The 68540-nt window shown below is 57.4% G+C and overlaps 1 protein-coding gene and 3 pseudogenes across 2 annotated transcripts; all 4 read right to left on the bottom strand.

Moving 5' to 3' along the window:
• Window positions 1–8956: 8956 nt before the first annotated feature.
• On the bottom strand, window positions 8957–23226 carry LOC143384181 (leukocyte immunoglobulin-like receptor subfamily B member 5; annotated as a pseudogene).
• LOC143384184 (leukocyte immunoglobulin-like receptor subfamily A member 4) lies at window positions 23050–26422 on the bottom strand (annotated as a pseudogene). The gene is made up of 8 exons (XR_013154570.1): window positions 26344–26422; window positions 26154–26189; window positions 25532–25828; window positions 24968–25267; window positions 24620–24670; window positions 24303–24353; window positions 23516–23587; window positions 23050–23403 (listed from the first exon to the last, which is right to left on the bottom strand). The product of XR_013154570.1 is annotated as a leukocyte immunoglobulin-like receptor subfamily A member 4 (transcript).
• A 5156-nt stretch (window positions 26423–31578) lies between these two features.
• LOC143638194 (leukocyte immunoglobulin-like receptor subfamily B member 3) lies at window positions 31579–35981 on the bottom strand. Its single transcript, XM_077105881.1, has 9 exons — window positions 35869–35981; window positions 35430–35732; window positions 34982–35278; window positions 34413–34715; window positions 34065–34115; window positions 33749–33799; window positions 33068–33175; window positions 32855–32901; window positions 31579–31725 (listed from the first exon to the last, which is right to left on the bottom strand). The coding sequence occupies exons 1-9, from the start codon at window positions 35960–35962 to the stop codon at window positions 31579–31581; spliced, it is 1401 nt and encodes a 466-aa protein (XP_076961996.1). The 5' UTR covers window positions 35963–35981.
• Window positions 35982–46155: 10174 nt separating this feature from the next.
• Window positions 46156–67188, bottom strand: LOC143384183 (leukocyte immunoglobulin-like receptor subfamily A member 6; annotated as a pseudogene).
• Window positions 67189–68540: the final 1352 nt, after the last annotated feature.

Raw genomic sequence — 68540 nt, 5'->3', positions numbered from 1 at the left:
TCTATTTTTTTTTTTTTTTTAATTTGGGACTTGTCTCTTTTTCTTTTGTTTAGTGTTAACTAAGGTCTCATCAATTCTGTCTATGTTTGGGAACAAGTGACTCTTCAATTTATGGATCTTTTGTATCATTATTATTATTTTTTGGTACCAGGAATTAAACCCAGGAATGTTGTATGGATGTTCTTATGTGATTCTAAAATTTTTAAAAATTTTCCCCTTTTTCTTCTATCATCCATTCATTGTTCAAAGGTGTATTCTTCAATCTCCATGTTTATATGATTTCTGAAGGTGTTTGGAAAGGTTGATTTTTTAAAATGTACTTTTTGCTTGTTGATGGACCTTTATTTTATTTATTTGTATGTGGTTCTGAGAATCGAACCCAGTGTCTCACACATGCTAGGCAAGCGCTCTACCGCTGAGCCACCACCCCAGCGCCCCCACCAGGTTGATTTTTAAAAAATGTTTATTTTTTAGGTGTAGATGGACACAATGCCTTTATTTATTTATTTATTTTAGTTTTTATTTTTAACAAAATCTCTTTATTTTATTATTATGTGGTGTTGAGGATCTAACCCAGCGCCCCGTGCATGCCAGGTGAGCGGGCTACTGCTTGAGCCACATCCCCAGCCCCAGTGCCTTTATTTTTATGTGGTGCTCAGGATGGAACCTGGGTCCCGCCCATGCGAGGGGAATGCTCTACCGCTGAGCCACAATCCCAGCCCTGTAAAAGGTTGATTTTTTAAAATTTTTTCTTTAGCTTTATTGAGGTACAATTGAAGTACAATAAAATGTGCACATTTTAAGTATGCAATTTGATCAGTTCTGACCTGCATGTAAGTAATAGTCAATATACAAAGCATTTCCTTACTTTTTTAGTGTTTGAAATCTCGTAGACTATGTCTCCTGCATGATTTATTATATTAGAACTCAATCACCTTGAGATATATAGAACCCCACCCCGACGTCACCTGTTTCAAAATTAAGTTGTGCACTTTAAATATCTCTGAAGTGAGGGAAGAAAGCCCAAGAGAAGTAAATAAAAGGTGCCTTTTCATCCCAGAGATCCTGATATTTTAACTAAGCTTAAAATATAGTTGGGTCTTGTTTTTGAATCCATTCTTCCAGTCTAAGTCATTTAATGGGAAAGTTGAGACCACTTACATTCAATGTGACTGTAGAGATATGTTATTAATTCCCACCATTTTGACTTATCTTTAATGTCTAAGTAGGTCTTGTTTCTCATTTGCTTAGTTACTCTTCAGATGAGGTTTACCTGTTTGTGAGCTCTGAGGTTTTTTAATGTGGTTTTTAAATTTCTTTTGAGTTAAATATTTTTACAAGTATTTTCTATAGTGCCATTTTAGAAGTCATGGATTCTTTTAGTTTCACTTCTCTTGGGAGGCTTCATTTCTTATTTGATTCTGAAGGATAACGTTTCTGGATAGAGCAATAGTTGTTGGCCGTTGTTTTCTTTCAGGGTTTGGGACACGTGATTCAAAGTCCTCCTGGATTTTTAGGATTTGTGCTAAGAGATTGGAAGTAATTCTGACAGGGTTGCCTCTAAATGTAAACTGACATTTTTACTTTTGAAACTTTTAAAATAGTATTTGTTTCCTTATGTTAGGCATTTAAATCACAATATGTCATGGAGAGGTTCTTTTTTTAAAAAGTCTTGGCTATTTGGTGTTCTGAGTGCCTGGTGACTCTGGATGCTCATTTCATTCTTCATGGATCCTACTCAGAGAAAAAATAACAAAATCATTCAAACCCTAAGAATGAATGTCTCCATGTGTCCCCTGTATCTACATCTTCTAAACCAGGAGAAGGCACCCAGACTGTACATATTTGCCCCAACCTACCTGTTTTCTGGTGCTGGGGATAGAATCCAGAGCCTTGTGAATGGAGGCTGGCCCTGGGCCGCAGAGCTGCCTGCTCAGCCTGTTGCTCCATCCATTCTAAGGGCACCTTCCTGTGCTCATGGCCACCGTCAGCACCTGGTTGCTGTTGTAGGTATCCCCATATCAGCCTTCCCCAGTGCATCCCAGGGTCATGTTCTTACTTCCCTGTGGACCTCACGGGTGGCTGGGAGTCCTCCCCATGACGTGAGTGAGGGGATGCTCCATGTCGATGGAGCAGATGTTGGAGTCCTTGCCCAGGGCAGCTGTGGGCCCCACCCACCCACACTCAGCTCAGGCTCCAGCCTCAGGGAGCAGGATTTGCTGCTGTCTCCTGCTGGAGTGTGTTCCAGGGAAGGAAGTGGCCTCCAGGTGACTTGATGGTCTCACAGATGGCATTGCATCCAGACCTCTCTGAATTTGACACGTTAGATGCTCATTCACTGCAAGTCCAAAATAATCTAGGGACTTGGGTCCCTGCAATATTCCACCCTTGCCCCAGGGCCACTCCCTTTGTGGTCCACCCTGTATGCTCCAGGGCCACTGCACACAGCTGGGTGAACGCTGCTGGTTGGTCCCGTAGCCCAACTGGTCTGGTAGCCCTGCTTGGACTCTGCTCAGCTGGTGGTCACTGCTCAGGGATGGCCATGTTGGGCAGCAGGAGTCTGCCTCGCCCTCATTGGCCTCAGTCCTGGGCAGGACCCAGTGCCTGGCTGGAGGGTGGGACTCATGTTGTGTGCCTCCCCCCTTGGCAGCCACACTTCCTTCCTGTGCTTGGTTGGTGTGGCCAACTTCCTGTTCCTTCTCCAGAGAACGCAGTCTTGACTGGAAACAGGGGGATGTTGGGGGTGCACTGGACAGGAGCCGTGCACCCACCTTTAAGTCCTGAGTAAAGAGGAACTGAAATGGTATTGCACCCATCGCAGTGCAATAGGACTCTACCTCTGCTCCCATAAGAAAGGTGCAGCTCTGCGGTGGGCGTCACCTGATAGGGGTGAATCACACCCACCTATTTGGTAACCCTACCCTTTTCCCTTTTTTGGATAGAATGTTCCGTGGATTGGCTCCCCAGTAGTAAAACCTGGGTTCGAGGTGTGCCCTCTCCTTGTGGGAGCTGTGGCTGAGGAGCCGTCACTGAACCCAAAGAAAAATGTATGTTCTGTGTCTGTGTCTTTATGTAGTCAGCCCAGATTCAGGAGGAGTGACCCTGATTGATTTAGTCACATGTCCCTTCAGTAGGACCCTGGGCTAACTGGGACCTGTTTCCTGCACCCCCTGGGGCAGAGTGGCCTTGTCATCTACCCTCTTCCAGCCACTGGGCTCCTCACCTGGACCTGCAGGAGTCAGTGACCCCCCCAGGGGATTCCGACTCTCCCCAGGAAGGATGTGGCCAGAACAGACCCCAGGCTGACACAGCAGCACCATCAGGTGAGCCTCACCTGTGGGCTCTCTCCCCTCCCACCTTAGTGTGGAGACCCACAGAGGCTCCTGGACAGGGGCCTGGGCCTGGATGCCCGCTGCCTGGGTCTGAGGCCCCAGGGCTCCTGTCCCCTGAGCTGTGTGCCAACCTTGACCTCAAGGCACCATCCCAGAGCCAGCTGGCCTGTCCCAAGCGTGTGTGGCAGAGGCTCATCCTGCGGTGTTGGTCCAGGTACATCCACAGGGGGACCACGGGGTCCCTGAGGCCCAGGTTCCTGTGGGTCTCCTGCAAGTGGTGACGATGGACGGTTGAGAGCAGATGGCGTCCTCTTGTTTAGGTAAAGGGGGAGATGAGGTCTGTCCTTTTGGACACACCTGGAACCCGGGGAAGGCCTCCTGGAGGGGAGCTGGGAAGAGCTGCCTCAGAGCAAGAGCAGGCCCAGGGGACCTGGGGCTCCATGGAGCAAGGACGCTGTCCCTCTCCCCCAGGTCCCTCAGGCCTGTGCAGTGTCAAAGTCCAGGTGGACGGTGGCAGGTGGCCTCGACCCACACAAGAGCAACCAGATGTCGCCCCAAAGATGGTCGTGAGTGACATCTACCTGTGGACGGCGATTTTCCCCTGGGTGTTGACCTGTCCAGTTCCTTATCTTAAACTATATCAGAACTGTGGGGGCGGTCACTGGGCCTGCTGGAGTCGGCAGCAGTGTTCCCGCCCACCCTGCCCACGACCACATGGACCCTGGTTCCATGACTGTGCAGTCTGTAGGGACGGCCATCGCCCTGCGTTCTAGGGACACCCAGTCTTCCTGTGACCCATGTGCTGGTCTCTCTGAGGGTCTGTGGCCTCTCCTGGAGGACCCCACGCAGCAGAGAAGGAGCAGGTGCTCACCCTGCCCAGGACCGCAGCGGGCTGTCACACAGGGTCACCCAGGGGCCAGCCTGGCGGGTGTGTGAGGCACTCAGTGGCACAGCAGGGTTCCAGCATGGAGGTGACAACAGGACCAGTGCTGTCCCTGCTGATGGTGCTGGGGATGCTTTAGTCCAGTGCCCATCTGTGGTGTCGAGTGCACAGGTAGTGGGTGGAGTCATGTAGGGTGGCCTGTCCCCATGGCTGCAGTGACATGGGGGGTCCGTGCTGCACCTCCACAGCTGGCTTTCTTGGTCTGGATCTCAGGACAGGATCCTGTCAACCTGGGGAGACAGTGAGCTCACAGTGACCATGAGCAGGACGCCACCTGGTCACGTCTGCTCTCTGCTCTAGTGGCAGCCACAGAGGGTCCAGGGCCTGTGACTGGGGTGGAGCCCCTCACTTCATGGGCCACACGCTGCTCTAAAGGCCACCCTTAGTGTGCCTCTGACTTCAGGGCGGGACGATGTGACTGTACAGAGGACACAGAGGGGACACACCATGGGGCAAAGGGAGTCCAGGGACATTTGAGGATCCTACAGTGCCGGCTGGACAGAGCAGGAGGGGGTTCTGTCCCACTGCCCAGCAGGGCAGCCGGAGCCGACAACAATGTCCCCAGACTCAGCACAGGGGGCAGATCACGAGGGTGTACAGAGCAGGGGAGGGTCTGCCCCAGGTGACCCCACACCTGATTCATCACTCTCAGGGTGAGCGAGCCTGGGCCCTCCCAGTGTCCCCCAGAGAGCTGGACCCATCGTGTGTCGGTTACAAAATGCCAAAGAGCCCTGTGTCACCCTGTGGCGGAGGGGCCTGAGGAGCAGGCAGGCTGCATCTCCAGCACTGAACCTGGGAGGGAGCAGCCAGGAGGGGCAGGTCCGGCTGCCCCTGATTTCCACCCAGTGACAGTGGCCGTCCTCTGCCTCTACAGGTGAGTGAACACCAGCACACAGGCCAGAGCCTCCTGCGTGTCTGCAGCCAGCCAGGGTGTGGGGACCTGGTGCAGCCCAGGAGCAGCTCCCAGAGGGGACGTGGAACACGGCCCCTGCTCCTCCCAATGACCTGCGTCCTGTGTGTCTCTTCCTGCCTCGTGGACAGCTGCCCTCCTGGACAAGGGTTCAGGACCTGCATGAGAGGCGTGAAGCCCTTCTCCTGGGGCAAGTGGCTGTGATTCATGCTACACTGCTCCACCCTGTCCATGGGACCCTGTGCTGCTCCTGGACATCTCCTGCAGGGTAGGGTCCCCTGGGTGTCCAGCAGCACCTGCATGTAAGGTCCTGGCTGAGGTCCCAGCTGAGGTCCAGGCTGAGGTCCTTCTGTCCTCTCCCTGCTGCAACATGTCAGGTGGGTCCTGGCTGCTGCCTGGCCCTGGGCGCCCTGAGCCACTGGAAGGGCTGCTGCTCCGTGTTCCCTGCGTGTTGTGGTGCCCTTGGCCCCTGTTGTAAGGGACCTGCAGTCACTGGGCTTTGAAGGGCCAATTTTGTACATTTAGGTTGTTTAGTATTTCCCCAAATTATCATTTTTCAGTATGATTATAATCGCCTTCTGTCTGCCTTTCTCAACTCCTTTGCTCTGGTTTTGAAATGCTACCTGGACTCACTGGTTTTTTTCTGGTCCTCCTTTTTTCCGGTGATCGGGTGGGTGTCAATTGTGCAGAGGGACAAGTTAGGTTGTGGCACGCCAGGACATGCATATGACAGCACAGATGGGTCTCACTCACCAGGACCTCCCCCTCCACTCCTTCCCCATCTATGTCATCCACCGCAGTGGCTGCCTTAATCTCTTCCCCCCACCACGCACGCGTGCGTATGGCATGCACATGTGTGTGTGTGTGTGTGTGTGTGTGTGTGTGAACTTGCCATGTTCCTGCCTCAGCTTCCCGAACCTCTGGGGTTACCAACATGCACACCTCCCTTAGTCTTTTCCTTTATTGTGTTTGTTTACTTTTATGTGGTGCTGAGGATGGAACCCAGGGCTTGCACGTGATAGGCCAGCGCTCCACCGCTGAGCCACAGCCCAGTCCTCCCTTATTCTTTTTGACATTTTTTTCCTTGTTTATTTTCCCCTTTTCTCTCTACCTTTCTAACTTGAATGAGAACATGCACTTGTTTTTCTGAGTCTGTCTTTTGTCACTTAACGCGATGCTCTTCCCTCCATCTCCTTTCCTGCAAATGGCATGATTTCCTCTTTATTTATGGTGAGCACACTCCACCCTGGACATACACCACTTTATTTTCATTCATCTGTTGAGACACCCAGGGTTGCTCCATACCTTTGCTCTTGTGCAAAGTGCTTGCTCACAGGTGTGCTCGTGGCCATGTGCCTGCTGACCTTGGAGGTCTGAGAGGTGCTGCAGGGTGGGGCAGCGGGAGGGTGAGGAGTTCCACACTGAGTCCCCGCGGGTGAGCGCACTTACACTCTCAGGGACAGAGCGGAGAACCCAGGCACTGTCCTGTTTTGATACTTCATTGAAGCTTCCTTTGATCAAAGTCACTTCATCTCTGTGCGTCATCAGCTGGATGCACTTTCCCATCACACATTTGCTCACTTGCCTTGTGACTCCTCCCCTTGCCTGTTGCTGACTAGGAGAATAAAATGGCCAAACGTGGCACGTGGTTGGGGACCAGTTACTGTGACTGGGAATCAGGTGACGTCCAGTAGGTCTGAGATGCTCCTGGCCACGCATGTCAGGCCCCAGGCTGGCCGTGACTCCTAGCTGCATGTCCATGGGCTGTCTTTAAAAGACACAGATGAGCAGAGTGGATCAAAACACAGAGTCCGACTGTATGCCGAGACTCGTCTCATGGGTGAGGACAGTCACAGGACGAAGGAAATAGGAAGGAAAACTCTCCACACAAATGAAGACTGAAAACAACAGGAGTAGCTTCTTCTCAGACCAGGAGCAGGTGTGCCGGGCAGCTAAGAGAAGGGGACCTGTTGTCCACCACGGTCCTGAACAAAACAGTACAGATCAACCTAAGGAGTGAGCCCACACCTCCTACGTCTTCACCCACTGTTAGCTCTCATGACACCGCCTTGTCCCCTTCAGACGTGGTTTTGATGGAACACCATTAACCAGTTGGCACAGCAGACAGTGCCATGGAGATGGAGTGACCTCCAGTTCAGTGGGAGGCTCGGCGTGGTGGACCATTGTTGAGGACCTTGTGCTTCTGTCAAAGCAGACTTCTGAGCACCGTGTGCTGGGTTCTGTGTGAGGCAGTCCACATGGTCTGTCAGTGTCCTGGTTTCTTGAATCTATGCAAGTCCCCGAACCTGACCAACCACTGTGTCTATAGTGGACATCTGCGCCCAGGTCTACTCCAGATTCTGATGTGGGTTTCCTGCTCTCCCTGGGACAAGACATTTTTTTTAAGAGCAGGAAACCCTTGCCTCTACCATAGCTCAGAACTGTTTCCCCCAGTGCCCCCGACACCCAAAGCAGAGATAATACATCCCTCTGTGAATGCCACCCATGACGGTCTCTGTCACTCAGTGGTGACACTGGGCTCCATCAGTGCATGACCTCAGCTTCCCAAGGCTCCCTCCTCTGGGCTGGGCTCTGGAGGCTCAATGTCTTCAGGAGGGACTTTCCACCCTGTCCTCGGTTGCCTCCCCTCCAGGGCACAGCAGGGACAGGAGGTTGGTGAATTTGGGGCCAAGTTGTGGGCCAGGATGCAGGAGCTGAGCAAAGCTGCAAAGTGAGCAGGATGTGGTCACAGGACCTTCACACCCTGCAGGGTTGCTGCCTTCTCCCCACAGCAAGGTGACCAGCTCCTCACCCCAGCAAGGGGCCGGGGGTGGGCAGCTGTCAGGTGAGACCTGGGTGCAGCACAGGCCCCTCCAAGGCCCCGCTCGGCCCCTCAGAGCCCCTGGGTGGACACTGCAAGCCCCCTGTGGCCATGAGCACCCCCACACACATTCATCACATCTCCCCACCTTTCCTGGGTCTATGCAACTGTCCTGGGCACAGTCCCAGGCACATGAACATGGAGTCAGTACTCACACAGGATCGTGTAGAAGTAACGTGAATCCTCCACTCCTTACTTGTGTGCTCTGCATCAACAATTCCCATTTAGTAGAGGCTGGATGACCTGGGCCTGCCCCACATCCACCGTGTCCATCACGTTCCCTGTGCACCTGGAGCCAGCCCCTGGTGCTCCTGGGTTTAGCTCTGGTCACTGTCCTTCTTGACCTTAGTGGGCTTCAGTCCTTTAATCTCTTCCCCGACCTGGGGCTGACCTCAGCCCTGCACAAGGACTTGGGTATGCGAGTGCTCTACCTGAGCCACATCCCAGCCCTGGTGACGTTTCTCTAAGGTTCCCAGGGTGGCCTCAAACCTGGGATCCTCCTGCCTCAGCCTCTGCGTCACTGGGATTAGACGGGTGTACCACCAGGCTTGAGTCAGTTGTTTAATATCTTCAAAATTCACTACTTTCTGTTAATTCCATCTGTCCTTAAACTTGCATAAAATGATTGAAACATATTATTTTCAATGATGATATTGCTGAGATTTTGATGCTGATTTTCTGTCTTCTTATGACATCTATTAGTTATTTGAAGACTTACATGATATTGGTGTTCAGCATGACACAGTCATGCAGGCATGGGAGATGATTTGCTCCAATTCAGGCCATACCAGGCTGGCCGTGACTCCTAGCTCAGTGTCTGTGCACTGTCTAGTGCCTGCTGGGGTCCCCGAGTCCCGGTCTTGCAGTGTGGGATCTAGTGGTGTCCTGGGCTAGTGGATGGCCAGGGTGGCGTAGACACTGGGCTCAGCTGGACGCTCCAGTCCCTGGGAGGAAGGAGGAGTGGCTGTGTCCTGTTTGAGTTTGAGGTCCTTCAGCTGGGCATAGGTCACATCCTGGGGAGGTTCAGATGCAGCCACCTGGAGTGAGGACAGAGTGGTGACAGGTGAGGCTGGTGCCTGGGGAGCCTGGGGCCTGGAGGGGACAAGACCCACCTGGCATTCCTGTAGGCTGTCCTCTCCCTTTGATGTGTCTTTCATGACCAGGAGTGGCCCTGACTCAGGGGATAAAGTGGACAGTCCTCCATGCTCTACTCTCGAGTGTGACACCTCAGCATAAGTGACTGCCCAGGGGTCTTCATCTGCAGGGCTCTGTGGAGGGGACAGAGGCAGGCAGCTCCTGGGTCCACTGTGGCTGTGCCCCTCACCTCCCACAGGGAGCTGGAGGGACCTGCAGCCAGCAGTCAGCTCTCCATGCCCAGCAGAACTTCCAGGGGCTTCTCAGGCCCTGCCAGAGCAGAGGCACCTGCAGGACGGAGCCCTGCCCACCTCTGTCCTGCCACCTGTCACACCTGCTCCTCATGCATCACCTGTAGCCTCCTGGACTCGTGCTGCTGGACAGGTCAGCCTGTGCCCACTGGCCTCCCACTGCTGCTCCTTGGCAGGACCCTCTTCCTGAGATGCTCTCAGGCCTGTCCCTGTGGTGAGGACGCTGTCCAGGGTCCTCCCCAGGGAACCCTCCTTGACTGTCCAGTTAACCCTCCTGCTCCTGCCCATGGCCCCCGCCCACCTGGCTCTGTCCTGGGTTCACAGCCGTCGCCCTGCCTGGTCTCCCCACTGCTGTCTGCCTCTGCCCCGTCTGTCTGTCCTGGGGCTGTCCTGTGTCTGAGCACCAGACTGTGTTTGCTGCTGCTGCCCCAAGCCCCCAGTAGAGCCTTGCCAACAGCAAACCCCCAGGAGTCGGCCATCTGTGTGGCTGGGAGGGGGCCAGTGCAGGGCAAGGCTGTGGCCAGGTCCACCTCCTACTCAGGAGCAGGTGCAGCGAGCTCAGCAGGGGGAGGAGGCAGAGGAGAGAGGCCAGCGCCCAGGCCTCAGGGCAGGAGGCCAACCAGAGCCCATCAGCACAATCAGCTGGGAGGAGAGAAGAGGGCAGCGGGCAGAGAGAGGAGGGCGGAGGAGAGGACGGGTCACCTGCAGGCCTTGGGTGGCCTCTGGGGAGGTGACAGCAGTGCTGAGCCCTGTGTGACGAGAAGAAGGCAGACCTGTGAGGCCCACAGGGGCTCTTGCTGGGTCTCCTGGGTGGTCCTGCTGGTCAGGTGACAACCAGGGCTTCCCATCCTGTGTGCCCTGAGCACAACTGGCTAATTCCCCTGGGACACCACCACGTCTCCCCCTCCCCACTCACCTGCCTTCCTGCATTGTCCCCGACACTGGTGTCCCTGGAGGAGGAAGATGAGCAGCAGGAGGAGGGGAACCGAGACCCCCACCAGAATCTTCAGACTCCTTCCCAGTCCTGGGCACGGGTGTGGACGAGGAGCCACGCTGCTTACCTGAGCACCTACTCTGTGCCAGCCCTGCTGGTCCTTCCACCTGTCACCTCCAGCCCTGTCACTCAGGCATCATGGCACGGCCACCCACCCCCCAGGCCAGATGGGGAAACTGAGGCTCAGAGAGGTTCCCCTGCCCAGTCCCCCAGCAGGAAGCAGCAGAGCGGGGCCTGAACTGGGGGAGTCTGACTCCCAGTCTCCTTCTCTCCACCAGAGCTCAGCCCTGAGCTGGAGGGAAAGAGCCTGACACCCCATGGCCCTGAGCCCTCCCCTGCTCAGTGTCACTGTCACTGCACACAGGGGACAGGGCCCTGCAGATTCAGGTCCTGGAGGCTTCCCTGGGGGCCACTCTCCCAGCAGGGCACAGCCAAGGTCAGCCTGAGAGGCACTTGAAGGTCAGGGCCAGGCCTCTCCTCTGCCCTGGGAGAAACTGAGGCCCAGAGGGGAGGGGCTGGTCCCCGTCAGCATCTCCAGAGGGGGCTGCTCCCCCTCAGCTCAGCCCTGCCCTGGACCCACCTCCCACCAGAGCCCCTCACTCACCACTCTGGGGTCCTGGGTCCGTGGGGGAGAGGGGCTGGTCCTCAGGGCCTCCTGGGGTGGGTGGGAGGTGAGGGCTGGGCTGCCTGCCCCCCACTTCAGCTGGCTGCTCCTCCCCAGGCTGGGCCCAGAGTCACCTCTGCCTGGACTTCACCCTCATGCCTCCCAGCACTGAGCCCCAGGGCCTGAGATCCCTGACCACTCTCTGCAGTGCCCTGGACACAGCTTAGCTGAGTTTGTAACTGGACTTTGTAGCTCAGAGTGACTGTTGGTTGCCCAAGATGCAGGACACTGTCTGCACAGAGGCCCCTGAGACTCACCAGCTGTAGAACTGGGTCCTGAGGGTGGTGGGCTGGGTCCCCCAGAGGGTCCTGGGAATGAGGAGAACAGGAGGGTGAGGGGTGCAGGCTGCCCCTGGGGACTGTCTCTGCCCATTCTCCTACCTGCCTGACCTCCCCAGGACCCTCCTGTGCCCACCTGCACCTTCCTGATTCCAGTGGTGGGTGGGTGTACAGGCTGGAGGACCCCGTTGGCCCCTCCTCTCTGAGGGATGAATCCCGCTGACCGACCCTCCCTAGGACCCCTCCCTCCCATCCCACCCGGAGCTGTCCTGGGCAGGGCCCTGATGACCCTTGGAGCTCACAGAGGATGGGGTCAGGGTCACTCACCTGAGACCACCAGGTCCAGGGGGGCACTGGGCCGTGACAGCAGGTAGGGGGAGGAGCTGTGAGAGCCATAGCACCTGTAGGTCCCCCCGAGGGCTGAGGTCACAGCTCTCATGGAGAACTCTGCCTGGTACCATGGGGCTCGGTACTCTGCTCTCAGACGCAGGGGGGGATCAGCTGCCCCCTCCTTGCACAGGAGGAAAGTGTCCATCTTGATACGTGACTGACACAGCAGGGTCATGTTCTCCCCTGAGGACACTGTGGGACCAGGCTGCACTGAGAGGGAGGGTGTGACAGGGAGCTGTCCTAGAGAGAGGAAGGAGGGTGAGGGTGGCCCCAGCCTGTTCTGAGCTGAGACCTCCCCAGGGCCTCTCTCTGAGGACCCTGTGCTCTCTGTCTGTCTCCTTGTCTCTGATTCTTCCTGTCCCTGTGTCCCCTGTCTCTGTCCTCTCTGCCCCTCTCTGGGTCTCATTGTGCTCGTCACCTGTGACCAGGATGTTAAGGGGGTCACTAGGGGCTGGCCCCTCAGACAAGAGGTTGTGTCCACCAGAGCATCTACACCAAGCTCCTGGGAGCTGCTCACAGGGCCCAGCAGGAAGTCGGCCTGAGAGAGCCCAGCCTGGGGCTGCTGTCCATGGCACTGGGGGAGGTCCTTGCCCCCTCCTTGGACAGAGTGAATATGTGATAGCTGATGTCAGAGAGACACTGAGGGCCAGGTTCTATCCAGGGGCTTGGTCCTGGCCTGTCCCTACCCCAGGTCCCACTGCCCTACCTTGTCACCACCCTCAGCCCAGGCTGCTCTCTTCTCTCCCGAGACCCCAGGGGCTGAGCCTGGGCAGGACGTGGGAGGCTAGCAGGGCACTCACCTGAAGACCCCCGGGGGCTCTGTTGCAGACTCAGCCCTGGAAGAGAGGTCCCCGTGAGGAGCTGGCGTCTCAGTGTTGGGAGGATTATTGTTCCTTGTGGTCACAGCAGCCATTTGGTGCCATATGAGACCAAGACCTGAGAGATCCCTGTGAACAGGCACCTGGGACCCTCCCCACCCAGCCTGTGTCCCTCCCTCCACCAACACTGACCGAGGCACAGGAGGACAGGCAGGGTGGACCTCATGCCGCCTGCTCTGAAGACTCCAGCGTCCAGAGAGGAGAGTGCAGGCCCTGCAGGTCAGACAGCACGGAAGTGGTGAGCAGGGGCTGCTGCTGCCCCCGTTCCCCAGAGCTATGCACCCACCAGATGGGGACGGCCCCTCCCTGACCTGTCTCTGGTTTTTCCAGGGCAGGGCTCAGGGGGATTCCGCCCTTGGAGACATCTCAGGCGGAGCTGAGGTCCCCCTGACCCTGAGGCCCTTCCATACCCACCTGAATGCTGCCCAGCGAGGCCAGGTCCCAGGTCACACTTGAGTCGGCCACCCCTGTGTGAGGGAGCCGTGTGCTTCCCCAGGGAACGTGGGCTGAGACACGTGGGCATGGGAGGACACAGCGTGGGGGACGTCGCTGGGGCAGGTAGCTGCAGAGGGTGGCCAGGGGAGGATCCAGGAGGGCCTCTGCTCCTCACCACCTTCCAGAAGATTACATCATCTTGCCATGGAGGTGGACACTGTCACCCCCTGGAGTCCCCTGCAGGAGACTTAGGTCATGGGCAAGGAGACGGTGTCTGGCCCAGCACCATGACCAGGATGGCCAGTCTCCCTGCCTTGCTGGACAGGCTGCAGCCACAGGAGGCTTCAGAGCCTTCTCCTGGCCTCAGGGGGCCAAGGAGCTGAATTACCTCCAAGTAGTGAGTCCTCCCTAATTTTAGTCCACGTGGCCAACGTGTTCACAGGGAGCCCTGTGGGAGGGCGCGGATGTGGAATACTGAAGACCAGGAACTGGGGCACTCCTGTAACCCCAGCAGCTCGGAGGCTGAGGCAGGAGGACGACACGTTCAAAGCCAGCCTCCAGCAACTCAGCAAGGCCCTGAGCTAGCTAGTGATTCCTTGTCTCTAGGTAAGACACAAAGGAGGGCTGTGCGTGCTCAGTGTTCAACCACCCCTGGGTGCAATGCCTGGTACCAAACAAGAAGAGGAAAGTTTACTGAAGAATTTGAAGATTGTCTGAGTTTACGCCTCAGACTTCCAGAGACCTCAGTAGGTTTAGAGAGAGCCGCAGGATAATGAGGAGCAGGCCAGATGGGTGGTGCCCAGGGGAACACGCCCCGCCCTGTCTGCACCTCTCATGGAGGCTGGAGTAGCTGGCTCTCTGCTAAGGGACCCTGGACGTGTATTTTCAGTCCTGGGCACTGAACCCAGGGTCTCTTTACCCTGGAGTTACATCGCAGGCTGCTTATTTTCAATTTGGAGACAGGTCTTGCTACAGTGCCAGGCTGGCTTGAACTTGTGGTCCTCCTGCCTCAGCCTCCTAGTCTCTGGGACAAGGCACCTGCTGGGACCCCCAGGCTTCAAGGTCGTCCTATAAGTATTCACTCTGCTGTTGTCTCCTCAGAGGCCCCCGATGGTTCTAGGAGGAGACAGAGAATCCCGGAATCCTCCCAGGGCTGGATCCAGGTCCTTCTTGGGCAGCTCTGTGTGGTCACAGTGGGGGCAGCTGCAGGACTAGGGTGGCAGCTGAGGTGGGGGCCAAGCTGCAGGTCTCACCTCCTGTCCATCATGGGGTCCTCCCTGGGCTCTGGGTCTTAGAGCAGATCTGTGGGGTGCAAAATGCAGAGAGGCCTTGGTGAGTTCTCCTGGTCCTCCCATCAAGAGCAGAATAAGGCAGGGTATTGGTGAGGTCACTCAGCCCTCTCCCCATTAGATCCAGCAACTACCCCACCAACGCCAGGCCACCTCCACCTCCCCAGGGTCCCCTCTAATGCCCCATCCTACCACATCACCTCTCGGCCATCTCCTGAAGGTCAGCAGCCCTGGGCCTGAGGAGCAGGGAGGTGGGCAGCCAGTTAAGGAATGGGCAGGGGTCCTGGTGTCCACCATGGTCCTCAACCCCCACAGGTCAGCCTGGGGAAGTGGACCTCACCTCTGCACCATTCACCCCATTAGCTCTATGACCCCGTCCTGGCCCCTTTGGACCTGGGTTTGATGGGACACCAGTGACAGCACAGAGGACAGTGCCAGGGAGACCAGCTACCCCATGTCCACTGAGGGAGACAGCTTGGTGGCCATCCTGGAGGACCTGGTGCGTCTGTCATCAGCACACCCCTGAGCACCTGTGCTGGTGGCTGTGTGAGGGGACCACAGTGGCCTGCAGCGTGTGCTGGCTCCTGAGTCCCCAGCCCTCAACCCCCCAGCCACTCTCTCTATTCCAAGAGGCACCCCCAGCTCCAGGAGCAGTGGGCACATCTGTGCAATCAGGGAGCCAGGAAGGGACGTGGACGTCTAGCCCAGGTCCATCCCACACTCCAAGTGCTCTTTGTTGCTGCCCTGGGAAGAGGCGGAGATTCTGGCCAGAGCAGGAAGGTCGTCCATCTCCTGTGGCTGAGCAGTTCCCTGGGAAAGCACTTGTGTTGGCCAAACCACAACCTGGGCCTCCCTAGATCATGTGGCCCAGATGGAATCCTTGTGGGACAGCCACACAGAGATGAACCATCCCCATGTGGACTCCCCCTGCAGGGCTCTACCTGTCCCTAGTGTTGGCCGTGGCAGGTCACCCTGAGCTCCTCAGTGCATGACCTCAGCTTCCCAGGGCTCCCTCCTCCAGCCTGGGCTCTGGAGGACCAATGTCTTCAGGAAGGACTTTCCACCATGTCCTCGGCTGCCTCCCCTCCAGGGCACAGCAGGCACAGGAGGTTGGTGAATTGGGGCCACATTGGGGCCAGGATGCAGGAGCTGAGCAAAGGTACAAAGTGAGCAGGATGTGGTCACAGGACCTTCACACCCTGCAGGGTTGCTCCCTTCTCCCCACAGCAAGGTGACCAGCTCCTCACCCCAGCAATGGGCTGGGGCTGGGCAGCTGTCAGGTGAGACCTGGGTGCAACACAGGCCTCTCCAAGTCCTCACTCACCCTCCTGCTGACCGGCCACTGTGTGCACACTGCACGCTTAATGTGGCCCATACATCCCTGGAGACGTTTTAGAATATCTCACTGCCTTTCTTGGGGTGTGAAATCCAGTGGATTCCGTGCCTCAGTCACCTTGGTGGTCTGTGTCCCATATTGATCAGGAGTAAGTCACTCGTGTGCTCCGTGCTCCTACTTGTGTCTTGTCCATCAGGAATTCTAGGTCGGTAGAGGTCTTGCTCTTGGCCTGCCTTTCAGGTCTCTGTGTCCTAGGTGGTCACTGTCACTTGTCCTTTGCCTTCTCCACCATCTGTGAGCTCGCCCCTGAGCCTCTCTGATGTCAACTCTGGTGACTGTGGCTTCCTGACCTTTATGAGCTTCCATTTCTCTGAAAACTTTTTGTTTGCTTTAATTTATTTGAGGTTTGAGGAAGGAACCCAGGCCCTGGGTGTGCTCTGCAGGCTCTCCCATGAGCTACGTCCACCGTCCTATTTACTTTTAGGTTGAGTCACAAGTTTTCCTCTGTTCCCAGGGCTGGCCTTCAACTTGGTGGGACTGAGACAGCTGCTCAGCATGTTGGATTCCTGGTGTTCACCCCCAGCCCTGAAAACAGTCCAAGCCTTAACTATCAAGTGGAATCATCAGCGTCTGCGCGTGTGGTCACCACGGTGTGCACAGACCTTAGAAGTCCTGCGTCCTGCAGAACCACTGGTGTGGGTCTCCCAGGTCCCCAGCCCCCAGGACAGCAGTGCACACAGCTGGGTCGTGTACTTGAAATCTGCAGCGGGTAGATCTTCAGTGTTCTCACCACAGGAGAAGAAAAGTGGAGGTAGCAGCTCGGGTATTTCAGTCACCTTCTCGCTGCTGTGACTTCAGGCCTGACCAGCCCAATTGTGGAGGAGGGAAAGTGCATTCGAGAGCCCCTAGTTACAGAGGGGACACCTCTGTCCCTTCCTCTGGGGTCCAGGTGAGCAGGAATCCTGACTGGGGGTGGGGAGGAGGAGAGCCGCTCACAGCACAGTGACCAGGAGCAGAGGTCCACTCTAGATACACACCTGTGCCCCACAGCCACACCCCAGGTCTGACCTCCTCCAGCCACACCCTCCGACTTCAGCTTCCCACCAGGGACTAACCCACTGACCAGGCTATGGCTGTAGCCCAGTCATTTCTCCACAGACCTTCTCGCGTGGTCTCCCACATGAGCTTCTGAGGTCACCACCTCTGACCATAACATCTGGGGCAGCTGGGTGTGTTCATGGGCTCAATGTGGTGTTCATGTCACAATGTAGAAATATCCCAAATGACAAATTGTACCCCCCAAACACAATGGATTTTTATTCGTCATTAACATGTCAATAAATCCCCAGGAGTCTTCACCATGACCTTGGTTTCTCCCAGAGTGGACAGGCCTCAGTGTGGGTTGCTCTTTCACTTTCTCCATGGACGGTTACTTTAAGGAGGGCTGGGAAGGGGCAGTGGGGAGGCCTGGACCCCACCCAGCACCAGGAGAGAAGCCTGAGCCAGGTCAGGCGTCTCTGGGGGTTTGAGAGAAGCTGCGTGAGGTCTCACACCGTGGCCATTGCTCACCCCCTTTCTCGTCCTGGGCTGAGATCAGCATCATCCCCTGGAGGGGCAGAGGTAGGACGGGGCAGCTGCTGGGTCTGGCAAGGCCTCCTGTCTCCTGTCGAGGTTTCCTGGTCCCCAGTGATGGCCCCTGTCCCCCTTCCTCCTCTCGGCCGTGTGCTGTGGGAGGACCTGGCAGGTGGTGGGCAGAGCCTTCAGCTGTCCACACTGGGGAGAGGACTCAGAAGGAAACGGTGCCCAGACCCTTTCTCCCTCCTGGGTCCTAAATCACCTCTGGACCAGACGTGACCTTACTGTGGACTGTCCTGGTCTGTGGACTTGTGTCCTTGTCTGTGGACTTGTGTCCTTGAGGATGAAGTGCTAACTCTGTTTTCTAACCTTCTGTTCCACGTTCATTGCTTATACACAAATAGTTCCTTGCTTATCCTCCAAAGTACATGTATGAAGACACGAATTGGTGTCAACATACTGTATACAGAACCAGAGATACGAAAAATTGTGCTGTTCACATGTGATCAGATTGTAATGCATTCCACTGTCATTTATTATTTTTGAAAATTCAATTTTAAAAAATAAATAAATAAAAGAAAGTAATGACAATGACCCCTTCACAGCCGTCGTCCTGAAGAGAAGCGTTCACAGCCCTTCACCTTAGAAAGGAGGCAATGTGGAAAATGGCATTTTCATCTTTGGTACAACATAGAGAGAAGATGTGTCTCCTTCCTTGGGAGGAGATCCTGGGCCACCGTCAGGCAGCCAGCAGGGCACTGGGTGGACAGGAGGCTGGAGTGGGCCTGGGACCATCACAGAGGCTGAGGGCCAGGTGGGGGCTGCAGGGAGAAGGTCCCAGCAGGAGCCCAGGCCCTGTGGGCAGAGCTGTGTGCTGCAGGGGACCAGCCTGGGTCAGAGGTTTCCCTGAGAATCCCAATGAGGAGAACAGGATTCTCAAGGTGGGGTCCTCCTCAGGTGTGAGGCCCTCTCTGTCCTGCACCATCTCTGAGCAGCACTGCACAGGGGGCTCCTGTGGAGTCCCAGCCGACCTCACCCAGGACGTGGCTGCAGCTGGCTGTCCCCTTCCTCAGGGCGTCTCACCTCCTGTGCTCAGACTCTCCAAGGTCCTGCTCATGTGGGCAGCAGGGCCACCCCTTCCTGAGTTTCCACCTTGGCAGCTGATGGGGGCACCAGGACCCACCAGCCACGCCCACCTGGATGAGGTCACATGGGGGCCAACAGAGTGTCCCCGGGGGATGGACTGTCATACTGGCCCTTTAAGTCCAGGCTGGGTGTTGTTCCTCCTGCACCTGAGACGGAATTTCCCAGTGGCTCATCACTGGGGCCCTGGCTGGAGGTGATGGCACCAAATCAGTCGTGACTAAGGACAAGGAGGGCAGAGGAAGGAGCAGCTGGGGTGGTGGGGACGCCCTCTGGCCTGCTGCGTGGGGGAGCTCTCCACCTTCTCAGGAAGGCACTGTGTGCGCCCTGGCTGACCTCAAGCCACGGAGGCCGAGCTCTCCTTGGTCCCTGGTCACAGTTCCTCAGTCATCCAGCTCACCACAGTGTTGGGCAGCTCATGGCCTTGGTCACCCACATTAGAGTAACAAAAAAGAATCCCAAATACAAACCACTGACCCATCAGAAGGCCTCCGAAGCACAGGAACCAACTAACTTCAAAATCAGAATGAGACAGGAAATAATAAGGTCTGAACAAAAAAATGGTAAGATAGAGACTTAAACAAACTCACAGTATCTATGAAACAAAGGGTCAACCTTCATAAAGATAAACGAGATTGACCAACCCTTTGCCAGACTGACCAAAATAACCAGAGGGCAAACCCAAAGGTGGACGAGGACACATCAGCACCAACACAGCTGAAATCCACAGGATCATTCAGGATTATTTTGAAAACTTATATTCTAATAAACTGGAGGAGATAGAACATACAGACATATTCCTAGACACATTGAACCTACCATATAGGAACCGAAGGCTATAGAAAACTTAAAAAGGCAGTATCACGTAAAGGAGTAACAAAAAACCTTCCCAGAAGGAAAAACCCAGGACCAGATGGATTCTCCGCTCCCAGACCTTTAAAGGAAAACCAATGCAAAGTTCCTCCAATTGTTCTGTAAAATAGAGAAGGGGGCAGCGCTACCAAACATACTCTATGACGCCAATATTACCCGGATCACAAAACCAGATAAAGACACATAAAGAATATAAAACTGTAGACCAATTTTCATGATGAACATAGATACAAAAATTTGTAATAAAGTAATAACAAACCATATTCAAAACCCCTTATAAAGACTGCATACGACAATCAAGTTAGACTCAACCCAGGATGCAAGCTTGGTTCAATACCCACCAATCAATCAACATAGTTCATCACATAAATAAAACCAAAGACAAAAATCACATGATCATCTCAATAGATGCAGAAAACCCTGGGGACAGAATCCAGCACCCATTCATTGGCTCAGTGGTTTAATGATGGCTAGCATGTGTAGGCCCCAGGTTGAATCTCCAGCACTGCAAAAAACAACCAACCAACCAAAACCAAACAAAACTCTGATGAAACTAGGGACAGAAGGAACTCACCTTAGCATCATGAAATCCCTATGTGAGAAATCCAGAGCCCACATCATACTGAGCATTGCCTCCAGAATCAGAAACATGACAAGGATCTCCGTTCTCACCACTCCTATCCAGGATTGTTCTTGAGAGTGTAGCCAGAGCAATCAGGCAAGAAAAGAAAATTCTAGGGATACAAATAGGACAAGAATAAGTTTAAACATCTTTGAAGGCTGATGCTTAAAGGAACCAAAAACTTTACCAGAAACTTCTAGATCTGGTAAACATAATGTGATAAAGAATTTGCCAGCTTCTCTTCCAATAAGGACTTAATAACAAGAATATATAAAGAACTAAAAAACATAACACCTAAAAAACTAACAACCTACTCAATAAATGGCCAAATGACCTAAAGAGGCACTTCTCAAGACAAGAAATGTGAGTGGCCAACAATCATAGGAAAAAAGGTTGAACAACTCTAACAATCAGGGAGATACAAACCAAAATCACACTGATCCCATCTCACACTAGTTAGAATGGCAATCATCAAGAATACAACCAGAGATATGGAAAATTGTGCTGTGTATCTGTAATAAGAACTGTAATACATTCCGCTGTTACATCTGGGTGTATATAGATATGAAGAATAGAAATAGCAACGAATACAGGCCTGACTGTGGGGAGAAAGGACGCATACCACCTGTTGGTGTCTGCAAAGTAGCACAATCACTTTGGAAAGCCGTATGGAGATTCCCCAAAAGACAAGGAATAGAACCACAATATGACCCAGTGACCCCACTTCTTGGTATTTACGCAGAAGAACTAAATTCACGTACTATCGTGATAGAGCCACATCAGTGCTTATGGCAGCACAATTCATAGTAGCCAAATCATGGAACCAGCCCAGGTGCCTGTCAACACATAAATGAATAAAGAAAAGCTGGTTCATACACACAGTGGAGTTCTCCTCAGCCAAGAGAAGAATGAAATGATGGCATTTACTGCAAAAGCTAAGTAGAAAAAAGAAATGAAAACAGGACCACAAAAGTACAAGGGAGATCAATGGAGCAGAGGAGGGTCCCGAGGAGCAGGAAGGAGGGAGGGCAACAGGGAGGACCTGGGGAAGGAGGTGGACCACATTACACTCTGTGCCGACATGAGCCGACCTCCATGAAGTCAAATTTACATGTAATGTCAACGCACTAACTAAAAAGAAATCAGTAGAAAGAAGGGAACCAGGAGAGTAACGTGGTCCTCATTCTCTGGGCAGCAGAGAGTCTCTTGGAAGGGGACCTGGGCGGTCTGGCAGCCACCCCAGAGCAGGAAGAAGGCCAACCTGACCCTGGGGAGCTGGTGGCCTGGGAAGCAGGGAGGCTGAGTGCCCAGGCTCCACCAGGCCCTGCTGGCCCAGCTCTGGGGGAATGGGGCGCTCTTCTCACTGGGCTTCTCTTCCAGGGCTCTGCCTGGGCCAGGCGATCCACGCACAGGAGGGTGGTTGCAGGTCCCAGGCCTCCTCCCAGGGCAGCTGTGGACAGGGGCATGTGGATCCAGGAGCTGGGGACCTTAACAGTGTCCCTGTGTGGACCCTCGGTCATCCCCTCCCTGTCCCCATGCTGTGGGGACCCTGGTCCTGTCAGGGCTTCCCCAGTGTCTGTGAGGTGACGTGTCAGGGTCCTGTGCACTGAGACTCCATTGGGACCTGCAGACCCAGAGCTCTGTCAATTACCAGCTCAGGAGGTCAGCTCCAGGGTGCACTGGGCTGGGGATGTACCTGGGACCCCAGGCCCATGGACTCTGGGTCCTGTTCACTGTAGCTCAGCACTGTGTCCCCAGGAGACCCTGGGTGTTGGGGGAGGAGGGTCACCCAGTGAAGGGCAAGCAGAGTCCATCCATCCTGCCCTAGGGATGCACACACAGGGGTCACCTACCTTGACCCCTTTCCGAAGGCCTCAGATGCTGGGCTTTGGGCTGAGAGGAGGGATGGGGACACTCAAAGGTCCAGCAGACGTCGGGCTGGATGAACTGGCAGAGCAGAGACAGCCCTGGTGCAGTCCAGGGTCACACCTCTGCCCTCCCTGGCTGGTTCTCACAGTGGGCTGTGGGCACCTCCAGGCCCTGAGCTCTCCTCTCATCCTCATGTGACAGAGGCTGCTGGTCCCCCGTTTTCTCCAGGGTGGCCTTGGCCTTAGACTTGGAGCTGAGTTTGATCAAAGGCAGCTGTGTGTGCTCTAGTCCCCTGTCCCCAGGGCCCTGCTGTTCACTGGGAGACCTGGGGATGACACAGGGAGCAGGGGAGGTGGGGCAGGGGATCCTAGTGACAGGACAGTCAGGAGAAGGGTCAGGAGGCCAAGGTCAGCCTAGGGGAGAGGCTGCCCAGCCCTTCACCAGCCTCTGACTCCTAGGAGTCCCACGTGACATCAGCCCCACCCACAGGAGTGAGCTCCCCACAGTAGGTCACCTGGGACTCTGCATGGGGTAGTGCCCACGGGGACAGGTTCTGGCCTGGAAAGTGGGGAGTGGCTCCTATTTCAGGGCCCTGGGGTGGGTCTTGTCCACCTTCCAGTGACCTTTCCTGCCTGTCAGCCGTGTCCTTCTGCCTCCAGCCTCCACCCCCTAGAACTACAGGGTGCTGAACTGTGTCCACCTGGGCCTGGCTAGGCTGGTCTTGGTGGCCCTGGGGGTGCTTCTGGGAGAAGCTGGGTGGGAAGCCACAGGTGCCCACTCCATCAGCGTGGCCAGGAGCCCCTCCCACTCAGCCTGTGCTCCAGCCCCCAGGACACAGGGGGAGGAGTGAGGGGAACACTGGTGCCCAGGTGGGGAGGACGGAGTGACATCACAATGTCATGATGGGCAGCGCAAAGGACCTAGTGATTCCATGAAGAGAAAAATCCTGCAGGACCCAGGGAGCCATGTCAGGAGGTGACTCTAGGTGACCTTGGGGTTGGTGAGCAGAGGAACTTGGATTTAGCACCAGGACCTGGTGACGTGGTGCTACCTCGGCATGTGGAGGGTGGGAGGAGGGGACATGGACAGTAAGAGCAAACACATGGCAGGACTCTCGGGGTTTTAATGTGGCTTTTTCAGCACCATGTCCACAGGACCAGCACCTGTTACACAGTCCCTCAGACACCATCCTGTGGCTTGCATGACCCTTGTTTCAGGGGCAGCTGTACAGAAAGTTAAATGGGGACTGGCACGTGGAGGGCTGCAGAGAGCGGTGGGCCAGCCCTGGGTCCACCTTGAGCACAGCATGGTGGGGAAGGCTCTCAGCCAGCACCCAGCTGGTCCTGCACCAGTCACCTCTGCTGCCAGGACAGTCTCAGGTGCAGCCCCACCTGTCCAGGTGGTCTTCAGACTCCTGAGGGTCCTTCATCACCAGCTCTGCACTCTGAGTGTGCCCTGTTCTCTCCTGTTCACCTCCTGGCTGCATCTCGGGTCCCTCTCTGGCTGTCCTGAGCCTGAAACAGCAGGATCCCGAGGACCAGCAGGACCAGGCCAGCCACGCCCATCCGGATGAGGTTCTGCACTGTGTAATCCTGGGGAGGTGAGGCTGGGAATTGGACACAGAGGTCAGAGGTCAGGGAGGCCAGGATCCCCACATGTCCACCCAGGGCAGCCACCTCCCCTGGCCAGGACGTGACCCTCAGAGTCCAGCATCATACCTGAGAATCCTCCCGACTCCCCTGAGCTGGGGTCTGAGCTGTTCTGCGCTGGGCTGATGGTCTCAGTGGCTCCTGAGAACCAAGTAGAGGAGGGGACCTGTGACCTGAGGAGCCCGTCCTCCTGGGACCCACCTCCTCGCCTCCTTCTCACCACAGGTCTCTCTGGAGCCCCTCTGAGCCCTTCCTGGTCCTCAGGGTCCCCTCTGCTCCTCTCCCTGGTCCTGCACCCTCTCTGTGCTCTGGGGGGTCGGACTGTGTCTGAGTCACGTTGGAGCAAAGTTCAGCTGAGCCCAGAGCAACTGCATGACACCTGCAACTGTCCATCATGCGACAGGCACCACCACCCCATCCACCCACCAAGGTAAGAGGACACTGAGGCTCACCCAGGTCCCCAGCAGGAAGCAGCAGAGCAGGGGGCTGAACTGGGGGAGTCTGACTCCCAGTCTCCTTCCCTCCACCAGAGCTCAGCCCTGAGCTGGAGGGAAAGACCTGACACCCCGATGGCCCTGAGCCCTCCCCTGCTCAGTGTCACTGTCACTGCACACAGGGGACAGAGCCCTGCAGATTCAGGTCCTGGAGTCTTCCCTGGGGGCCCCTCTCCCAGCAGGGCACAGCCAAGGTCAGCCTGAGAGGCACTTGAAGGTCAGGGCCAGGCCTCTCCTCTGCCCTGGGAGAAACTGAGGCCCAGAGGGGAGGGGCTGGTCCCCGTCAGCATCTCCAGAGGGGGCTGCTCCCCCTCAGCTCAGCCCTGCCCTGGACCCACCTCCCACCAGAGTCCCTCACTCACCACTCTGGGGTCCTGGGTCCGTGGGGGAGAGGGGCTGGTCCTCAGGGCCTCCTGGGGTGGGTGGGAGGTGAGGGCTGGGCTGCCTGCCCCCGACTTCAGCTGGCTGCTCCTCCCCAGGCTGGGCCCAGAGTCACCTCTGCCTGGACCTCACCCTCACGCCTCCCAGCCCTGAGCCCCAGGGCCTGAGATCCCTGACCACTCTCTGCAGTGCCCTGGACACAGTTTAGCTGAGTTTGTAACTGGACTTTGTAGCTCAGAGTGACTGTTGGTTGCCCAAGATGCAGGACACTGTCTGCACAGAGGCCCCTGAGACTCACCAGCTGTTGACCTGGGTCCTGAGGGTGGTGAGCTGGGTCCCCCAGAGGGTCCTGGGAATGAGGAGAACAGGAGGGTGAGGGGTGCAGGCTGCCCCTGGGGACTGTCTCTGCCCATCCTCCTACCTGCCTGGCCTCCCCAGGACCCTCCTGTGCCCACCTGCACCTTCCTGATTCCAGTGGTGGATGGGTGCACAGGCTGGAGGACCCCGTTGGCCCCTCCTCTCTGAGGGGTGAGTCCCACTGGCCCACCCTCCCTAGGGCCCCTCCCTCCATCCCACCCAGAGCTGTCCTGGGCAGGGCCCTGAGGGAATCCTTGAGCTCACAGAGGATGAGGTCAGGGTCACTCACCTGAGACCACCAGGTCCAGGGGGGCACTGGGCCGTGACAGCAGGTAGGGGGATGAGCTGTGAGAGCCATAGCACCTGTAGGTCCCCCCGAGGGCTGAGGTCACAGCTCTCATGGAGAACTCTGCCTGGTACCATGGGGCTCGGTACTCTGCTCTCAGACGCAGGGGGGGATCAGCTGCCCTCTCCTTGCACAGGAGGAAAGTGTCCATCCAGTTTGACTGGCACACCAGGGTGACATTCTCCCCAGAGGACACTGTGGGACCAGGCTGCACTGAGAGGGAGGGTGTGTCAGGGAGCTGTCCTAGAGAGAGGAAGGAGGGTGACGGTGGCCCCAGCTTGTTCTGAACTGAGACCTCCCCAGGGCCTCTCTCTGAGGACCCTGTGCTGTCTGTCTGTCTCATTGTCTCTGATCCTTCCTGTCCCTGTGTCCCCTGTCTCTGTCCTCTCTGCCCCTCCCTGTCTCTCCCTCCTGAGACCCCACCTCACCCTAACCATCACCTCCTGGGGCTCCCCAACAGGGCTGTGCAGGGTCTGGGTCCCTGACTGCACCCTCTGGGCTCCTCACCTGAGACCAGGATGTCCAGGGGGTCACTGGGGGCTGACCACTCAGAGGAGAGGCTGTGTCCACCGTAGCACCTGTACCGACCCCCGTGGGAGCTGCTCACAGGGCCCAGCAGGAAGTCGGCCTGAGAGAGCCCAGCCTGGGGCTGCTGGGCAGGGCGCTGGGGGAGGTCCTGTGTCCCCTCCTTGGACAGAGTGAATCTGTCATAGGTGACGTCTGAGTGACACTGGAGGGTCAGGTTCTCTCCAGGGGCCAGGACAGGGCCCTGCTGGGTCAGGAGGGAGGGCTTCCTGGACACCCCTGGAGGAAGAGGAGCCTGGGCTGAGGGCTGGATCCTGCCAACCCCTGCTTCCCCCCGTCCTAGGCCTCCAGGGGCCCCTCACACCAGATGGTCACTGGCCTTCCCCAGGCGATCACAGAGCCTGGCTCAGCCCACAGGGTGGGCTTGGGGAGGGTCCCTGCAAGGGAATCAGAGGCTGGGTTCCAGCATAGCCCCTCAGATCCCAGCCCTCAGCCCAGCCCCCTCCAGGCTCCCCAGCCTCAGCCCCCAACTCTGTTCTCCACCCACTGCCCAGGGTGGCTCCTGGTGCCCAGGAGGAGGACCTGGACAGCTGGGGACACTCACCTGCCTGCCCTTGGGTCCCGGGTCCCATACTCAGCCCTGGAAGAGAGTTCCTGTGAGAGGGAGCCCCTGAGGCCTGAGCAGGCCCTGTCCCCCCACAGCCTCCTGGGCCCTGGGTCTTCTCATGGCCAGGGCCTGGCTGTGGGCTGGGTCCCCCTGGAACAGGGTGTCCCCTCCCTCCTTCACATCTCACCCAGGCAGAGCAGGGCCGTGAGGGTGGGGGTCATGGTGTGTCCTCCCTGTGGTCCCAGGGTCCAGATGGAGGAGGTCACAGAGCCTGGAGGACAGACACACACAGGGTGTGGCCACTTGGAGATAGGGTTCTGCCTGTCATAGGCCTGTCACATCAGCAGCCCACAGGAAGGGGAACTGCCCTCCCAGAGCCTGGCTCCTGTCCCCAGGACTGGGTGGGGTGGGCCTGGGCTCCCTGCAGGCGGCTCAGACAGCAGTGCTGCCCTCTCACCCCTTCTGCTGTCGCCTGACCTGTCCTCGTCCCTCCAGGGCCAGGACCCAGCAGCAAACTCCCTGGTGCCCTCCTGAGCCGGCCCCTTCCAGGTGAGGGTGACCCCGGGGCTGGTCCTCTTCCCAGGGCCTCCCTGGGGCTCCCTCAGCCCGTCCTGGGCACAGGGTTCTGGTCCTTGCTGGCCAGTCGTCTCCCAGCCCTGGAGGTGCTCTGGGAAGGTGCAGGTTCCTCTGCAGGTGGGCGCAGAGCAGCAGACCCTGAGCCCCTGGCTGTGAGCCAGCTGGAGCTCGTGTGGGGGACAGAGGGACGCAGGGGCCAGGGAAGGACCTGGGGCTCCTGGTCTAGTGTGGGCCTCTCTGCTGAGCAGGTCCTGTGGGAGCTCTTCTTTCTTGTTCTCAGGCAGCAGCACCCCCTCCCCTCTCCCTGGAGACCGTCCTCTGTGGGTGTCCTGCCTCCTCTGTGTCCTGTACCCCCCTCTGAAGTCCCTTCTTGGTCCTGGGGCTCTGTCCTAAGCTACTGGGCAGGGCTGTGACTAGTGGCCTGAGTTCTGGTGAAGCTGCTCTTCCCCTATTTCAGCTGTGGCCTGGGGTCCCCTCCCTGTGAGAGCAGAGGGGTCAGCTCATGGCAGAATTCACTGTCATTCCTTAACAAGGTCACCTTCTGACTCAGTCTGAGTGTTTGGTCTGGGATTTGCCTGTATTTAAATATTCCTTTCAGTTTTTCAACCTGGTAGTGTCAGAAGGGCCTGGTGTGACTGTCCCTTATCCCATCCCACCGCCTATGAGAAATTGGGTGTCAGTGACCAGCCTTCATTTTCGTCCCCTCCCTCCCTCCCCCCTCCCCTCCCCTCCCTCCCCACCCTCCCCTCCCTCCCCTCCCTCCCCTCCCTCCCCACCCCCACCTCCTCTCCCTCCCTCCCTCCCTTCCCTCCCTCCCTCCCCTCCCCTCCCCCCCTGTTGCCCTCCCTCCCCTCCCCTCCCTCCCTCCCCTCCTTCCCCTCCCTCCCTCCCTCCCCTCCCCTCCCCCCCTGCTGCCCTCCCTCCTCCCCCCCTCCCCTCCCTCTCCACCCTCCTCTCCTCTCCTCCCTGTCCTCACTCCTCTGCTGTTCCCTGGTCTCCCCTGGGCTAACTGGGGCCCTGTTTCCTGCACCCCCTGGGGCAGAGTGGCCTTGTCATCTCCCCTCTTCCAGCCACTGGGCTCCTCCCCTGGACCTGCAGGACTCAGTGACCCCCCCAGGGGATTCCGACTGTCCCCAGGGAGGATGTGGCCAGAACAGACCCCAGGCTGACACAGCAGCACCATCAGGTGAGCCTCACCTTGGACTCTCTCCCCTCCCACCTTAGTGTGGAGACCCACAGAGGCTCCTGGGCAGGGGCCTGGGCCTGGATGCCCGCTGCCTGGGTCTGAGGCCCCAGGGCTCCTGTCCCCTGAGCTGTGTGCCAACCTTGACCTCAAGGCACCATCCCAGAGCCAGCTGGCCTGTCCCAAGCGTGTGTGGCAGAGGCTCATCCTGCGGTGTTGGTCCAGGTACATCCACAGGGGGACCACGGGGTCCCTGAGGCCCAGGTTCCTGTGGGTCTCCTGCAAGTGGTGACGATGGACGGTTGAGAGCAGATGGCGTCCTCTTGTTTAGGTAAAGGGTGAGATGAGGTCTGTCCTTTTGGACACACCTGGAACCCGGGGAAGGCCTCCTGGAGGGGAGCTGGGAAGAGCTGCCTCAGAGCAAGAGCAGGCCCAGGGGACCTGGGGCTCCATGGAGCAAGGACGCTGTCCCTGTCCCCCAGGTCCCTCAGGCCTGTGCAGTCTCAAAGTCCAGGTGGAAGGTGGCAGGTGGCCTCGACCCACACAAGAGCAACCAGATGTCGCCCCAAAGATTGTCGTGAGTGACATCTACCTGTGGACGGCGACTTTCCCCTGGGGGTGGACCTGTCCAGTTCCTTGTTTTAAACTCCATCAGAACTGTGGGGGCGGTCACTGAGCCCGCTGGAGTCGGCAGCAGTGTTCCCGCCCACCCTGCCCATGACCACATGGACCCTGGTTCCATGACTCTGCAGTCTGTAGGGACGGCCATCGCCCTGCGTTCTAGGGACACCCAGTCTTCCTGTGACCCATGTGCTGGTCTCTCTGCCAAAGCCACTGCCTGAGGGTCTGTGGCCTCTCCTGGAGGACCCCACGCAGCAGAGAAGGAGCAGGTGCTCACCCTGCCCAGGACCGCAGCGGGCTGTCACACAGGGTCACCCAGGTGCCAGCCTGGCGGGTGTGTGAGGCACTCAGTGGCACAGCAGGGTTCCAGCAGGGAGGTGACAGCAGGGCCAGCGCTGTCCCTGCTGATGGTGCTGGGGATGCTTTAGTCCAGTGCCCGTCTGTGGTGTCGAGTGCACAGGTAGTGGGTGGAGTCATGTAGGGTGGCCTGTCCCCATGGCTGCAGTGACATGGGGGGTCCGTGCTGCACCTCCACAGCTGGCTTCCTTGGTCTGGATGACCCTTTCTCAGGACGGGATCCTGTCAACCTGGGGAGACAGTGAGCCTCACAGTGACCATGAGCAGGACGCCACCTGGTCACGTCTGCTCTCTGCTCTAGTGGCAGCCACAGAGGGTCCAGGGCCTGTGGCTGGGTTGGAGCCCCTCACTTCATGGGCCACACGCTGCTCTAAAGGCCACCCTTAGTGTGCCTCTGACTTCAGGGTGGGCCGATGTGACTGTACAGAGGACACAGAGGGGACATACTATGGGGCAAAGGGAGTCCAGGGACATTTGAGGATCCTACAGTGCCGGCTGGACAGAGCAGGAGGGGGTGCTGTCCCACTGCCCAGCAGGGCAGCCGGAGCCGACAACAATGTCCCCAGACTCAGCACAGGGGGCAGATCGTGAGGGTGTACAGAGCAGGGGAGGGTCTGCCCCAGGTGACCCCACACCTGATTCATCACTCTCAGGGTGAGCCTGCCTGGACCCTCCCAGTGTCCCCCAGAGAGCTGGACTCATCGTGTGTCGGTTACAAAATGTCAAAGAGCCCTGTGTCACCCCGTGGCTGAGGGGCCTGAGGAGCAGGCAGGCTGCATCTCCAGCACTGAACCTGGGAGGGAGCAGCCAGGAGGGGCAGGTCCGGCTGCCCCTGATTTCCACCCAGTGACAGTGGCCGTCCTCTGGCCCCTAGAGCTGAGTGAACACCAGCACACAGGCCAGAGCCTCCTGCGTGTCTGCAGCCAGCCAGGGTGTGGGGACCTGGTGCAGCCCAGGAGCAGCTCCCAGAGGGGACGTGGAACACAGCCCCTGCTCTTCCCAATGACCTGCGTCCTGTGTGTCTTTTCCTGACATGTGGACAGCTGCCCTCCTGGACAAGGGTGCAGGACCTGCATGAAAGGCGTGAAGCCCTTCTCCTGGGGCAAGTGGCTGTGGTTCATGCTATACTGCTCCACCCTGTCCATGGGACCCTGTGCTGCTCCTGGACATCTCCTGCAGGGTAGGGTCCCCTGTGTGTCCAGCAGCAGCTGCCATCTAAGGTCCCAGCTGAGGTCCACGCTGAGGTCCAGGCTGAGGTCCTTCTGTCCTCTCCCTGCTGCAACATGTCAGGTGGGTCCTGGCTGCAGCCTGGCCCTGGGCGCCCTGAGCCGCTGGAAGGCTGCTGCTCCGTGTTCCCTGCGTGTTGTGGTGCCCTTGGCCCCTGTTGTAAGGGACCTGCAGTCACTGGGCTTTGAAGGGCCAATTTTGTACATTTATGTTGTTTAGGTATTTCCCCAAATTATCATTGTTTGATATGGTTCTTATTTCCTTCTTTCTGCCTTTCTCAAAGACTCCCTGGCTCTGTTGGGTGGTGCCAACTTAATTCATTGATTTCCCATCCTCCTTTTCTTTCTGTAACTGGGTGCCCATCAGGTGTGCAGTGTGGTGAGTTGGTCAGGACATGCCCAGGAGACCCCTGGTTGGGTGACCACCTCCCCTTCTCCCCCGTTCCCCATCCTGTCCTCCACCTCACGGGGCTCCCTTGCTCTAGGGTGTGTGTGTGTATGTGTGGGGGGGTGTCTAGGTGTAGGTTTGTGTGGTAACAGGAACTGAACCCAGGTGCTTCACCACTGAGCCACGTCCCCAGCACTTTTCAGTTTTTATTCAGACACAGGGTCCTGCTAAGTTTCTAGGGCCTCACTAAGTGGTGGAGGCTGACTCTCAACTGCGATCTTCCTGGGCCTCTGGAATCACAGATGCGTGCACCTCCCTTAGTCATTTTTGATGTGATTTTCCCCCCTTTTCCCCTCTACCTTCCTAATTTGAGTGAGAACGTGCACTTGTTATTCTGAGTCTTTTATCACTTAATGGGATGCTCTTCCCATCCATCCACTTTCCTGCAAACGGCATGATGTCATGTTGATATGGTGAGTAACCTGCCCTGTACAGACTCCATAGTGTTCTGTTCCATTCATCTGTAGATGGACACCCAGGGTTGCTCCATAACTTTGCTCATGTGCAAAGTGCTTGCCCACATGCTGCACGTGGCCATGTGTCTGCAGACTTTTGTGTTCTGTGGGGTGGGGCAGTGGGAGGGTGAGGAGTTGCACACTGAATCCCCGTGGCTGAGCTCACCTATACTCTCAGGGACAGAGCGTGAGAACCAGGGCACTGTCCTGTCCTTAAGTTTTATTGAAAGTTTTTTTGATCTATAGGTGCTTTGTTTTCTTGCCCATCATGACTTTGACAGTTTTCCCTTCACACATTGGCACATTTGGCTTGTGATTTTTTCCTCTTGCCCTTTGGTTATTTAGAGAATGAAGTGTCTAAACGTGGCACAGGGACTGGTACCAGTTACTGTGACTGGGAATCAGGTGACTTCCAGCAGGTCTCAGATGCTCCTGGCCCTGCATGTCAGGCCCTAGGCTGGCCGTGACTCCCAGCTGTGTGTCCATGGGCTGTCTAGTGCCTGCTGGGGTCCCCATGTCCCTGTCTTGCAGGGTGGGGTCTCAGTGGTGTCCTGGGCTAGTGGAAGGCCAGGGTGGTGTAGACGCTGGGCTCAGTGGGAGGCTCCAATCCATTGGAGGAAGGAGGACTGGCTGTGTCCTGTCTGAGCTTGAGGTCCTTCAGCTGGGCGTAGGTCACAACTTGGGAGGATTCAGATGCAGCCACCTGGAGTGAGGACAGAGTGGTGACAAGTGAGGCTGGTGGCTGGGGAGCCTGGGGCCTGGAGGGGACAGGACCCACCTGGCATTCCTGCAGGCTGTCCTCTCCCGCTGATGAGTTCTTCATGACCAGGAGTGGCCCTGACTCAGGTGACAAAGGTGACATTCCTCCTCGCCCCTGTCTAGAGTGTGACACCTCAGCATAGGTGACACCCCAGGGGTCTTCATCTGCAGGGCTCTGTGGAGGGGACAGAGGCAGGCGATTCCTGAGTCCACTCTGGCTGTGCCCCTCACCTCCCACAGGGAGCTGGAGGGACCTGCAGCCAGCAGTCAGCTCTCCATGCCCAGCAGAACTTCCAGGGGCTTCTCAGGCTCTGCCAGAGCAAGGGACCTGCAGGACTGAGCCCTGCCCACCTCTGTCCTGCCACCTGTCACACCTGCTCCTCATGCATCACCTGTAGCCTCCTGGACTCGTGCTGCTGGACAGGTCAGCCTGTGCCCACTGGCCTCCCACTGCTGCTCCCTTGGCAGGACCATCTTCCTGAGATGCTCTCAGGCCTGTCCCTGTGGTGAGGGCTCTGTCCAGGTCCTCCCCAGGGAACCCTCCTTGAATATCCAGTTAACCCTCCTGCTCCTGCCCATGGCCCTCCGTCCCACCTGGCTCTGTCCTGCGTTCAGAGCCGTCGCCCTGCCTGGTCTCCCCACTGCTGTCTGCCCCTGCCCCGTCTGTCTGTCCTGGCTCTGTCCTGCGTTCAGAGCCGTCGCCCTGCCTGGTCTCCCCACGCCTGTCTGCCTTGCCCCGTCTGTCTGTCCTGGGGCTGTCCTGTGTCTGAGCACCAGACTGTGTTTGCTGCTGCTGTCCCCAAGCCCCCAGTAGAGCCTTGCCAACAGCAAACCCCCAGGAGTTGGCCATCTGTGTGGCTGGGAGGGGGCCAGTGCAGGGCAGGGCTGTGGCCAGGTCCACCTCCTACCCAGGAGCAGGGGCAGTGAGCTCAGCAGGGGGAGGAGGCAGAGGAGAGAGGCCAGCGCCCAGGCCTCAGGGCAGGAGGCCGACCAGAGCCCATCAGCACAATCAGCTGGGAGGAGAGAGGAGGGCAGTGGGCAGAGAGAGGAGGGCGGAGGTGAGGACTGGTCACCTGGTGGCCTTGGGTGGCCTCTGGGGAGGTGACAGCAGTGCTGAGCCCTGTGTGACGAGAAGAAGGCAGACCTGTGAGGCCCACAGGGGCTCTTGCTGGGTCTCCTGGGTGGTCCTGCTGGTCAGGTGACAACCAGGCTTCCCATCCTGTGTGCCCTGAGCACAACTGGCTAATTCCCCTGGGACGCCACCACGTCTCCCCCTCCCCACTCACCTGCCTTCCTGCATTGTCCCCGACACTGGTGTCCCAGGAGGAGCAAGAGGAGCAGCAGGAGGAGGGGAACCGAGACCCCCACCAGAATCTTCAGACTCCTTCCCAGTCCTGGGCACGGGTGTGAACGGGGAGCCACGCTGCTTACCTGAGCACCTACTGTGTGCCAGCCCTGCTGGTCTTTCCACCTGTCACCTCCAGCCCTGTCACTCAGGCATCATGGCACTGCCACCCACCCCCAGGCACAGATGAGGAAACTGAGGCTCAGGGGGGTCCCCTGCCCAGTCACCCAGCAGGAAGCAGCAGAGCGGGGCCTGAACTGGGGGAGTCTGACTCCCAGTCTCCTTCTCTCCACCAGAGCTCAGCCCTGAGCTGGAGGGAAAGACCTGACACCCGATGGCCCTGAGCCCTCCCCTGCTCAGTGTCACTGTCACTGCACACAGGGGACAGGGCCCTGCAGATTCAGGTCCTGGAGGCTTCCCTGGAGGCCCCTCTCCCAGCAGGGCACAGCCAAGGTCAGCCTGAGAGGCACTTGAAGGTCAGGGCCAGGCCTCTCCTCTGCCCTGGGAGAAACTGAGGCCCAGAGGGGAGGGGCTGGTCCCCGTCAGCATCTCCAGAGGGGGCTGCTCCCCCTCAGCTCAGCCCCTGCCCTGGACCCACCTCCCACCAGAGCCCCTCACTCACCACTCTGGGGTCCTGGGTCCCTGGGGGAGAGGGGCTGGTCCTCAGGGCCTCCTGGGGTGGGTGGGAGGTGAGGGCTGGGCTGCCTGCCCCCACTTCAGCTGGCTGCTCCTCCCCAGGCTGGGCCCAGAGTCACCTCTGCCTGGACCTCACCCTCATGCCTCCCAGCCCTGAGCCCCGGGGCCTGAGATCCCTGACCACTCTCTGCAGTGCCCTGGACACAGCTTAGCTGAGTTTGTAACTGGACTTTGTAGCTCAGAGTGACTGTTGGTTGCCCAAGATGCAGGTCACTGTCTGCACAGAGGCCCCTGAGACTCACCAGCTGTTGACCTGGGTCCTGAGGGTGGTGAGCTGGGTCCCCCAGAGGGTCCTGGGAATGAGGAGAACAGGAGGGTGAGGGGTGCAGGCTGCCCCTGGGGACTGTCTCTGCCCATCCTCCTACCTGCCTGGCCTCCCCAGGACCCCCCTGTGCCCACTTGCACCTTCCTGATTCCATTGGTGGGTGGGTGCACAGGCTGGAGGACCCCGTTGGCCCCTCCTCTCTGAGGGTGAGTCCCACTGGGCGACCCTCCCTAGGGCCCCTCCCTCCCATCCCACCCAGAGCTGTCCTGGGCAGTACCCTGAGTGACCCTTGGAGCTCACAGAGGATGGGGTCAGGGTCACTCACCTGAGACCTCCAGGTCCAGGGGGGCACTGGGCCGTGACAGCAGGTAGGGGGATGAGCTGTGAGAGCCATAGCACCTGTAGGTCCCCCCGAGGGCTGAGGTCACAGCTCTCATGGAGAACTCTGCCTGGTACCATGGGGCTCGGTACTCTGCTCTCAGACGCAGGGGGGGATCAGCTGCCCCCTCCTTGCACAGGAGGAAAGTGTCCATCTTGATCTGTGACTGACACAGCAGGGTCACGTTCTCCCCTGAGGACACTGTGGGACCAGGCTGCACTGAGAGGGAGGGTGTGACAGGGAGCTGTCCTAGAGAGAGGAAGGAGGGTGAGGGTGGCCCCAGCCTGTTCTGAGCTGAGACCTCCCCAGGGCCTCTCTCTGAGGACCCTGTGCTCTCTGTCTGTCTCATTGTCTCTGATCCTTCCTGTCCCTGTGTCCCCTGTCTCTGTCCTCTCCTCCCCTCCCTGTCTCTCTCCCTCCTGAGACCCCACCTCACCCTGGCCATCACCTCCTGGGGCTCCCCAACAGGACTGTGCAGGGTCTGGGTCCCTGACTGCACCCTCTGGGCTCCTCACCTGAGACCAGGATGTCCAGGGGGTCACTGGGGGCTGACCACTCAGAGGAGAGGCTGTGTCCACCGTAGCACCTGTACCGACCCCCGTGGGAGCTGCTCACAGGGCCCAGCAGGAAGTCAGCCTGAGAGAGCCCAGCCTGGGGCTGCCGGGCAGGGCGCTGGGGGAGGTCCTGTGCCCCCTCCTTGGACAGAGTGAATCTGTCATAGGTGACGTCTGAGTGACACTGGAGGGTCAGGGTCTCTCCAGGGGCCAGGACAGGGCCCTGCTGGGTCCGGAGGGAGGGCTTCCTGGACACCCCTGGAGGAAGAGGAGCCTGGGCTGAGGGCTGGATCCTGCCAACCCCTGCCTCCCCCTGTCCTGCCCACAGGTCACCCTGTCTCACCTGGGGTCTCTGCCTACAATGTCACAGCCTCAGGAAATGATTGAGGGAAAAATAGGATTTCCTCACCTGAGACCAGGAGCTCTAGTGGGTCACTGGGTCCTGACCACACCTGGGGTTTGCTCCTGTAATAGCCATAGCATGTGAATGTCCACCTGTGGGTGGGGTTAACAGGCCCCACTGGGAACTGGGCCTGGACCTGCCCACTGGGGTGTCGCTGTGAGTCCAGGGTCCAGGTGAGGTGGTGTCCTCCTTCCTTGGTGAGAACAAACCTGTCATATCCCTGCCCAGAGCCACACTGGAGGGTCACGTTCCCTCCTGAGGTCACCACAGGGCTGGACAGGGCTGAGAGCCTGGGTTTGCTGTAGGATCCTGGGAGAGAAGGAGGCAGGTGTTCATGGCTCCCTCCTCCCACACCACCCCAGCTGGGCTGTGAGAGGGACCCCTGGGAGCAGACCCCCTCCCTGAGGGCAGAGCCTGGGGCTGGGACCCCTGAGTGTCCTCTCACCTGTCACCACCAGCTCCAGGGGGTCACTGGGCTCTGACCACCCAGCAGGGCTGAGATAGAGGCATTGATATCTCCCTGCATGGTGCTCAGTCATGGACGGGATGGGGAACTTGGCCTTTTTCTCTGGGTCCAGCCAAGCACCTTTGCATGTGGACCTCAAGCTTCTTTCTTTAATGAGACAGTACTTCTGGGCCATCTGTGTCCCCTGACAAGAGATGGTCACTGCCCTCCCCTGGTAGATGACAGGGCCTGGGTCAGCCCAGAGGGTGGGCTTGGGGAGGGTCCCTGCAAGGAAATCAGATGCTGGATGGTGGCACATCACTGACCCAGGTCCCAGAGCCCGACCTTGTCACCACCCTCGGCCCAGGCTGCTCTCTTCTCTCCCGAGACCCCAGGGGCTGAGCCTGGGCAGGACGTGGGAGGCTAGCAGGGCACTCACCTGAAGACCCCCGGGGGCTCTGTTGCAGACTCAGCCCTGGAAGAGAGGTCCCCGTGAGGAGCTGGCATCTCAGTGTTGGGAGGACTATTGTTCCTTGTGGTCACAGCAGCCATTTGGTGCCATATGAGACTGAGACCTGAGAGTTCCCTGTGAACTGGCACCTGGGACCCTCTCCACCAGCCTGTGTCCCTCCCTCCACCAACACTGACCGAGGCACAGGAGGACAGGCAGGGTGGACCTCATGCTGCCTGCTCTGAAGACTCCAGCGTCCAGAGAGGAGAGTGCAGGCCCTGCAGGTCAGACAGCACGGAAGTGGTAAGCAGGGGCTGCTGCTGGCCCCCGGTCCCCAGAGCTGTGCTCCCACCGGATGGGGACGGCCCCTCCCTGACCTGTCTCTGGTACCCCCAGGGCAGGGCTCAGGGGGATTCCACCCTTGGAGACATCTCAGCCGGAGCTGAGGTCCCCCTGACCCTGAGGCCCTTCCATACTGACCTGAATGCTGCCCAGCCAGGCCAGGCCCCAGGCCACACTTGAGTCAACCACCCCTGTGTGAGGGAGATGTGCGCTTCCCCAGGGAACGTGGGCTGAGACGCGTGGGCATGGGAGGACACAGCGTGGGGGACGTCGCTGGGGCATGTAGCTGCAGAGGGTGGCCAGGGGAGGATCCAGGAGGGCCTCTGCTCCTCACCACCTCCCAGAAGACCACGTCATCTTGCCATGGAGGTGGACACTGTCACCCCCTGGAGCCTCCTGCAGGAGACCTAGGTCATGGGCAAGGAGACGGTGTCTGGCCCAGCACCATGACCTGGGATGGCCAGTCTCCCTGCCTTGCTGGACAGGCTGCAGCCACAGAAGGCTTCAGAGTCTTCTCTTGGCCTCAGGGGGCCAAGGAGCTGAATTACCTCCAGGTAGTGAGTCCTCCCTAATTTTAGTCCACGTGGCCAACGTGTTCACAGGGAGCCCTGTGGGAGGGCGCGGATGTGGAATACTGAAGGCCAGGAACTGGGGCACTCCTGTAACCCCAGCAGCTCGGAGGCTGAGGCAGGAGGATGACACCTTCAAAGCCACCCTCCAGCAACTCAGCAAGGCCCTGAGCTGGCTAGTGATTCCTTGTCTCTAGGTAAGACACAAAGGAGGGCTGGGGTGTGCTCAGTGTTCAACCACCCCTGGGTGCAATGCCTGGTACCAAACAAGAAGAGGAAAGTTTACTGAAGAATTTGAGGATTGTCTGAGTTTACGCCTCAGACTTCCAGAGCCCTCAGTAGGTTTAGAGAGAGCCGCAGGATAATGAGGAGCAGGCCAGATGGGTGGTGCCCAGGGGAACACGCCCCGCCCTGTCTGCACCTCTCAGTGGAGGCTGGAGTAGCTGGCTCTCTGCTAAGGGACCCTGGACGTCTCTTTACCCTGGAGTTACACCCCAGGCTGCTTATTTTCAATTTGGAGACAGGTCTTGCTACAGTGCCAGGCTGGCCTTGAACTTGTGGTCCTCCTGCCTCAGCCTCCTAGTCTCTGGGACAAGGCACCTGCTGGGACCCCCAGGTGTCAAGGTCGTCCTATAAGTATTCACTCTGCTGTTGTCTCCTCAGAGGCCCCCAATGGTTCCTGGAGGAGACAGAGAATCCCGGAATCCTCCCAGGGCTGGATCCAGGTCCTTCTTGGGCAGCTCTGTGTGGTCACAGTGGGGGCAGCGGCAGGACTAGGGTGGCAGCTGAGGTAAGGGCCAAGCTGCAGGTCTCACCTCCTGTCCATCATGGGGTCCTCCCTGGGCTCTGGGTCTTAGAGCAGATCTGTGGGGTGCAAAATGCAGAGAGGCCTTGGTGTGTTCTCCTGGTCCTCCCATCAAGACCAGAATAAGGCAGGGTATTGGTGAGGTCACTCAGCCCTCTCCCCATTAGATCCAGCAACTACCCCACCAATGCCAGGCCACCTCCACCTCCCCAGGGTCCCCTCTAATGCCCCATCCTACCACATCACCTCTCGGCCATCTCCTGAAGGTCAGCAGCCCTGGGCCTGAGGAGCAGTAGGGTGGGCAGCCAGTTAAGGAATGGGCAGGGGTCCTGGTGTCCACCATGGTCCTCAACCCCCACAGGTCAGCCTGGGGAAGTGGACCTCACCTCTGCACCATTCACCCCATTAGCTCTATGACCCCGTCCTGGCCCCTTTGGACCTGGGTTTGATGGGACACCAGTGACAGTTAGCACAGAGGACAGTGCCAGGGAGACCAGCTACCCCATGTCCACTGAGGGAGACAGCTTGGTGGCCATCCTGGAGGACCTGGTGCGTCTGTCATCAGCACACCCCTGAGCACCTGTGCTGGTGGCTGTGTGAGGGGACCACAGTGGCCTGCAGCGTGTGCTGGCTCCTGAGTCCCCAGCCCTCAACCCCCCCAGCCACTCTCTCTATTCCAAGATGCACCCCCAGCTCCAGGAGCAGTGGATACATCTGTGCAACCAGGGAGCCAGGAAGGGACGTGGACGTCTAGCCCAGGTCCATCCCACACTCCAAGTGCTCTTTGCTGCTGCCCTGGGAAGAGGCGGAGATTCTGGCCAGAGCAGGAAGGTCGTCCATCTCCTCTGGCTGAGCAGTTCCCTGGGAAAGCACTTGTGTTGGCCAAACCACAACCTGGGCCTGGGAGGATCCTCGTGTGTCCCTAGATCATGTGGCCCAGAAGGAATCCTTGTGGGACAACCACACAGAGATGAACCATCCCCATGTGGACTCCCCCTGCAGGGCTCTGCCTGTCCCTAGTGTTGGCCATGGCAGGTCACCCTGAGCTCCTCAGTGCATGACCTCAGCTTCCCAGGGCTCCCTCCTCCAGCCTGGGCTCTGGAGGACCAATGTCTTCAGGAGGGACTTTCCACCATGTGCTCTGCTGCCTTCCCCTCCAGGGCACAGCAGGGACAGGAGGTTGGTGAATTGGGGCCACATTGGGGCCAGGATGCAGGAGCTGAGCCATGAGCAGGATGTGGTCACAGGACCTTCACACCCTGCAACGTTTCTGCCTCATCCTATACAACAAAGTGACAAGATTCCTCTCACCCCAAAAAGGGGCCGGGGGTGGGCAGCTGTCAGGTGAGACCTGGGTGCAGCACAGGCCCCTCCAAGGGCCCGCTAGGCCCCTCACAGAGCCCCCTGTGGACACTGCAAGCCCACTGTGGCCATGAGCACCCCCACACACATTCATCACATCTCCCCACCTTTCCTGGGTCTATGCAACTTGTCCTGGGCACAGTCCCAGCACATGAACATGGAGTCAGTACTCACACAGGATCGTGTAGAAGTAACGTGAATCCTCTACTCCTTACTTGTGTGCTCTGCATCAACAATTCCCGTTAGTAGAGGCTGGATGACCTGGGCCTGCCCCACATCCACCGTGTCCTGGGAGTCATTTTCACCTTCCATCACGTTCCCCAGACACCTGGAGCCCGCCCCTGGTGCCCCTTGGTTCAGCTCTGGTCACTCTGTCCTTCTTGACCTTAGTGGGCTTCAGTCCTTTCATCTCTTCCCCCACCTGGGGCTGACCTCAGCCCTGCACAACGACTTGGGTATGCCAGTGCTCTACCTGAGCCACATCCCAGCCCTGTGACTTCTCTCTAAGTTCCCAGGGTGGCCTCAAACCTGGGATCCTCCTGCCTCACCCTCTAGAGCCACTGGGATTACAGGGGTGACTCATTAAATATTAAACTAATTCACTACTTTCTGTTGATCCATCTTTCCTTTAACTTGCATAAAATGACTAAAATATATTATGTTGAATGATGATATTTCTGAGATTTGATGCTGATTTGCTATGTCTTTTATGGTATTTCTTAGTTAACTGAAGACACCCATGATGTTGGGGTTCATCTCGACACAGTCATGCAGGCATGGGAGATGGTTTGCTCCAGTTGAAGCCCCCGCCCTCCCCTCCCCCCTCCTCCCTCTGCCTGTTCCCCTCCTCAACCCTCCTGCCTTTCTTCTGCTTATTTGTGGTGTTTTTAATTAGTGCTTTATGGATAGGCACAGTGTGGAATGCAGGTGGGATGTTCAGGTGTGAACCTGGGAAAATTTGACCCCTTTCACCCACAGTTCTTCCTTTCCCACCCCCTCTCCTCCCTCTCCCCTGGTTTCCCATCAGTTTTCATGGGATCCCCCACCCCTTCTTCTTCTTCTTCTTCTTTTCTCATTTTTGGGGGCCTAGTTTGTGCATAGAGAGGAAACACTGCCCCTTGGGGTGCAGGAGCCCAGCCCTGGGCAGTGGCAGCCTAAGCTGGCCTCCTGGGAGCAGGGGCAGGGCAGGAGCAGACTCCTGGGCTTCAAGGTGGTGGGGAGTGAGAGCAGGTCCTCTCTGCTGCGGAGGGGACAGTGCTGGGGACCTGCTGCTCCAAAGGGGGGGATTGGATAGAGGGGTGATGGCCTTTGTCCCTGTCACAATGAGAAGAGGCACCAGCAGTTTGCAACCTTGGGCAGTGGGATGCAGACCACAGGACAATTAGCTGTCTCTCTCCTGATAGCAGGGACAGTGCCCCCGGATCTGCCTCGGGGACTCTTCTGCCCAGGGAACCCCACCCCAGGACCTGGGCCTTGGACAGCTTAGATCAGGCTCTGGGCCTCTCTGCAAAGGAGCAGGTGTGGTGACCCGGGCAGTCAGTCCAGCCCAGAGACCAGCATCCTGAGCTCCTGGGCACAACAGGGACAACCAGCAGACACGGCACCGCCCCAGGGCACCAGCCCCATTCCCAGGGCTGACACGTGAGGACCCCTGGGGAAGGTCCACAGCAACCAGGGCCATGGCTCCTGAGCCCCAGCACCTCTGGGCGCATTCAAAGCCTCCAAGTGATGGACGTCTTGTAAAGGCCCGAATCCCAGGAGACCAACCAAGAGTCAATGAGAATTTTCTTCACCTTGGCATGGTTCACGACAAACAGCTCTAAAGTTAACTTGATGGATTTCCCATAAGAGATCCATACTTCAGCTCACCATGTCACAGTATTTGAAGTAGGTACGCATGAATGGATACGTAAAATGGATATTTGCAAACTGGTATCAGAATCTGATAGATGGAATGGCAGAAAACATAAATGATAGTTTAATGACAATGAAATATGGAGTCTGATATGCACATATTGCAACACTCTAAATTCCACATGCGACATATTGTTTCAATAGGAGTTTTCTGTGCTCCAGGCACAGTGACATGTGCTTAGAGTCCCAGCCACACTGGAGGCTGAGGAAGGAGGAAGCCTCAGCCCAGGAATCCCAGGGCAGCCTGGGCAACACAGCAAAGGCCCCACTTCAACAATATCATCTCATAACAGCGTTGGACAGGATTCAGCCTCCACTGCTGAAGCCACTAGGAGGGTCAGAGAAGAACTTCATCATGGGACAAACTGCGTCGTGGACACCATTTGTCATATCACTACATCAGATGGTTGGTTCGAGGTCTTTGGGGATGACATCTGACCCATGAGGAGGGTCCTCCCTATTTCTGAGAAATGCCTTTGGGATTCTGATAGCCACGGCCGCGAGTGTGCAGAGACTCTGGCGTGTCAACGGTCCATGAACAAGGGCTGTCTTTCCGTCTAGCGGCTCCTCCCTCCGTTGCTCTCACCAAGTTGTACAGTGCACAGTGTGCACACCGCCCACCTTCTGGACCACGTGGGTCCCTGCTGGGTCTCGCCAAGGTGATCTGAGGTGGAGGGCTCCCTGAGGTGGTTCTGGGCGGTTCATTGTCAGGGTTTAGAGACCCTTGTCCTTGACAGCAGCTCCCCTCATGGGGAGGAGGGGCCTCCCATTGTGGTTTGATGTGGATTTTGGTAAAAATGAGGGATGTTGAGCATCTTTCCTCTGGGTTTATTAGGCACTTGTGTATTTTCTTTGGAGAAAGGACATTTTTAAGTCCTTTGCTGCCTCTTTGTAGTAGGAGGTTACTGGGGATTGAACCCAGGGGCACTTAACCTCTGAGCCACATCCTCAGGCTTTTATTTCCTATTTTGAGACAGAGTCTCACCAAGTTGCTTAGGGCCTTGCTAAGTTTCTGAGGCTGGCCTTGGAGTTGTGATCCTCCTGCCTCAGCCTCCTGAGCTGCTGGGATTACAGACATGCCCCAGTGCACCCGGCTCTGTTCCTTTGCCATGTTTGCATTGGGATTCTCTTTGTTTCTTTGCTTTTTTAGTTTGAGTTTTGTGAGTTATCCATGTATTTGGGGGATTGATCCCTCATTGATTATATGATTTGCAAATATTTTCTCCTGTTCTGTGGGAGTCTTCCTTACTCTAGTGGTACTCTTTGTTTGTGGGGAGGGTACTGGGGATTGTACCCAGAGGTGCTCTACCACTGAGCTATGTCCTCAGGCCCCTTTCTAAATTGAGAGGCAGGACCTCACAAATGTGCTCAGCTGGCCTCCAACTGTGATCCTCCAGCTCAGCTCTCCACGGAGCTGGGATCACAGGGGTGTTGCCACTGTGCCCGGTGACGATGTTGTCTCCTCTGCACAAAGTCTGAAAGTTTTCATGAAACCCAATTTGTCTATTTCTTTCCTGCTGTTGCCTGGGCCTGCAGGGATTTGCACAGGCCACTGTCCAACCCAGAGCTGTGGCTTTGCTGTCTGTGCGTCTGGAGGTTGGTCGCCCATCCAGGACCCACAGCACTTCTCACACTCCCTCCCGTGTCAGAGACGGTCCAGGCCCCAGTGGACCCTCAGTGCAGGCCAAGCACGGCCTCCAGGAAGGGCTGAGAGCCATGCTGTCCCTGGCTGGTCCACCCACTCACTGCACAACTGGGAGCAAATGTCACCAATGAAATGAACTGAGGATCCCTGCCCTGCACACGCCATGGAATGAAAAGTAGTAGCTTTTGTGAGTGTCCACAGCACTGTCCTGCGCAGATCTCTCCATGACCTCGTCATCACTCTTCTTTAACGTGTGAGTGAGTGTGTGTGAGTGTGTGTTTGTGTGAGTGTGTGTCTGTGTGTGTGTGAGTGTGTGAGTGAGTGTGTGTGAGTGTGTGAGTGTCTGTGTGTGTGTGTGACAGCAGGTGCTCAGCTATGGTATGAACCTCATGGAGGTAAGCTTGTTTCTATTTTCATAAAGAAACAACTAAGAAAAATTACTCGAATTATTTATGAATATTTTATGAATATTTTAATTCCATATTATTTGTGGCGAGATAAACGTGAAACACTTCCATCCCTAGGATTCTACTGACCAGTCCTTGACCTCCACAGAGTCTCCTGGGTATTGTAATTGCAAAGGGCCAACCAAGACCCAGGAGGGAACATCTGGTCACTCAGATTCCTAGGACATTGTCTGAGGGGTCAGAAGAATCACATTTCTTCCTCTCTCTCTCCCTTCCTCTCCATCCCTCTCTCTCTCTCTCTCCCTCCCTCCCTCCCTCTCTCTGTATCCCTCCCTCCCTCCCCCGTCCCTCCCTCTCTCTCTCCCTCTCTCTCCCTCCCTCCCTCTCAATCTCCCTCCCTGTCTCTATCCCTCACTCTTTCTTTCCCCCTCCCTCTCTCTTGCTCTCCCTCTCCCTTCCCTCTGTCTATCTCCTCCACCCTCCCTCTCCCCCTCCCTCCCTCTCTCTCCCTCCCCCTTCCCACTCTCTCCCTCTCTCTCCCTCTCCCCCTCCCTCTCTCTCACTCTCTCCCTCTCCCCCTCCCTCTCTCTGTCTCCCTCTCTCTCTCCCTCCATCTCTCTCTCCCTCTCCCCCTCCCTCTCTCTCTCTCCCTCTCTCTCTCTCTCTGTCTCTCCCCCTCCCTCTCTCTCTCTCTGTCTCTCCCCCTCCCTCTCTCTCCCTCTCCCTCTCTCCTCCTCCCTCTCTGTCTCTGTTTTTAAGGTGGCTGTTGAAGTCACCTTTTGCATCACTGTGACAAGAACAATTAGAGGAGGAGACGTCTATTTGGCTCACAGTGTCCCAGGCCTCAGTTCCCAGTGGCCAACCCACTGCTCTGGGCCCCAGAGGAGGAGGGCATCATGGCAGAAGGGCCTGGGGCAGGAAAGCAGCTCAGGACCCAGCAACAAAGCAGCAGACACAGCGTCTGCCCCCCAGGGACCAGACAGAAACCCCCAGGACAGCCCCAGGGACCCCTCCTCCAGCTGCGCCAACCTGCCCACAGTTATTGCCCAGTCACCAATCAGGGCATTAAGCCTGGGGTCAAGTCACCAGGTGCCACAGGACTCCTCCCCTGATCATGTCGCCTCTGAAAGCTCTTGCATTGTGTCCTACGTGAGCTTCTGGGGACAAGTCACATCTAAACCATCACAAGTGCTGAAATTCTAGACTTCAGTCTTAAGAACAGTCTGCGTATGCTCATTCTGGAGACTAAGAGGTGTGACAGGCCGACCACCAAGAAGGAGGCTGGGGCCTGGGACAGGGGAAGAGAGGTTCTTGATCCTGGGCTGCGACCAAGAATAACCCGGGAAAATATAAGCGTCAAACAGACTTAGAACATTCTTTTATATCTGCTTTTTGAAATGATTCCTGCTAAGTGTGAATGTGGTCCATCAGAGAAATAAGCCTGGGAGGTTAGGACACAGGGACCTATGGCCTTGGGTTCTAAGGACTCCAACTCTGAGGTTTTCTTGTAGGGTTCCTACATTTGCTAGGGAAAGGGAGAATTCACGTTTGGGTGAATTTTCACACTTGAATTCATACCCATAGAAATAGAGCCCCAAAAGCAGCCTCAGAAAAACCATGAGGAGTGTGAGAAGGTAGAGGGAGAGTGAGTGAGTGAAGGGGAAGGGAGAGGAGGAGGGGAGAGGAGGGTGATCACAAGGGGATGCACCATCCTGCAGGGGGAGGAGGAGGGGAGGGGGAGGGAAGGGGGAGGGGAGTTAAGGGGAGGAGGAGGACGGGGGAGGAGGGAAGGAGGAGGGACAGACAATAAGGGGAAGGAGGCAATGGAGGAGGGAGGGGAGGGGAGGGAGGAGGAGGAAAAGGAGGAGAGGGAGGAGGAAGAGAAGAGAAGGAGGGAAGGAGGGGAAGAAGAAAGGAGGAGAAGGAAGAAGGAGGGCACTAGAGAGAGGGAGAAGGTGGAGAGGAGGAGGAGGAGGAGGGGAGGAAGAGAGGGAGGAGGAGGAGGAGGAGGAGGAGGACAGGGCTGTGGGAAGCAGAGCGCCCTCAGGAGCACTTGGAGGGGGGTTGTCTATAGACCCCATGAGGACAAGGAGGTGTGAGCTGGGGAACCCCCCCCCCAGAGCTGGGTGAGTGAGGTCCCCCCTGCGTCTGTCTTTCCCCTTCATGTCTCCATGCCCTGGGTGTTGGTGCCCCTCACCCACCCCCTGCACCCCCCTTTCCCTCCCTCTGTTCCTCTGTCTCTTGGTCCCCAGGCTCTGCTCCCACTGGGCTCCTGGGTGGCTCCAGGTCTGCTGCTCCCCTTTCCACAGCCCTGTCCTGAGGTGGGCAGGGGACCCCTGTAGGCTGCCACTCAGCCCAGGTCATGCTGCTGGACAGAGGGGTCCCAGCTGGATGTGAAAATCAGCAGGAAGACAGGTGACATGGGACTCCCCAGGGTCACCCAGCACATTTTGAAGTTTATTGTAAGTTTACTTTGATCAAAGTCACTTCATCTCTGTGCGTCATCAGCTGGACGCACTTTCCCATCACACATTTGCTCACTTGCCTTGTGACTCCTCCCCTTGCCTGTGGGTGACTGGGAGAATAAAATGGCCAAACGTGGCACGTGGTTGGGGACCAGTTACTGTGACTGGGAATCAGGTGACTTCCAGCAGGTCTCAGATGCTCCTGGCCATGCATGTCAGGCCCCAGGCTGGCCGTGACAGCCAGCTGCATGTCCAGGGGCTGTCTAGTGCCTGCTGGGGTCCCCGTGTCCCTGTCCTTGCAGTGTGGGATCTGAGTGGTGTCCTGGGCTAGTGGAAGGCCAGGGTGGCGTAGTCACTGTGCTGAGCAGGAGATTTTCCTTCTTGGGAGGAAGGAGGAGTGGCTGTCCCCTGTCTGAGCTTGAGGTACTTCAGCTGGGCATAGGTCACACCCTGGGGGGCATCAGATGCAGCCACCTGGAGTGAGGGCAGAGTGGTGACAGGTGAGGGTGGAGCCTGGGATCCTGGGGCCTGGAGGGGACAGGACCCACATGACTGTCCTGCAAGCTGTTCTCTCCCTCTGATGTGTCCTTCATGACCAGGAATGGCCCTGACTCGGGGGATTAAGTGGACACTCCACAATGGCCCTGACTCTGGGCACAGGTGACTGCCCAGGGGTCTTCACCTGCAGGGCTCTGTGGAGGGGACAGACGCAGGCAGCTCCTGAGTCCACTCTGGCTGTGCCCCTCTCCTCCCACAGGGAGCTGGAGGGACCTGCAGCCAGCAGTCAGCTCTCCATGCCCAGCAGAACTTCCAGGGGCTTCTCAGGCTCTGCCAGAGCAAGGGACCTGCAGGACGGAGCCCTGCCCACCTCTGTCCTGCCACCTGTCACACCTGCTCCTCATGCATCACCTGCAGCCACCTGGACTCGTGCCTGCTGGACAGGTCAGCCTGTGCCCACTGGCCTCCCACTGCTGCTCCCTTGGCAGGACCCTCTTCCTGAGATGCTCTCAGGCCTGTCCCTGTGGTGAGGGCTCTGTCCAGGTCCTCCCCAGGGAACCCTCCTTGACTGTCCAGTTAACCCTCCTGCTCCTGCCCATGGCCCCCGCCCCACCTGGCTCTGTCCTGGGTTCACAGCCGTCACCCTGCCTGGTCTCCCCACGCCTGTCTGCCTCTGCCCCGTCTGTCTGTCCTGGGGCTGTCCTGTGTCTGGGCACCAGACTGTGTTTGCTGCTGCTGCCCCAAGCCCCCAGTAGAGCCTTGCCAACAGCAAACCCCCAGGAGTCGGCCATCTGTGTGGCTGGGAGGGGGCCAGTGCAGGGCAGGGCTGTGGCCAGGTCCACCTCCTACCCAGGAGCAGGTGCAGAGAGCTCAGCAGGGGGAGGAGGCAGAGGAGAGAGGCCAGCGCCCAGGCCTCAGAGCAGGAGGCCAACCAGAGCCCATCAGCACAATCAGCTGGGAGGAGAGAAGAGGGCAGTGGGCAGAGAGAGGAGGGCGGAGGAGAGGACTGGTCACCTGGTGGCCTTGGGTGGCCTCTGGGGAGGTGACAGCAGTGCTGAGCCCTGTGTGACGAGAAGAAGGCAGACCTGTGAGGCCCACACGGGCTCTTGCTGGGTCTCCTGGGTGGTCCTGCTGGTCAGGTGACAACCAGGGTTCCCATCCTGTGTGCCCTGAGCACAACTGGCTAATTCCCCTGGGACGCCACCACGTCTCCCCCTCCCCACTCACCTGCCTTCCTGCATTGTCCCCGACACTGGTGTCCCTGGAGGAGCAAGAGGAGCAGCAGGAGGAGGGGAACCGAGACCCCCACCAGAATCTTCAGACTCCTTCCCAGTCCTGGGCACGGGTGTGAACGAGGAGCCACGCTGCTTACCTGAGCACCTACTGTGTGCCAGCCCTGCTGGTCTTTCCACCTGTCACCTCCAGCCCTGTCACTCAGGCATCATGGCACTGCCACCCTCCCCCCAGGCACAGATGAGGAAACTGAGGCTCAGAGGGTGTCCCCTGCCCAGTCCCCCAGCAGGAAGCAGCAGAGCGGGGCCTGAACTGGGGGAGTCTGACTCCCAGTCTCCTTCTCTCCACCAGAGCTCAGCCCTGAGCTGGAGGGAAAGAGCCTGACACCCCGATGGTCCTGAGCCCTCCCCTGCTCAGTGTCACTGTCACTGCACACAGGGGACAGGGCCCTGCAGATTCAGGTCCTGGAGGCTTCCCTGGAGGCCCCTGTCCCAGCAGGGCACAGCCAAGGTCAGCCTGAGAGGCACTTGAAGGTCAGGGCCAGGCCTCTCCTCTGCCCTGGGAGAAACTGAGGCCCAGAGGGGAGGGGCTGGTCCCCGTCAGCATCTCCAGAGGGGGCTGCTCCCCCTCAGCTCAGCCCTGCCCTGGACCCACCTCCCACCAGAGCCCCCCACTCACCACTCTGGGGTCCTGGGTCCGTGGGGGAGAGGGGCTGGTCCTCAGGGCCTCCTGGGGTGGGTGGGAGGTCAGGGCTGGGCTGCCTGCCCCCACTTCAGCTGGCTGCTCCTCCCCAGGCTGGGCCCAGAGTCACCTCTGCCTGGACCTCTCCCTGATGCCTCCCAGCCCTGAGCCCCAGGGCCTGAGATCCCTGACCACTCTCTGCAGTGCCCTGGACACAGCTTAGCTGAGTTTGTAACTGGACTTTGTAGCTCAGAGTGATTGTTGGTTGCCCAAGATGCAGGACACTGTCTGCACAGAGGCCCCTGAGACTCACCAGCTGTTGACTTGGGTCCTGAGGGTGGTGAGCTGGGTCCCCCAGAGGGTCCTGGGAATGAGGAGAACAGGAGGGTGAGGGGTGCAGGCTGCCCCTGGGGACCTGTCTCTGCCCATCCTCCTACCTGCCTGGCCTCGCCAGGACCCTCCTGTGCCCACCTGCACCTTCCTGATTCCAGTGGTGGGTGGGTGCACAGGCTGGAGGACCCCGTTGGCCCCTCCTCTCTGAGGGGTGAGTCCCACTGGCCGACCCTCCCTAGGGCCCCTCCCTCCCATCCCACCCAGAGCTGTCCTGGGCAGGGCCCTGAGTGACCCTTGGAGCTCACAGAGGATGGGGTCAGGTCACTCCCATAAGACCACCAGGTCCAGGGGGGCACTGGGCCGTGACAGCAGGTAGGGGAATGAGCTGTGAGAGCCATAGCACCTGTAGGTCCCCCCGAGGGCTGAGGTCACAGCTCTCATGGAGAACTCTGCCTGGTACCATGGGGCTCGGTACTCTGCTCTCAGACACAGGGGGGGATCAGCTGCCCCCTCCTTGCACAGGAGGAAAGTGTCCATCTTGATCTGTGACTGACACAGCAGGGTCACGTTCTCCCCTGAGGACACTGTGGGACCAGGCTGCACTGAGAGGGAGGGTGTGACAGGGGGCTGTCCTAGAGAGAGGAAGGAGGGTGACGGTGGCCCCAGCTTGTTCTGAGCTGAGACCTCCCCAGGGCCTCTCTCTGAGGAACCTGTGCTCTCTGTCTGTCTCATTGTCTCTGATTCTCCCTGTCCCTGTGTCCCCTGTCCCTGTTCTCTCTGCGCCTCCCTGTCTCTCTCTCTCCTGAGACCCCACCTCACCCTGGCCATCACCTCCTGGGGCTCCCCAACAGGGCTGTGCAGAGTCTGGGTCCCTGACTGCACCCTCTGTGTTCCTCACCTGAGACCAGGATGTCCAGGGGGTCACTGGGGGCTGACCACTCAGAAGAGAGGCTGTGTCCACCTAGCACCTGTACCGACCCCCTTAGGAGCTGCTCACAGGGCCCAGCAGGAAGTCACCCTGAGAGAGCCCAGCCTGGGGCTGCTGGGCAGGGTGCTGGGGGAGGTCCTGTGCCCCCTCCTTGGACAGAGCAATCGGTCATAGCCAATGTCAGTGTGACACTGAGGGCCAGGTTCCCTCCAGGGGCAAGACAGGGCCTTGCTGGATCAGAAGGGAGGACTTCTTAGTAACCCCTGGAGGAAGAGGAGTCTGGGCTGAGGGCTGGATCCTGCCAACCCCCTGCCTCCCCCGTCCTGCCTGCGGGTCACCTCTCACACCCTGAGTCTCTGTCCACAAGGTCGCAGCCTCACCAAATATTGGAGTGAAGGATGGGAATTCCTTACCTGAGACCAGGAGGTACAGGGGGTCACTGGGAATTGACCACACCTGGGGTTTGCTCCTATAATAGCCATAACATGTGAATGTCCACCTGTGGGTGGGGTTAACAGGCCCCACTGGAAACTGGGCCTGGAACTGCCCACTGGGGTGTCGCTGTGAGTCCAGGGTCCAGGTGAGGTGGTGTTCTCCTTTCTTCGCCAAAATAAAGCCGTCAAATTCCTTCCATGAGCCACACTGGAGGGTCACGTTCCCTCCTGAGGTCACCACAGGGCTGGGCAGGGCTGAGAGCCTGGGTTTGGTGTAGAATCCTAGGAGAGAAGGAGGCAGGTGTTCATGGCTCCCTCCTCCCCCATTAATGGTCTGTGAGAGGGACACCTGGGGGCAGACCCCTTTCCTGAGGCAGAGCAGGGGCCGGACCCCTGAGTGTCCACTCACCTGTCACCACCAGCTCTAGGCGTTCACTGCGTTGTAATGAGCCAGCAGGGCTCTGATAGTAGCATTGATACCCTCCTGCGTCCTGTGCAGTCATGGTGGGGATGGGGAACACGGCCCTGTTCCCTGGGCCCTGTAAGGGGCTTCTGCACCTGGGCCTCCCAGTCCTTTCCAGAATGAGACAGTACTCTTGGGCGTCCAGGGATCCCTGACACCAGAGGGTCACTGACTTTCCACGGGGAATGACAGGGCCTGGTTCTGCCCACAGGTTGGGCTTGGGGAGGGTCCCTGCAAGAAAACCAGAGGCTGGGTCCTGGCCTGTCCCTACCCCAGGTCCCACTGCCCTACCTTGTCACCACCCTCAGCCCAGGCTGCTCTCTTCTCTCCCGAGACCCCAGGGGCTGAGCCTGGGCAGGACGTGGGAGGCTAGCAGGGCACTCACCTGAAGACCCCCGGGGGCTCTGTTGCAGACTCAGCCCTGGAAGAGAGGTCCCCGTGAGGAGCTGGCGTCTCAGTTTTGGGAGGATTATTGTTCCTTGTGGTCACAGCAGCCATTTGGTGCCATATGAGACTAAGACCTGAGAGTTCCCTGTGAACAGGCACCTGGGACCCTCCCCACCCAGCCTGTGTCCCTCCCTCCACCAACACTGACCAAGGCACAGGAGGACAGGCAGGGTGGACCTCATGCCGCCTGCTCTGAAGACTCCAGCGTCCAGATGGAGAGTGCAGGCCCTGCAGGTCAGACAGCACGGAAGTGGTGAGCAGGGGCTGCTGCTGCTGGCCTCTGGTCCCCAGAGCTGCGCACCCACCGGATGGGGACGGCCCCTCCCTGACCTGTCTCTGGTTTCCTAAAGGCAGGGTTGAGGGGATTCTGCCCCTTGGGGACATCTCAGCACAAATCTGAGGTCCCCCCTGAACCTGAGGTCCTTCTGAACTGACCTTCATGCTGCCCAGCCAGGCCAGGCCCCAGGCCCCACCAGAGTCGGCCCCACACAGGCTGAGTCCAACCCAGGATTATGTCCTCAGAGGATCCAGGAAGGGAATGTGAGGGTCACTCCTAGGCCAGGTGAAACATGACCACCTACTGGGGAGTTGAGTGCCAGGCTCCAGAGGTCCAGTATGGTGGAGGCCTGTGCCCTGTCCTGTGGGAGCTGGACCAACTGAAGGAGCTCAGGGTTGATTTCCCAGTGCAGCCCACCATGGCGCACCCTGTGCAGGAGCAAACCCTTCCCTCAGCAGCTCTGGTCTGTTTAAGTTGGTGGCCTCTGGTGTTTTGTTGCAGTAGCGCAGAGCTGACTGACACAGCAGCTGAAAGGAGCGAGCCCTCCTCCCTGTGCCAGGTCCCCGTGGTGCATGTGAAATGGTCTGTTCTGGGGTGTGGGGGAAGAGCCGTCCCATCTGCTCTGGAGTCCATGCTCCAGCCTGTCCCACCATCAACAGAGCGGCCTGGCTGAGAGCTGAGGAGGGCATCACCACCCCTGGAGCCTGGCTGTCCTTGTAGGAAAATGCTCTTCAGCCTAAACTGGTGCTCCACACTGTGCCAGGTGGGGAGGGACCCTCCTGTGGGGCTCAGGAGCTCTACCTGGCTCATCACTTCCTGTGTGTCCTTGCTGCAGGGTCCAGACAGCAGGGAGGGGAAGGCTGGGGGTGAGACTGCTCAGGGGAAGGAGGCCACAGGACTAGGGTGGCAGCTGAGGTGAGGGCTGCAGATGTCACCTACTGTCCTTCACAGGGTCCTCCCTGGGCTCAGCGTCTTCAAGGCAGATGTATGGGGTGAAGGGGGAGCGAGGCCCTTAGCATGTTCTCCTGGTCCTCCATCAAGACCAGAATGGGGCAGGGGTGTCCCTGAGGGTGCTCAGCCCTCCCCCCTAGACCCTGACAACTTACCCCACCATCCCCCAGGCCAACCTCCACCTCCCCATTGTCCCCTCTAATCCATGCCCCATCCTGCTGCATTGCCCATAGACCAACTCCTTTTGCATCCTGGGCCTGAATGCCAGGGAGATGGGCAGCCAGCGTGGAGAAATTGAGGGTCCTTGGTGACGGCCATGGTCCTCCAAATCCCAAAGTTCAGCCTGGGAAGTGGACCCCCACCTCTGCACCATTCACCCCATTAGCTCTATGACCCCGTCCTGGCCCCTTTGGACCTGGGTTTGATGGAACACCAGTGACAGTTAGCACAGAGGACAGTGCCAGGGAGATCAGCTACCCCATGTCCACTGAGGGAGTCAGCTTGGTGGCCATCCTGGAGGACCTGGTGCGTCTGTCATCAGCACACCCCTGAGCACCTGTGCTGGTGCCTGTGTGAGGGGACCACAGTGGCCTGCAGCATGTGCTGGCTCCTGAGTCCCCAGCTCTCAACCCCCCCAGTCACTCTCTCTATTCCAAGATGCACCCCCAGCTCCAGGAGCAGTGGGCACATCTGTGCAATCAGGGAGCCAGGAAGGGACGTGGACGTCTAGCCCAGGTCCATCCCACAATCCAAGTGCTCTTTGCTGCTGCCCTGGGAAGAGGCGGAGATTCTGGCCAGAGCAGGAAGGTCGTCCATCTCCTGTGGCTGAGCACTGTTTCCCCTGCTGCCCCTCAGCCCCCACAGGTGCACCTCCTGAGAGCCAAAGAGTAGGTGGCCAGAGGTTGGGACAGGTCCACTGTGGGCTGCTATGATCTCAGCTTGCTCTGAAGCATCCTCCCTGCAGGAGTGGCCAGGGTGGGGAAGGGGAGGATCAGGGGCAGCAGGAGTGGGCTCAGGTGGACACATGCTGAGCAGGGGCTGCTCCTGGACCCTGCTGTTATGGGAGGACATCTGAATCTGTGAGCCCTCCTCAGCTCAGGGGCAGGAGGAGGCGTCTCAGCCTCATGTCCTGGTCAAGGAGTGGATTCTCCCTGAGTTCACTGAGTAGGACACCAGCCCCAGGACTAGAGTCCAGTCTGACTCTGACCCTTCCGTGTTCAAGGACTCTGTCACCTCGGCTCCCTGCCAGCTCCACTGCTGTGGCTCTGGTTGGGGTGCCCTGTGGACACTGCGTGGACATGGAATGGGCTGGACCTCTCCCACCTGCGACCCTGAGCTCCAGGGGTCTCTGTGTGAGGAGCTCTGCGAGGGTGAGTCCTGGTGAGGAACCACTCACTGCAGGTGCCCGAGGGCCAGGTCACAGGCTCATGGGAGCTGTTGGGAAAGGTCCCCTCCGGAGCTCAGGAGGAGCCCCCACCTCCTTGGAATAGCTCCCCCAGGACACCCTGAGGCTGGCGTGGACAGTGCAGGGTCAGCACTTGTGAATTCTGATAGAAGACTAGGAACCAGAGAAAGCCCTAGGATGACATCCCCCAGATCAAGCAAAACAAGACAAAATTGAAGCCCATTTAAGATTCTTCTTCATCAGAAAGTGCTACAAGGTCTGGAGGTCACTTGCTGCTGGCCAGTCCCTCTGACTGCAGCAGGGGTACCTGAGCTCAGCCCCCTGTCAGGTGGAGACCCTCAGGCAGTGCCTGGTCCCCAGGGGGTCCCTGTGTCCAGCACTGGAGCTTCCCTGCTCACCAGGTGACCAGCCCACCCTGGAGACCCCAGAACGTGAACACCTCAGACTTTTGCAAATCTGCCTGAGGCCAAGGAGGTGTCCAGGCAGGTCTCAGAAGAGAGCAGGAGCATTAGTGTCCAGCGTCCCTTTCCTTTGCTACCAGAGGACCCAGTGGAGAGGATCCCAGGTCACCTGCATTGTCCCCACCCCTCCTACCTAGGAGAAATCCTCGTCTTTTGCCAAAACCACAATCTGCGCCTGGGAGGATCCTCGTGTGTCCCTAGATCAGGTGGCTTAGATGGAGCACTTATGGGACAACCACACAGAGGTGACCCATGTGGACTCTGCCCTCCCAGGACTCTGCCTGTCCCTATGTTGGCCATGGCAGGTCACCCTCCTCAGTGCATGACCTCAGCTTCCCAGGGCTCCCTCCTCCAGCCTGGGCTCTGGAGGACCAAAGACTTCAGGAAGGACTTTCCACCATGTCGCTGCTGCCTCCCCTTCCAGGGCACAGCAGGGACAGGAGGTGGGTGTATTGGGGCCACATTGGGGCCAGGATGGAGGAGCTGAGCAAAGTGAGCAGGATGTGGTCACAGGACCTTCACACCCTGTAGGGTTGGCTGCCTCCTCCCCACAGCAAGGTGACCAGCTCCTCTCCCCAGCAAGGGCCAGGGGTGGGCAGCTGCAGATGAGACCTGGGTGCAACCCCAGCCCTGCAAGGCCCCGCTCCCCTCCTGCTGCCTGCCCCTGTGTGCACACTGCAGGCTCCACGTGGCCACTTACGTCCAAGGAGACATTTCAACATGTCTCAGCACCTCTCTTGGGCCTGTGGGATCAATGGATTCCCTGCCACAGCCCAAGGTGATGAGGTCTCCTATGGAGCATGATCGGGTCCCTGGGTGCTCTGTGCTCCTGCTCCTGTCGTGTCCCACAAGGTGTCCAGGTCAGCAGAGGTGGGGGTTCTTGACCTGCTTTGCATCCTGGGTGTCCACTGTCACAGGTCCTTCCCTTTCCCATAATCTGGGAGCACGTCCCTGTTCAAGTGACTCTGCCTTCTTGACCTTCATGTCCTCTCATTCCTCTGATATCTTTTGTTTGTTTGTTCTGATTCCTTTGTGGCCCTGAAGGTGGACCCAGGTCCTGGGCGTGCTCTGCAGGCCTCTCCCATGAGCTACGTCCTGTCCAGTCCTGTTTAGTTTTTATGTTGAGTCATGAGGTTCCTAAGTTCCCCAGGTGGCCTTCAACTTGCCATCCTGCTGCCTTGGCCTCCAGTGTCACTGGAGTTACAGCCCTGGGCCCCTGTGCTGGGCTGGTCTCTGTAATACCTTTTAAGGGTTCACTGTTTCCATCCATCTCCTCCGTCTCCTACTATAATTGAAATGAGTAAAACACCCTCTTCTAGCTGATGATATTATTGCGTTCTTGTTGCTGACTTACTGTGTCGACTTTGAGAGATTCAGTTAGATAACTGCTCAGAGACCAGGGTGCACATTTGTCTCCGTCAGCTCTGGATGATCTGCCTTCCTACCCCAGGTGCCTCATGGTGCAGTGTTCCCCTGTGTCTCTCATGAATGCCGTGGGAGCTCAACTCTGCTCAGTGCTGAGGGGTCCCTAAGCCTGGAGTGATGAGCCCTCTGCAGGTGGCCACAGGAGCAGGCATGGTCCTGGGTGACAGGGTGGAGGGCCCTTGTGACAGGGTGGAGGGCACTACACCTCCCACCAAACCTGCTGCTCCTGGTGCCCAGTGGCTGACTCCTCCCACAGTCCATTATCTCAGAGGAGGACGTGGACAGCACAGAGAGGGAGAAGCTCCCCCTTCAAAGCCCTGTGGGGCCTAGTGAGGCTTTGGGCACCTGAGGTCCCAGCTACTCAGAGGCTCAGGAGCCCAGGGACGTCTTGAGTCCAGGAGGCCAGTGTGGGCAGCACAAGAGTCCTGCCTCAACAACAAGCAAACCCTCAGCAGATACAGTGTGAAGAGCAGAGACCAGCTGCTGTCCCACTGGGTGGGGCTGGGTGACGGCTCCCGTGTCGAGGTCCTGATGTCCACCCCAGCCCTGACAAAGACACGCCTCGAGTACCAAGTGGAACCTGAAGGTCCTGCGAGCTGTGGTCACCAAGGCACACACTGACCTCCAGAGTCCTGTGTCCCGCAGAACCACAGTGGGTCCCCTGTTGTGGCATCCCCTGTGTCCCCACCTCAGCCCTGGGGACTGTAGTGCACACAGCCGTGTTGTGCAGTTGAGATTGGCAGAGGGTGGATCTGTAGTGCTCTCACCATGAGAAGGAACAAGGGAGAACGGTAGCTGTGGGGCAGCTGGGTGTGTCCATGAGGTCAGTGTGGAGCTCATGTCACAGTGTAGACATATCCCAACACGACAAATTGTGTGCCCCAAATATGATAAATATTTATGTGTCATTAACTATAAATAAATCCCCAGGAGTCTTCACCATGACCTTGGTTTCTCCCAGAGTGAACAGGCCTCAGCGTGGGTTACTCTTTCACTTTCTCCATGGACGGTTACATTAAGGAGGGCTGGGGAGGGGCAGTGGGGAGGCCTGGACCCCACCCAGCACCAGGAGAGAAGCCTGAGCCAGGTCAGGCGTCTCTGGGGGTTTGAGAGAAGCTGCGTGAGGTCTCACACCGTGGCCATTCTCACCCCCTTTCTCGTCCTGGGCTGAGATCAGCATCATCCCCTGGAGGGGACAGAGGTAGGAAGGGGCAGCTGCTGGGTCTGGCAAGGCCTCCTGTCTCCCCTCTAGGGTTTCCTGGTCCCCAGTGATGGCCCCTGTCCCCCTTACTCCTCTCGGCCGTGTGCTGTGGGAGGACCTGGCAGGTGGTGGGCAGAGCCTTCAGCTGTCCACATTGGGGAGAGGACTCAGAAGGAAAATGTTCCTGGAAGAGGAGCATCCATGACAATTCACATTAAAATGTAGCCATGTAGGAAAATGTCTTTTTTATTTGTTAGTAGAAAATTATAGAGAAAATGTGTCTCCTTCCTTGGGAGGAAATCCTGGGCCACCTTCAGGGCAGCCAGCAGGGCACTGGGTGGACAGGAGGCTGGAGTGGGCCTGGGACCATCACAGAGGCTGAGGGCCAGCTGGGGCTGCAGGGAGAAGGTCCCAGCAGGAGCCCAGACCCTGTGGGCAGAGCTGTGTGCTGCAGGGGACCAGCCTGGGTCAGAGGTTTCCCTGAGAATCCCAATGAGGAGAACAGGATTCTCAAGGTGGGGTCCTCCTCAGCTGTGAGGCCCTCTCTGTCCTGCACCATCTCTGAGCAGCACTGCACAGGGGGCTCCTGTGGAGCCCCAGGCCGACCTCACCCAGGACGTGGCTGCAGCTGGCTGTCCCCGTCCTCAGGGCGTCTCACCTCCTGTGCTCAGACTCTTCAAGGTCCTGCTCACGTGGGCAGCAGGGCCACCCCTTCCTGAGTTTCCACCTTGGCAGCTGATGGGGGCACAGGACCCGCCAGCCACGCCCACCTGGATGAGGTCCCACAGTGTCACCTGAATGCTGTGGCCTGTGGGCAGGACTGAGGGTCCCTGAGGGCTGGACAGGTCACACTGGCCCTTTAAGTCCCGCTGGGTGTTGGTCCTTCTGCACCCTGAGAGGGAGTTTCCTGCTGCTCCTCTCTCTGGGGCCAGAATCAGGAGCTGCTAAGAACAAGGAGGGCAGAGGAAGGAACAGCTGGGGTCGTGGGGAGCCCCTCTGCCCTGCTCGTGCAGGTGACCTCGCCCCGTTCTCAAGAGAGCCCTGAGGCTGGGCAGCCGTGGCCCCTGCCTTTGGTTCTTCTTAGAACAGTCTCGGGGACACTATGAAGGTGGTGCTAGGAAGAAAGATCAGGGCATGAAGTGCCCACATCGAAAACCAGAGAGATCCCAAATGAAAACCGAATGATTCATCAAATACCCCTCGAAGCTCAGGGACAAAATAATTCCAAAGTCAGAATGAGACAGGAAAAAATAAGGTCTGACCCAAAATGAAGGAAATAGACTGTTAAACAAATTCAAAGCATCAGTGCAACAAAGAGTCAGTTCTTCCTAAACGTCAGCAAGACTGAGAAACCCTTAGCCAGACTGACCAAAAGAAGGACAAGGCAGACCCAAAGGACACTGAAGGAAAAGGAGGTGTCACCATAGACACAGCTGGAATCCAGAGGATCACTGGAAATCATTTGAGACCTTGTATTCTAATAAATTGGAAAAGACACAAGATACATACGTATTTCTAAACACATTTGACCTATCAAAATTGATCCAAATGATATGGAAAACTTAAAAAACAAATATGAGGTGAAGCAATTTAGCAAAAACCTTCCAACAAAGAAAAGGCCAGGACCAAATAGATTCTCAGCTGATTTTCCACCAGACCTTGAAAGAAGAATCAATGCAAAATTACTCAAAATATTCTGTGAAACAGAGAGAAAGGGAGCACTCCCCAACTTATTCAGGAGCCAGTATCACCCTGATAACAAAAGCAGATAAAGACACATGAAGAAAACAAAATTACAGACCAATATCCCTGATGAACATAGATGACAAACCTCATAATAAAATAATAGCAACCCACCTTCAAAACACTTAAGAAGACTGCATACCATGGTCAAGTTAGAGTCGCCCCAGGGATGCAAGGTTGGTTCAATATACACAAATCAGAAAATGGAATTCATAACACAAATAAAACCAAGGGAAAATCACACAATTCTCCTGATAGAGCAGAAAATGCCCTGGACGAAATTCAGCCACATTCATGTTAGAAACAGTGGAGGGGGCTGGGCGTGGGGCTCAGTGGTAGAGCAATTGCCTAGCAGGCACGAGGCCCCGGGTTCAGTCTCCAGCAATGCAAATAACAAGCAAAGAGACACGGATGAAGCTAGGGACAGAAGGAACTCGCCTGAGCATCATGAAATCTGTATGTGACAAACCCAAAGTCCACATCATGCTGAGCAGAGGGAAACTGAAAGCATTTCCTCTGAGATCAGAAAGAAGAAAGGATCTCCGTTCTCACCACACCTGGGCAATACAGTTCTTGAAACTGTAGCCAGAGCAATCAGGCAAGAGAAGGAAATTAAAGGGATACCAATAGAAGAAGAAGGAGTCCAAATATCTTTGTTTACTGTTGACATAATCTTATACCTAAAGGAACCAAAACACTGCCCCAGAAGACTTCTAGGTCCGATACAGAGAATGTGACAAAATCTTTGCCAGCTTCTCTTTCAATAGGAAATAAATAAAAACAATATTAAATAACTGAAATAACATAACACCCGAAAAAGTAATAACCTACTCAACAAATGACCAAATGACCTGAAGAGACATTGCTCAAATGAGAAATGCAAGTGGCCAACATAATATGGAAAAATGTTCAACATCTTTAACAATCAGAGACATAAGTGAGACCACACTAAGATCCCACCCACTCTAGTTAGAATGGCCATCACTGAGAATACAAATAACAATGGCTACTGGCAAGAATGTGGGGAGAAAGGACACCTATACCTTCTTGGTGGGACTGCAAAGAAGCTCCACCTCTTTGTAAAGCCATATGGAGATTTTTCAAAAGACATGGGTGAGAACCACCACATGACCCAGGGACCCGGTCCTTGGTATTTATCTAAAAGAACCAAAATTAACAGACTATAGTGACACAGCCCCATCAATGTATAGATCAGCACAATGCACAATAGCCAAATTATGGAACCAGCCCAGGTGCCTGTCAACAGATAAATGAATAAAGAAAATTTAATTTATACTCACAATGGAGTTCTACTTAGCCAAAGAGAAGAATGAAATTATGGCATTTTCTGTGAAAGCTAAAGAGAAAAAGGGAATAAACAAGGGATCTTACAAAAATACAGGGAGAGTTGGGGACCAAGGATCAGGAAGGAGGGAGGGCAACAGGGAGGACCTGGGGGGGGGAAGTGGACCGGGTCATGCTGTGTGCAGTGTGAACAGACCTGGGTGCATATCCATTTATATGTAACAGAAATGCACCAACTAAAACTAAATTAGTAGAAAGAAGACCGACCAGTAGAGTGAAGGAAGGCAGGGGAGCCGGGGGGTGGGGCGGGGGGCGGTTAGAAGAGGGAGCCCTGGGCATTGAGGTGGGCAGACTGCTGTGTGCACTATGAACATGTCAAATGACCCCCACTGTGGTGCCTTCCTCCACGGCACTGGTGGATATCACACACATGGACTCCACAGCCCACGCAGGTTTGCAAGGGCTTGAGCTCACTGTTACCATGCAGCAGGGGCTTCTGGAACCTGGTGAGCAAAGGGGGGTCTTCCCTGACCCTCAACCAGGCTGAGCCCTGGGCTTCCTTCCTGCCCTGGGATCCCCGAGGCCCTGACACAGCTCAGGTCTGCGCCACCCTCAAGGTGAGACCAGGGCTGTGCTCAGGGCACTTGGGGACCGTCCCTTCCACTCTGGCCTGCTCCTCCTTGGTCTAGTCTTTATCTCCACTGGGACACCCTCAAGGTGTTAATGTCCTGATTGGACTTTGGCAAATGCACCCTTAGAGGCTCAGCAGGAGTGCGGCTCCCACACTGACATGAGGACGTCCAGCTTTAGGGGTCTAACGTCTTTCCCAGGACAGACAGCGGCTCTTTGTGGAGCTGGAGGGACCCAGTCAGTCTGTAGCAGGGCCTGTGTTCTGCCTTGTCCCCTAGATTCACAGTGAGGCCACAGGTCAGGGGACTCTCAGCACATCTGAGCACAGGTCAGAAATGTCCCAGGCAGCCGAGGCCACCCTCTGTCACGGTGGGAAGAGGAAAGGAGGCAGCGACCTCTTCCTCTTTCTGTGGGGCATGATGTAGACACCCCAGAGGGGCCCAGCCAGCACATCCTGTCCCCTGTGTCCTCTGTGGGGCCCCAGCTCCAGACAGGGAGGCTGCAGGAGCCTGAGCCATGGCCCCCTGCTCCATTGCCCTCCTGGCCCTTGGTGAGTCCTGGAAGGTGGGGACTGGGTGGGTGGAGGTGACAGGGCAGGAACAGGTCCCTTCCTTACACAGGCCTGAGCCCAGCAAACCCAGCAGAGTCAGTGCCCTCCCCTGGGGCTGCCCCTCACCTCTGCCCAGGCTCAGTGTGACCAGGGAGCACTGGGCCCTAGAGGCAGACACCTGGGTTGGGGACAGGCCCAGTCCTGGGAAGGACTGGGCAGCGGAGAGGCTCATGGAAGGGGGGTGGGAGGTCTGGCAGCCACCCCAGAGCAGGAAGAAGGCCACCCTGACCCTGGGGAGCAGGTGGCCTGGGAAGCAGGGAGGCTGAGTGCCCAGGCTCCCCCAGGCCCTGCTGGCCCAGCTCTGGGGGAATGGGGCGCTCTTCTCACTGGGCTTCTCTTCCAGGGCTCTGCCTGGGCCAGGGGATCCACGCACAGGAGGGTGAGTGCAGGTCCCAGGCCTCCTCCCAGGGCAGCTGTGGACAGGGGCATGTGGATCCAGGAGCCTGGGGACCTTAACAGTGTCCCACGCGTGGGCAACCCCATTGTGGCCCTCATCAGTCCCTGTGTCTCTGCCTGTCTCCTGTGGTGTCCTCGGCTGAGCACAGTGCTCTCCCTGACATGGTGGCCGTGTGTCTGGGGACGCGGCAGGATGCTCTGATGGCCACCTGGGAGTGGGTAGGTGGGGTCAGCAGGCCTGGCCTCTCCCACTTACCCGTGTTGGTGGAGAGTGTCCGTTTCTGCCCCTCAGCAGTTGTGCAGCACACACCGTTACCAGCCACAGTCCCCACGCAGGCCAGTGGCTGTCCACCAAGAGGCCCCTGGACTCGCTCCACATCTGGCTGCAGTGACATGAGTGACAGGCACCTGGGCTTCTCCCATCCTGGCCCCTGTGGGAGAGGCAGGGGCCCCACACCTGTCCTAGGTCTCAGCCAGGTGCCCCATGTCCCAGGAGCATAGTGCCACCTCCTCTGTGCCCTGATGTGCCCAGGGACACTTGTGCAGGGTCACAGCTAAGGACCTGGACAGGGTCTCCACCTGCCCGTCCTCCCTCCCCAGGAGACTGTGTCTGTGCCCCTCCTGCTCCTGCAGCACACAGAGGGGCTCTGAGTGGACAGACAAGGACCAGGACTGAGGGAGATGAGGGGAGGAGATGGACTGGGTGGGCCCAAGGGTGGGACATTCCAGTGGGCAGAGGGGTCTGAGCAGGGGACCAGCTGTGCAGCAGGTGACCAGCCAGCAAGTGCTAACAGGCTGAGAAGGAGGGGACAGTGTAGAGGACACCCCAAGGCAGAGGCTCAGCAGAGGCCCCTGGACCTGGCCCAGGGCAGGGAGGGGTGGGCACAGACACAGCAGGGCCAGGATGCCCGGGCTCCCTGGGACCCCGAGCCAGACAGGATGCACCTGGGGTCAGGTCCTCCTCACCAGGTGGGACAGCAGCTGCAACAGCAGAGAGGATGGGCACAGGAGGGGACACAGGGAGGGGATCCAGGGAGGACAGAGGGAGGGGACACAGGGAGGGGACAGAGGAAGGGGGACACAGGGAGGGGAAAGAAGGGGACATGGGAAGGGGACATTGGAAAAGGACATGGGGAGGGTGAAACAGTGATGGGACATGGGGAGGAGACACTAGGAGGTGACACAGGGAGGGGACACAAGGAGGACAGAGAGAGGGAACACAGGGAGGACAGAGGGAGGGGACATTACATAGGGAAATAGGGAGGGGACACAGGGAGGGGAAAAGAGGAGGGGGACATGGGAAGGGACATTGGGAAAGAACATGGGGATGGGGACACAGGGAGAAGACACAGGGAGGGGACACAGTAAAGGGACTTAGGGAAAGGACACAGGGAGGGGACATAGGGAAGGGACACAGGGAGGAGACACAGGAGGTGAGCCCAGGGAGAGGGCTGCAGGGAGGTGGATAATTGTGAAGCCACAGAGTGACCGCAGCTGCACAGCTCTGTAAACTGGCCAAGAACCTTGGGCTGTGCACCTGAATTCAATCTGTGGCACAGCCACTCCTCCCAGTGGATGCTGAGCTGCTGTCTGCTTCCTCCCAGGGGCCCTGCCCAGACCCTCCATCTCTGCTGAGCCAGGCCCTGTGATCCCCCGGGGGAGGCCTGTGACCATCGTGTGCCGGGGCCCTGCTGGGGCTCAGGAGTTTCGCCTGGAGAAGGAGGGAAGACCCCAGATCTGGGATGAGAGGAACAGTTCACCTTCTGAGCCAGAGGCCAGGTTCCTGTTCCCCTCCATGAGTGAGGACACTGCTGGGCGTTATCACTGCCGCTACCTAAAGTCCACGTGGTCTGAGCTCAGTGAAGACTTGAGGCTGGTGCTGAGCAGGGAGGACGCCACCCAGGTCCCCTCCCCAGTCCCAGCTCAGCCATCAGGTTGGTCCCTGGGTCCGGGACCCTGTCCCAGCTGCCATCCTGTCCACAGCCTCCTGCCCCCACCTGACCCCAGGCCCCTCCCTCTGCACAGTGTCCCCTCAGCCCTCATGCCCTGAGGTCCCTGGAGCCCTGGTCTCATGGGCCACTTTGGGTGACCTGGGCACAAATCCCAGGAGAGGGCCCAGGCAGGAGTTAGGGGACACTGTGGGAGGTGAGGGAGGTCCACAGGAGCCCAGAGACCTCAGGTGTGTGACTACCTGTGCTCCAGGCAGGCCCACAGGTACTGGTGTAAAGCAGGTCAGCTCTGTAGAGTCCACCATGGTCTCCACAGGTGAGCAGGCACCTGGCGGGAAGGGGCCATGACACACCCTGCACCTCTCAGGATGTGGCCCCAGGGCAGGGACGTGGCTCCTGGCAGGTGACCAGGTGTGGAGTGGTCATGCTGACGCCCACCCCATCCTGACCCCAGACCATCATGGTCACCTCTGCCTCCCTGTCCATGTGATGGGGTGGAGTGTCCCCTACTGTGTGTCCTGTTGGTCCAACTGTCTGGGTGGATCAGTCCCACCTGCCCCCTCTGCTGTTTGCCTGAACCTTCCAGGAGGAGGAGACCCTGTGTGGACCCTCGGTCATCCCCACCCAGTCCCCATGCTGTGGGGACCCTGGTCCTGTCAGGGCTTCCCCAGTGTCTGTGAGGTGACGTGTCAGGGTCCTGTGCACTGAGACTCCATTGGGACCTGCAGACCCAGAGCTCTGTCAATCACCAGCTCAGGAGGTCAGCTCCAGGGTGCACTGGGCTGGGGATGCACCTAGGACCCCAGCCCCATGGACTCTGGGTCCTGCTCACTGTAGCTCAGCACTGTGTCCCCAGGAGACCCTGGGTGTTGGGGAAGGAGGGTCACCCAGTGAAGGGCCAGCAGAGTCCATCCATCCTGCCCTAGGGACGCACACACAGGGGTCACCTACCCTGACCCCTTTCCCAAGGCCTCAGATGCTGGGCTTTGGGCTGAGAGGAGGGATGGGGATACTCAAAGGTCCAGCAGACGTCGGGCTGGATGAACTGGCAGAGCAGAGACAGCAGCCCTGGTGCAGCCCAGGGTCACACCTCTGCCCTCCCTGGCTGGTTCTCACAGTGGGCTGTGGGCACCTCCAGGCCCTGAGCTCTCCTCTCACCCTCATGTGGCAGGGGCTGCTCATCCCCCGTTTGCTCCAGGGTGGCCTTGGCCTTCGACTTGGAGCTGAGTTTGATCAAAGGCAGCTGTGTGTGCTCCAGTCCCCTGTCCCCAGGGCCCTGCTGTTCACTGGGAGACCTGGGGGGACACAGGGAGCAGGGGAGGTGGGGCAGGGGGATCCCATGACAGGACAGTCAGGAGAAGGGTCAGGAGGCCAAGGTCAGCCTAGGGGAGAGGCTGCCCAGCCCTTCACCAGCCTCTGACTCCTAGGAGCCCCACGTGACATCAGCCCCACCCACAGGAGTGAGCTCCCCACAGTAGGTCACCTGGGACTCTGCATGGGGTAGTGCCCATGGGGACAGGTTCTGGCCTGGAAAGTGGGGAGTGGCTCCTATTTCAGGGCCCTGGGGGGGTCTCGTCCACCTGCCGTGACCTGTCCTGACAGTCTGCGTGTCCTTCTTCTTCCAGCCTCCACCCCCCAGAACTACAGGGCGCTGAACTGTGTCCGCCTGGGCCTGGCTGGGCTGGTCTTGGTGGCCCTGGGGGTGCTTCTGGGAGAAGCTTGGCACAGCTGGCCCAGGTCACAGAGAGAAGAGAGCCTCCTCCAGAGAGCCTGACCCCAGGGCCCAGGGAGAAGCCCACAGGACTCAGCCCATGTGAGCCCCAGGGACCCAGAGGCCACCATGGACTGTGCACTCTGGACCTGGACACTCTGCAGGGTCTGAACACATCCTCCACCTGCACCAGGGAGCCACGTGGACACATCCCAGCCTCCCTCGGTGTCAGCTCCTGTGTCCCAGGGTGGCCTCCACGCTGGACACCCAGCACCTGGGCCCTGGCTCCACACCTTCCTGGTCTCCCGTCCTTCTTTGTGCATGATCGTGTACCACTTCCCTGTTCATGTCCCTCCCCTCCACTGTCCTCCTCCTCCTCCTTTTGTGCTCTAGCAGCTCCCATGACGAGCGAGGGCCATTTCCCCATCTCTCCTTCCTGCCTTGGTGAGGTCAGCCGTTGGGGCTTCCCTCTCTCACCTGAGCAATGACCTCTAGGTTGGGGAGTTCAGCTCCCCACAGGACATTTGCAGCTGCCTGCTGGGAATCAGGAACTTGTCCTCAGCCCTGCCTTTCCCAGAAAGTCTACCTGACCCCAGCCTTAGCCACACAGACCCCAAAACATACATCCGCTTTGATGAATTGACCCCTCGTCACCCAGACTCTGTCTCCCCTGACCGATTTGGACTGAAAGTCTTTTCTCCCTGACCTTAGCAATGGTAATTCTTGTCACTTTGGGCTTCATTTGCATGGAATCCCTCTGTCCCATCACTCTCTGCCCATGTGGGTCCTGGGAGCTACAGGGAGTCTCTGATTGGCTGTGTGTAGTTGTACCTCATGTTTCAAAGTCTCAGTCTCACTGGGTGTTTTGATCAGAGAATTTAATTCACTTACAGTCAATGTAATTATTATAAGAAAGAACTTACTATGTCCATTTTGTTAGTTCTTATGTGATGTTGTTGTTATTTCTTAGTACTACTCTTCCTCTTGTTAAGAGGAAATTATCATGGTGATAGTGTTTTTATAAAAATACACTTAGGTTTCAAGCCTTAATCTTGAGTTAAAATGGCATGTCCAAAACCATGATGGCATCAGACTTTCTGAACTAGTCTGCATTTTGCCTTTGCAGAGAGTTTGTACCTCCATCTTTTCAGTTAATGTGCAACGTTTTACTTGGAGACCTCCACCCAACATTTTTTGAAAGGCAAATAGAGTGAGGATTACTTCCCACAACTGTATTTTTCTGGAGATTCCCTCTCCCATTCACTCCTGAAGGAAAGTCTTAATGGTGACGGTGGTCTTGTTGGCTTTCTTTCTCTTCCGCCCTTTGAAGAAATCATCCCAATCTTTCCTCCCTGCAAGATTGCTGCTGAGAAACCTCTTGGTTGTCTTTCTGGGGTTCCTACGTATGGAGTGAATCGCTTCTCACTTGGTGCTTATGGAGTTGTCTCTGACTTTGAGAGTTTGATCATGCAGCCTCTTGGTGAACATCTCTGGGTGTTTCTTCCATGTTGGGTTTTTCATGTTCATTTCTCTCTCTGGGTTTGGGGATTTTCTTCCTTATTTATTTAAATAGCTCTCTGCTCTTTTCTCTTTCTTGGCTCCTGCTAAGACTCATAGTAATTGTACAGCGTCCCACTTGATGGTGTCCCATAGATTTCCCTCATTCCTTTGTGTCTTTTTTCCTTTCTATCCTCTGGGTCATTTCCAACGTCTTGTCTTCAGGTCTGGCTCTGTCTCCTACTCTGTGAAGTCTGCTGGTGAAGCTCTCTCTAGAATTTCCACTTCAGTCCCTGTGTTCTTTAACTCCAGACTGTCTCTTTGCTTCCTCTTTATGGCTTTCATTTCTTTGTTGGACTTTCTGATTTGTTGTGTGTACATTATTTTCCTGATTTTGACTGGCTTTCCTCCTGTGGCCCACTGAGCTCCTTTAGGATAATGTTTTGATTTCCCCCAGGCAGTTACAGGTCTCCATTTCCTCAGGGTCAGTTCCTGGTTCATTACTCAGTTCCATGGGGGATGCCATGTGTCCCTGACTCTTCATGATTCTTAGGGCCTTCATTGGTGTCTGCACATTTGAAGAAGTATGCACACATTCCAGTCCTTATAGATTACATTATTTACCAGCAAACCCAGCTAGAGACTCCAGGTGGGTCTGATGGTGGGGACTTCATGTGGGTTTGCTGTTGGAGTCTCTGTGCAAACTTACCTGTCCCGGGGTCTGCAGGTGGGGGTCCTACCATCTGGGTCATGGACCAGCCTATTGCCACTGGGATGGGCATATTGACTAATCCGTAAGTAAGTCCTTGTATCTGGGACTGTGGGCTCCTCTGAGGCCTGGATGCACAGGGTCCACCCTGGTTCTCAGTGGGCCATGAGCCAAGTCTGCAGCACTGAGGTAGGCCCGATGCATGAGTCCTTGGGGTGGACATGGAGTCTCACTCTCCAGGGCCAGTCCTGAGCCTGTCTCTGAGGGATGGCCAGTGAAGGGTCCAGTGGAGGTCATCTGGAGCAGGTCTGGGTCCCAGGCATTTTTTAAAGGAAAGCTTCCTAAGGCCATAGACCTCACGTGACAAGAGACAGGGACCCCTGAGCAAGAGGAATCAGAGAAGTTGCCCTGGAATGGCCCATGCCCCCTGCCCTGAGAGAATTTCTAGGTTTCATCGCAGGGATGGGGACTGAGACAAATTTCCTGAGCTGCTGAGTGGGGCAGAACATCCAGGGAGACCCCGGCAGCTGGAGTTCCCAGGAGAATGTGCAGGAGAGGGAGAGCTGCTCAGAGAGATCTGAGACCCTGGAGGATCCCTGAAGGAACCTCCGAGTTCTGATCTGCACATGCACTTCAGGAAGTTCCCCTCAGGGAGGGAAGTACCACTGGACAGGAGCAGAAAGCAGGGTTCTGGTGCTGTGCAGGGCCAGGGCCAGGGCCAGGGCCAGGGCCAGTGCCAGGTTTTCTTCCCAACCAGACAGGAGAACCTGCTGGAGGGTGGAAGGAACATTAGTTTAGGAGTGCAGAGGGGCCTGCTGCAGTGGGGAGGGCTAGGCACCTCCTGGTGAAGGCAGCTCTAGTTTGGCTTATTGCAAATAATACCTAAAGGATCACACTGCTTCCCAGGCTCTTATCTGAGTTCTGGAACAGAGCTTCAGAGCACTGACAGGAATTCGTCCAGCCCCTACAGAGTAAGGCACTGTCTGGCCTCCCATCAGTCATGACCAGACGGGCAGCGGGGAGGAACCACAGCACCCGGTCCACAGAAACTGACCTGGGGTTTGGTCTCATGAGACCTGGCCTTTGCTGAGGTCCTGGGGTTGCTGGCTCTCTGTGAGGTACCAGCTGAAGTACCAGGATGTTGGAATTGGTAAAGGAAGACAGTAAAACAGTTGTTACAGGGGCTGAGGGGGTGGCTCAGTGGGAGAGCACATGCCTTGCACGTGTGAGGCCCTGGGGTCAATCCCAGCCCCAAACCAGACCCCAACTATTTATTATAACTGTATTCTGTATTTTCAAAATTTAACAAATAAGTAGAAGTTGTTGGTAAAGGGGTGTGTGTGCGTGTGTGTGTGTGTGTGTGTGTGTGTGTGTGTGTGTGACTAGATAGATCTTCTAGATATAAAAGCTGCCATAGAATAAAAA

Source organism: Callospermophilus lateralis, chromosome 18 (genome assembly GCF_048772815.1).
Source record: "Callospermophilus lateralis isolate mCalLat2 chromosome 18, mCalLat2.hap1, whole genome shotgun sequence".
Lineage (NCBI taxonomy): Eukaryota > Metazoa > Chordata > Mammalia > Rodentia > Sciuridae > Callospermophilus > Callospermophilus lateralis.
Note: the sequence above shows the minus strand (reverse complement) of the source record. Positions and strands in the feature narration are given on the sequence as shown.

What these genes read in the sequence shown, in the direction of transcription:
- LOC143638194 (XM_077105881.1), bottom strand. Translation starts at nt 35,962, where the DNA reads ATGACTGAGCACCATGCAGGGAGATATCAATGCCTCTATCTCAGCCCT. An exon ending in CCTGGACCTGGAGGTCTCAG is followed by an intron (nt 34,116 to 34,412) that starts GTGAGTGACCCT and finishes CCTCATTCCCAG; the next exon opens with GACCCTCTGGGGGACCCAGC. An exon ending in AGGACCCAGGTCAACAGCTG is followed by an intron (nt 33,800 to 34,064) that starts GTGAGTCTCAGG and finishes CACCCACCCCAG; the next exon opens with GAGGCCCTGAGGACCAGCCC.